A 72,089-nucleotide genomic window follows, 5' to 3' on the forward strand; every position below is an offset into this window, starting at 1 on the left:
TCTGTCACCCAGACCGGGAATGCTAGCGTGGCCGACAGAGCCCAGGCAGCACACGCAATCTTAATTTTCCTCCAATCCGTGAAAGGAATTTCTCCCCCTCGCGGTGCAGCTTTATTTCGGATGTGGATATTTTTGCTATCTGTCCCCATTTCCTCCTCCTCCTCCGAATGTGAATCGGTATCTGATCCGGAGTCGGAGCTCGGCTGACCGGTCACCTCCGAGTCCCGGTACCCTCCCATCGAGTTCCGGCCCCGCCCCCCACCCCTTTGGGCGGGCCGCTCTCTCCCTCGTGGCTCGCCCCACCGCCTCCTTGGCGAGGCGTTTGCCCCACCAGAGCGTTTTTTCGGATGTCCGTTCCGATCAGCTCTCTGCCCCTCTCTCACGCTTCTACCTCCTCCCCGGTCGCCCCCACAGCCGTTCTCTTTCTCCCATTTCCACGTGCTAGTAAAACCTAGCACTTCATCCCCGTTCCCACCGGAGGCTTCTTCACCCGACTCTTCGTCTTCTAGTTCGGCGCCGTATTGGGGCGCAGATGGCGGTGGTCTCTCCCAGATTTCCTCAGGCTCTGGTTCCCCACTGGCACCCCTGGCTTCCTCAGCTGAGCCACCCCATAGCTTCCATAACTTTGGTACGACCTTCACAAGGGTTTCCATCTTCCCTGTTGGTCCGGGAGCGTCCTCCCCGCCGGGCTGGTCCCGCCGCTCCGGCCGCCGTTCACCCAAATCCAGGAGTTTTCCCGGGTTTCGGCACCACTTGTTGCCTTCAGGGAGCAGTGGCGACCAACCCCAGGCTGCTCGGTCCATCGGCTCACAGACACCAATGTGGTGGATGGCAAATGGCCTTTATTGTCGAGTCACATGGCGTTATATAGCCGAGGCCCATAGCGTCACTTCCGCTTGCTTACATCACAGACCAAGCGCTACTGTCCATCAAGGGAGGGGCTCCACCTTTCCGTACAGCGCCACGTCTTCCAGCCACCAGACCCTAACCACCCACATAGACGGGGGATCAGGAATGTTACCTTATCTGAGGAGCCCTCAGACATTCCTGTGTGAGAGCTCAGAAGTTTTTCCCTGTCTTCAACAGTGACAGTAGTGACAACTTCCCCCAGCCCTTCTCTGTCACCTTTAACTCCCCTCCCTTCCCCCATTAAACCTAGTTTAAAGCCCTGGTAATCAGCCCAGAGAGCTTGCTCCCCAACACACTTGTGCCCCACTTGCTCAGTTGGTGTCTGTCCGTAGCCCACATACTCGGCCTCTCAAAGGATGGCCCAAGATCAAAATACCCAAATCCCTGGTCCAGACACCACCCCCTCAGCCAGTCATTTACCTGTTCTGTTCTGCTCCTTCTATCTGCATCCCAGTCACCCAGCAGGAGGACAGAGGAGAACACTACCTGCACCCCCCATCCCCGCAACAACCTCCCCAGGGATGCAAAGTCCTTTGTAATATTCTTCATTTTTCTAATAGCAGCTTCCCAGGATCCAGCCTGAATGACTGCGAGAAGATAGTAGTCCTCTGGTTTAATGAGTCGTGGCAGAGCCTTCCTAACGTCTCTGACACGTGCCCCAGGAAGACAGCACACTTCTCTGGCTAGGTTGTTTGGGTGGCAGATGGGAGCCTCAGTGCCCCTCAGCAAGGTGTCCCCAGTCACCAGGACTCTCCGCTCTTTTTTTGTGGCACAGGTTACAATGCGGTGCTCCATCCGTCCCTAATCCTTATGTTTTGAACTTCCCCCAATCTTGACTCTCTTCTCGGGGTTGCTTCCCGGGTTCAGACTACTGTCCAGACCCTCAGCCTCTTCCACAACCTCCCTGAGAGCCTCAAATCTATTTTCCAGGGACACTGTGGGGGTAGGTGGCACCGTGGGTGTTGGGGGCAGACGTCTCTTTCTGCTCCGAGTCAACACAAGGGTCCAGCCCCTTGTCTCTTGCGGACAGTCTGGCCCTCTGTTCTGCATCTGTACAATGGGGGCAGCCTCTACCCCTTGTCAGGACATAGGAGAGGGCTGCAGAGCAACAGCAGGGGCGGGGAGACCCCTCCTATCTGTCACCCTCAGAGACTCCCTCAGGCTGCCAATTTCTTGCTGCAGCGAGCCACCTGCTCAAGGAGTCCCTGAAGCAGGGCACACCTGCACCCGTGACAGCGCTCTCCTTCCTCATGGCTGGGGCTGCGGCTCTCTTCCGCATTATTGGGGGGTTTGGGGTTGGCTTCGTTTGTCTCCCTGCCAGGAGCCCTCGCTGCAGCTGATCCCTGCGAGGTTCCTGATCAAATGAGGAGTGGGAAGCCTTGCTGGAGTGTGACCCACTGATGCTCAGTTCCCACTCTTCTGGAAGCAAAGTGAGCGCACAGAGGGATCTATAGGCCCCAAATGCGATAAACAGCACAAGGGTCTCCAATATGTCTTCGTGTCACCCTTAGCTCCCACAGACTTTTCTGACAGGACCTCCCCAGCTCCCTTTCGGGTGCCACCTTCCCTAAGCACTACTCTCACCAGCACAAGCGGCCCTTGGGCCCCGTGTGCTCTTCTGGCACAAGCCAGTGGGAGCGATGGCTCTGCCTCTCTGGGGGTCTCAGCTGCAGACATGTGGCCGAGCATCCTGGCAACAAGACAAAGGACAGCAGCCCCCTCGTGGTCCAGATTCCGTTTCTTTGTAGCTAAATCCTGGGCTGGTCCTCACCTTCACTCTACTTTCTGGTTAAAAATATCTGACCTTGTGAAACTTCCCAGCTCTCTCTGGGCTGTCCCTCCCTGCCCTGTGAAACACCCATTGAGGTCTGCTGAGGACCACGCAGCTTTGTCTGCTTCCACGTGTGCCTGTCCTCGACCTGACAGCGCCCTGCTATTGGTTCCCCCTAATTTTAATCTTCTCCCCCAGCTTGATAACCTATTTTCTTGTGCCTACAAGGACACGCAGACTCACTTTTCATTGTTTGCTGGAACACCTGCAGGGGGTGGGGGGCACAGTGTGTGCTCACTCCCCCAGCCAAGAGCTGCTCTCTGTTTCCAGTGATGGGTTTTGTTCTGGGAGCAACTGGAGGGACTGCCTGCAGCGTTCACACGTCCCTCTGCGTCTGCTGTTCGTGAGGGATCGGGGGATGCTGGAATACTGGGAATTTTAAGTCAGAAAGCGATGAACTAAAATAGTGCTCCCCCACGGCAACAAAATGCTCTCATGCAGAAGCTGATGGGGGCCCTGCACGCAGGGGTCAGTCCTGGGGGGAAAGCGCAGCCGCCGGCAGCCCCGAGGTGTGAGCTGCACCAACCGATGCTATTTCTGCCAAGGTCTCCTGGGCAGGGGCAGGGCCGAGGGGTGAAAAACCCGCAACAGAGCTTTTTAACCGCTCATGATGATGGCTTTAACTATCCGGCACTTGGAACTGCCGTTAGAGCTATGAAATTGTAAAAGCCGGGTGGATAAGGGCAGGTCGCGGTACCTGAGTCGGCAGCGGTGGCAGCAGCCCGTAGAGCTGCTCCCTGAGCCTGGCTGCGCCCCGTCTCCCCGTAGAGCCCCCACTGCGGGCTCCCCAGCTCCCTCCCCGAGTTTTCAGGTGTCCCCATCCGCCCGATAAATGCTTGGAGCAGGGTTTCGATACCCGCTGGTGCCCCGCGGCCGCCAGAGACACTCGCACAACCCGCGCTTGGCAGAGCACGACATGAAGCCAGCTCCGCCGCTGCCTTGAATGGGAGCATAATTCCCACGGCCGTCTGGCTCTGATATTGGGCACGGGTCCTCCTCACGGCTGGGCGCTGGCTCCCCCGTTCCTCTGCGCTGCTCCTGGGGAGCGGCTGAGCCCGGTCGGCGGAAGCTGCCGGGACGGGGGCTGCCGGGGCGGGGGCTGCTGCTCCCCGATCCCCTTCCCCGCCGCGCCGCCGTGATGAATGGAGCCGGGCCGGGCGGGAATGACGGCCGATGAATGAGGAGGAACCAATGAATGAATGAATGAATGAACGAACGGGGGCGGGAGGGGCGCGCGCCGCGGGGGGGCGCTGTGCCGCCGCCGCCCGGCAGCCCCCGGCCGCGCACGTGTGTGAGTGCGCGGGGCTGGGAGGGGCGGGGCGGGGCCGGGCGGGGCGGGGCCGTTTTTTTTTGTTGTATAAAAGCTTCCCGCCACAGCACGCGCCCGTTTGGCGACAGTTTCCCGCCACCACCGTTCCCGCCACCTGCGCGGAGCTCCCGGCGCCGGCGGGAGGGAGCCGGCCCCGCGCTGCCCGGCCCGGCCCCGGGGCAGGATGCGAGCGAACGGCTCCGTCCTGAACGGCTCCGTCCTGCCGCGGGACCCGCCGGCCGGGGACGCCCCGCGCCGCCCGCCCTGGGTCACCTCCACCTTGGCCGCCATCCTCATCTTCACCATCGTGGTGGACCTGCTGGGGAACCTCCTGGTCATCCTCTCCGTGTACCGCAACAAGAAGCTGCGGAACGCAGGTAAGCGGCGACGGGGCGAGGAGCGGGCTCCGGGAGCTCCTCGGGCTGCCCCCGCGCTGCGGTGGCGGAGCGGCTGTGGGTATTTTTAGCGCCCGCCGCCGCCTCGTGGTGCTATTTTTGGCTCCCACCTCGGGAGGGAGGAAGCAGGGAGCCTCCGAGGGCGGCATTTAGCGCGGGGTTAGGGGTGCTGCCGGGGCACGGTGCGATTCCGCGTGATGGGTGCTGGGCTTCTGGGTGAGCTGCTTTCAGGTAGAGAAAGGTCTCAGGTGATATATAGGTGATACACTTCCACCTGCGGTGCGAGCTTCAAAGCCAGCCACACGTTAAACTATAAATGTTGCAGGATTCAGAATAAGAGGACACTTGCTTTGCTTGTTTTGTTCACCTCCTACTTGTTCCTACTTGTTATTTCTTTTGGTAGCAGGAGACAGCTTGAGGTACATCCTTAATCTGTAGTTTCGACAGGATAGTTTTTGCGATGGTCTGTATTAAGTAAATCCCTTTTAGCTCATGTACTATTGCTCTGACAGGCAGCAACTTCCTCAGATTCATTCTGCTTTATCACGGCAGGCCAGCTGCTGTGCACGTGTACCAAATCTGTGTGCTCAGCCCCATGCATCTTTCATTGAGAGAAATAGGAGTGTGTGAGGGAAGCTGTGCTGTTAATGAAAGCAGAATCGCAATCTCATAATGGAGATGCTAGCTGTACTTTTTTCATGACTAGCTGCCAGTTTCTTTGTTACAACTTCGCTAAATTTAGTAGCTACTGGTTCAAAATTCAGCTGAAGGGGAACTTGATCCTTGGCTTCACTGTAAACTGGCACAGCAAAGGTAGCTGACTGGCAACCAGTGGCATGCTTACCTTTCTGAGGTTAAGTCAGGCAATTCAAGTAGATGGTACATATCAGTTTTATTCAGCTCTTGTGGAATACCAGAGCACAGTATCAAAATGAAGACAATCTGACTTTTCCTGTTGCCATTGATCTAAATTCCTAAAGCTGTATCTTGCTTTCATTGACAGAAGTTACTTTCACTAGAGCTGGCAGTACTACAGTGTGCAATACTGTATGGTCAAGATGAGAATCAGACTCCAAAATGCTAAGGCAGCACTTGACTAGCTTTGTTTCTTGTGAGATGCTCTAATGGAGAGAGGGTTGAGATGGCCATGTTACTGGGGTTATTCAAGGGAAAAGGGGTAATACTCTCTTCCCCCTTAGTACAGACATATTTCAGTGCTTCTGGGGGAGGGGGAGAGTTGCACTGCAGACACTTCTGGTAATAAGCCTGAAATAAGTACAGTGCCAATTTTCTGGAAATGTAACTCACTGGTTTGGTTCTGTGTGCATGTTCAGTACTGTACATTTCACAATATCCCTTTTGAATCAAGACACATGCTTGCTTGCTCTTACTGCATTTCTCATTCTTTTTCTGTCACAGTGAACTGCAGCAAACTGTCAACAGTTATCTCCTACAGCTAGGGGAGTAGAGCACTTTCCTGAACATATGATTTAACCTTGAATATGAACTAGATACTTTCCTATACTCTGAAATGAAGGATTATTGGAAATAAGTAGATACTTGGTACATGATAAATTGTTTATAGTCTCCTTTAGGGAAAAATAGGAAAAGTTTTAAGTTTCCTAATGAGGCAGATTAAAAATCCTTTTCCTCAAAGGAAAGATAATACATAGATAAAATGAAACTCTGGGAAGAAAATATGCCTTGAAAAGGTGTGTGGACTCTTCTTGACTAATCTGGTAAAACCCCATACCTGGGCATAACTTGACCTATGTGAACACTACTATTAACTTGGCATTGAATTAAGGAAGGCTTACTCAGGTGAGTAAAAACTTATGATTAAGTGTAACTACTCGAAAACACTGACCTAATATTTACTGAATAGGAAGGAGCTTCCTGACTTTTCATACTAATTCCAGGTTATTCAGCAAGAGAATATTGCAAATTGTGTTTAAATCAGATCATATAACTTGATGGTTATAAAGACAGTTACAACTTTTTACAGAGCTATAAGAAAAACTTCTGGTTTTACAACAGCCTATTTAATAAGTCTTTGGCACATTTATTAAGGAAAAAAGGACACAGGATGAAAATTCCACTGGAAAAAGGTCAGGGAGGAACAGAAGACACCTCCTGAAGAAAATATATAATTGAAGACTTTTCTTTTTCCAAGAAAGGACTAACAAATGAGGAATATTAATACTTTGCCAAAAAGATGGATTTGGTGGGGGAATACATCTTGCATCTCTGTCCCACTCTCTATTATGTACATATTTTGGAAGATTACTGCAAATTGAACCAGTGGACTTATGATTAAAAAAATGCACTGAGGAATAGTAGGAAGGCATAGAAAAACCTTCTCAACAAGTGGTATAACCTTCTTGACAGTCAGAAGGTTAGTAAAAGGCACTGGCCAAAGCAGAGAAGTCAGTATCAAAGAAGTTTGTCTCAGCAAGCGAGGAGTTTCTGATACTACAGACTCCTTCATAGTCACAAGCATGGCTTCAGTAGATGCTCTTCTAGACACAGAAGCTGATGATGCAACTGGTAGGATCCTCTTTTATTTAATGTACTTGACTTGTAATAAGTTTCATAGTTCTGGTCTGTTTCTTTAATGGTAACTTTCTAATCTAACAAGCACCTGACACCAATTCAGTCCTGATGGGAACAGTTGTGATTTAATGCTGGACTGAATTTGGTTTATTATGTCTGATAGAAAGAAATTTCAAGAGGAACATTCAAGGCATAAGGATTCTAGTGCCCATATCTTGACAGGATGTCCATGCAATTTAAACTTTAAGCTTATATGCTTTATTAATAATTCATTTGAAGAAGGAGGATAGCTCATTTTCAAAAGTTTGCTGTAAATCATCTTAATATTTGCAATGGAAAATGAAATTCATAGATGAGAAATAGGGTCATTCAACAAATTCTACCCTGAAATATGGAATAACCAGCTTTAGGGAAGGTAGATTAAAGAAATGCTAGTAGTTTTTGCAATAAGTGAAACTTCTATTTGAAACTCTTAGCACTGGAGTTAAACACCTCAGAAAAATGCGAAGAGATTATTCAAAGTGGTTTATGTAGGATTGTACAGATTCCTATCAGTGACTGCTAGTATCCTTATGCCTTTGCTGTTAACCATGCCAAGAAAAACAATGCATCAAGAACAAGGTGAAGGAGCAGTTGTAAGTCTTTGACTCTGAAGATTAGTTTAAAGCTTAGTATGTTAAAATGTCAGCGTTTTGGCCATGGGGGGCTTGGGTGTACAGTGATTACAGAACTGGGCCATTCTTAAGGTCAATGAAGAAAGTTCAAGTGCTACTGTCCCTCTTGTTCTTTTTTCTATTCCTTCTGAAACTGGTCTCTTGGTCCAGTGGGTTGCCTTTTCCTGGGTATTTTTGTACTGAGGTCAGCTGTGCCCTGATTATCCCTTCAGTAAACTTCTGTGACAGAAGGGAGCCTAAAGCAGGCAAGAAGCTAGCTCCAGTAGTTTCACACTGACTCTTCTATGCCTGCCTTGCTGGCTAATGCTTGGTAAAAGCTGGATATTACAGGGATTGGTGCCAAGATGGTAACTAGCACCTACTGCATCAGGGCAGACAGCTGCATTCACACCCCACCCTCCTTCTCAGCCATCTCTCTTTTGTGTTTAGATGTATCTGGCTTTTCCCTGTTTTCTGTATTCTTGGCACAAATGCATTGTTGCTAAAACTCTAGCTTTTGGTACTGATGAAGATAGAGCAAGTCTGATGTTGCTGAGGCCTCAGGGCCCTAGAAAAGTAATTAACTCACTAGGATTGCACACATGCTTAATCTGGAGTGTGTTAACTACTTTAGTTTCTTCCTTTTCATTTGACAATGTTTGCAGCTGAGGCAGATTTAGCATGCATTAGGTCCAAACAAGTCTGTAAAGGAAGCTGAGTGCTCAAAGGAATGATGAGGTTGAGAGTTATCTATGACTGTAAGTCACTGGTGAAAGAACGAAGCAGCTGTGTTCCTTAGTACTATTTTTCAAAAAAATGGTAATTGCTAAATAATACAGCCATCCCAGAACTGGGGAGTGGGATCCACCAGTAAGAATATTATTTTGGAGGCTTTCCAAATTGGCCTAGTTTTAAAATTATGTACTCTGAGCAGTGTAAGAATCTGCCTGTAGTTTTTTCAGTGCAATTTCTAGAGTATCAATCTTCTGCTTCATTTGGAACCAACTTCTGATAATCACATTGGAGATCTCATCAAGCTTTTCAGAATGGCTATTCTTGATGATGTTTTTTAGTGTTCAGACAATTTTTAGTAGAGTAATAGTATTTAATAAATGAAATTCCTGTTGTAAATCCAGACTAATGTAACCATTGTTTTTGTTACAGGTGATCCTTGGACTTCTTTTTCTGTCCAGAGAGAGAATGGGTAGCCTGACAAATATTTGACTCAAGGGAGATAACTAACAGAAGATCAAGTTGTAGCACAAATTCAGGGTTCTGATGAAAGATGAGATGATGTTGATGGCATTATTTCAGACATAACTTCAGGTATTAAAAATGGTAAGCTGATTGGGAGAGGGGAAAATGTCTAGAGGAAATACTGAACTTGTTCAATTGAACAGAACTGAGTATAAAAACTTGGTTTAAATAAAGCTGTTCCAAAGACTGGTTTTGATGAATAATTTACTGAATTGAGGGTTTTTCAGAAAACTACTTAAATGACATTGTCCTGTCAGTGACCAACAATAGATGAGTATTTCAAATAACATTCCATTCTTTCTAGTATGTCCGCTAAATTCAACTATTTATACCTTCTGCAAGTTTCTGCTTTTTGAAGTCTTTCACAGCAGTGCTTCTAGCTTGCTGCTGCTAGCAGAGAACAGTACCTACATATTATACTGCTTGTCTTTTTTAGTAGTTCTTGGAGTGCTTCTCCCTTTTCTCATTTAGACGGCTTTTCATCTTTAATCTTTTATCAATTTCTGATCTGCTTCTACTCTCATTCTTTTTCTATTTTTCTTTTTACATTACTTTCCTATCCTGCTGTGGATGCTTCTTGTGTTTCTAGCAAATGACATAAGCAGCAAGTCTAGTTTCGTGACAACTGCTACCACCAGTGGGCATCCAATGCTATAGGACAATGTCCAACCCATTTGTATAAGGCTGGCTTTCCTAGGGCAATAACAATTGCTATAGCAGGGTTAATTCAGTGCTGTGCATTAGTCTAATTTTGCAACCTCAAGAACCTTGTCACCCTTGCTCTTGGCAGTTTTTGTCATATCAGTGAGCTGCTTCAAATTCCATGTTAATTTTGCATTCCTGAGTAATGATTGCCAAGCTCTGTTTCAGGAGGATGAGTGTTACTAAGAATTCTTCAGGTTAAGAGAATATTGCTAATGTTTTATTGTCTGCTTATTTAATGTGTAGTTAAAAATGCTGAAGACTGTAATACAAATGCTGCTATTAGAAGTATTCTTTCAAAGTCTATTCCTCTTAAAGTCACAGAGGCACTACAGCAGCTGAGTAGTATAATCCAGGTTCCTACCTTACATGTCAAAATAAAGGTCAGGCCTATCTTTTCCTCCTGTAGTTTTGATATATGATATGATATACAAGAACAAAACCTTAATGATACCCTTACATTCAGATGATAAGAATGTTGCATGTTTTAACCTTGTACTTTTCAAGCTGATCAGAAACTAAGGTGTAATCAGCAAGTCTGTTTAACTCTTTAAATAGTGACTTCTGTTACTTCTAAATAGCTTATAGTGCCATTATAGTCCTGTACTTGAATTAGGCATTTTCTCATAATGGAGAACTTGATCTCTTCCTTTGCTATAGTTGTAAGAAACTCCTTTTAACACTTTGCTTGTTCTTTGCTCTCCTGTCACTCCTAAGGTCCCATGTTGAAAACAGAATAATTTCAAACCCTGCTGTACATAAGCAAGTATTGAAATTTTCAATTCAAATGCAAAGTAGTGGGAAAGGTATGTGAATGGCTTCTGTTTTTGTCTACACCCTTAGATAGCCTTTTAGCTACCTTTGTGTTGCTTGGGAAGGGTATGTACCTTTCCATTTAGGCCTACAGAAACCCTGCTCTGCATGATGTACATTTCACATGGATCATTTTCCTCCAATGTGATGCTGAAATATAAGCTCTATCTTATCTTAGTTTTGTATCTGCACCCCAAAAAATAAAGTTAGCAAAACTAGTTTTTCTCTTTGAAGGAGAGGCTACCAAGCAGAGGCACCCTGTCCCTGTGCTGGAAGTGGTTAACTCTTCCCTTGTTGCTTGGTATTGTGAGGTCAAGTGATAACATCGCTTTTGTTAGGCCACTTTGTCTGGACCTGAGTATCAACTTAGTGCAACAGTCAGTACTATGTTAGTTGTTTAGGGAAGACAGCCAGTTCTGTAGCCCTTGGCAAAAGGCACGAATGAGCACAAGTACAGGGATTGGCCTTGAAAACTGGTACCCAGCCACAGCCCAGAGAAGTTCTAGAAATGTGCAATGATATCTACTGGGTGAAGCATCATAATCTTTCTCCCCATAGCAGTAGCTATGGATTACATTTGATGTATACCTCTTTACCAGATTCAGTGATGAGTTTTCTGCTCCTTAGTCTTGATTCTTAAGGACTTGTTCTTCCTGTGTTGGGGAGTGAAGAAGGGTTTTCATTCTTGGATATGGAAGTGTTCTTAGCTCAATACAGGCATGGTATGGACAACTTCATTTTAGAGGCATTGAAAGAAAGGTATCTTTTTGCATGAGTTTCCCTCACTTTATTAGTATCACAAAGCCACTTTTTAGTGCCTTTTCTATGAGTGCTAAAGGAGAATAAATTTTCTTTTCTTGAGTAACAGCATCCACAACCTTATTTTGATGTTATTTTAAAGGACTGGATATTGTTGGAAAATTTGGTAGCTACATTTTATGAAGAATTGATGTCTCCATATATGTGAATGAACTGGATATTTCATTGGTTAATTTCATTTTGGATGAAGAACTAATGGGTTATAAATAAAATCATTTTTTATTAATGGTTTGTGTATTTTACATTCATATATTGTCTTTTAATGTAAATAATTACTAATTGTCTCCAGATATCTCTGGCTGTATAATTCTGGGGTCTGCCTTCTGTAGTTTGAGTAATTATCTAACATGCATGTTTGCATAATTTTAATCTGTTACAAGATTAAATTTCTTCCTAATTTCTGTGCCATATTAAATCTGCAAACCTTTCCCAAATTTAGGTTATTGAATCAGTTATTACTTAGAACAAGGGATTAAAAGGGAACTTCTAGACTATCAAGTCCAATTTCTAGGTGTACTAGACATTCATATAAATTCTTTAGGAGTCAGTCCTCACCTTAAGTTATAGCTTTTTCTTATTCAATTGCAAGAAGGATGCTCTCAATACCTAAAATGTTTTCTTGTGTAAATGTATCGTGCTTACTAAATGTACTGTGCTTAATATTTAATATCTCTTCCAGTAATAAAGGGTGAGAAAAAGCTCTTGGCTCTTACTCTAACTTTCTAGCCCAAGTCAAGTATCAAATTCTATTTGTCTTTTGGCAAAATAACCTTTCCCCTTCTGTGAGAGCACTTCCCCCAGGCATGCACCTCATCTCTAGAATATACCTTCCCTAAAAGCAAAATGCTTGTTGTACTGAAATCAACTAGCAAACCTTTTACTATGGTCATTAACAGCCTCCTTTCTCTACTTTGGCTGCAATACTTGCCAAAGGATACAATACTTGCCAAAGTCTGCAATACTGTTAAGTCTTAAACCTGAAGTGCTGAAAGCAGTAAAGTCTTCTGCATAACTTCCCTTCCTATACCTGGCCTCAAGCCAAAAGCCGAAGATGCATGTTCACCTCTGTTCTCTGTGGTAAACTCATCAGCATTTAAATTTTTTTTAAATGTTACCCTTAGGTATGTTCTCTAGTGAAATTCTTAATACAGAGATTCGTTAAATGTTTTAAGAAACATGGGGTCAGGTGGGGATTTTTGTTTGGTTGCCAATTTCCTTGTGATAAAGGTGATTAAAAATCAGGGTTACTGTACTCTTAAGTGCCTGACCTTTGTATAGCCTGACACGGGTGCATGATGTGAAGCCAGTTGCAATTTCATGTATAGCTGGTATGCAGACTATGGAGTCTGATAATTGGTGCTTCAAGAAACCCTTTGGGAATAAAGAAAACACAAAAGGCCATCTACTACCACAATACTGTACTCTGATTTTCCTCAAATGGATTTTGTTACTGAGGTCAAGGGCAGTTTGCTTGTACTAGAGTTGTCTAGTCAGATCACATCATGTTATCCTTGATGCTATCTTTGTCCTCTGCTTTCTAAATACTCATCATTCTTTAACACATTCATTAAGCAGAACACAGTTTAAAATTTGGGCTTTGCCTTATTGTACAGATTGGTGGTTCTGTTGCTATTTACATCAATATTTGATATTCCTTTGGAAGTTTCTTATCAATGTGACTATCTCTAACCACTACCTTTTCAGTTCTTGCCTTGACTTTTATCCTAATTTTAGGAACCCCACTGCTCAGAACCTCCGCAGTGCATCATAAACCCACCTTATTCTCCCTTCCTGATGCTGAAGCATGTTTCAGCACCTATTGCTAATTATTTTCTTGGGATTGGCTTTTTCTACTGGAGATATACAGAGTTACTTTATATAAAGCTTATGTAAGTCCTATGGTTCTTTACCATGCTGCACAAAGTACTTGTACAAGAGTTCCATTTTATGGTATACTTGTTTCATGCATTTGCAGAAATAAATGTATTTAGCAGCATTTCCTCTAATTATTTATATTTTTTACAGAAATTAAATTTTCATTTTTCTTTTAGTGCTGTAGTATCCCCAGCATATAACTCATGTTCATTGCTTGTGAATATATACGCTGTCTCTGCAAATAAGGATCTCATATACAGGTTAATATTCAGCTTGTCTGACAGGAAGACAGCGCTGTTTTCCCTTCTTCCTTCATCTAGACAGGTGGCTATAAATGGTATAAATTAGAACAATTTCAATGTTTCTGTAATTGATGCTTACTGAAATGGATCCCATGGGGATTTTTGTATTGCTGAGTGCCACTTGAATACAGTTTTCACTGGCCAAGCTTATTCTAACTATTCTGCATGTAACCATTATGGATAATAGAGTTAACACAGTGATCTCCATCTGTCAGGGTACACTGGATTTTTGTCTCTGTATACAGAGAAGACAGTAGAACCAAATTTGTCTTAAATGCAAATTTGTTTAAAATAGTTTTAGTTTAATACCTAAAGTAGAACTCAAAATGCAGTCAGATTTTCTTCTACTTCCTTGCAGCAAAGGTTTTCAAACATGCCTTGAATTAATTGGGCAAATAATTGGGGATTTTTTTTTTTTTTTTGCAGTTTCTCCTAGAAAACTGTGTTTATACCACTTCTGTTTTTTTTCAGCACTCTTTCTTGTACCTTCTCCTGCCCAGTTAGTGTACCCTGCTACTAGGAATCTCTGCAGTGCCTGATAATGTCAATTATGAACATTGTGTTGGTTGCTGGAAACCTGTCTTGGTTTTCCTTGTTTGTATGGTATAAGTATCTTGTTCATAGATGCCCTCCTCCAACAGCATTTTGTCTGCCTAGCATACCCATTTTTGTTATTTTTGAATGCACCTAGGAATTTGTGTTGCTTCTGTTCATTGTGTGTTTGCACTTAGGAATATTAGCACTTTAAAAGGGCATTGAGTGCTTCCTTTGCAATTACTCGTTGTAAGAATTTCTAAGGAATACTTCATGACAATCTAATACAGTTGTACGAAGCTTGGGTTTGCACCCTGTTAATACTGCTGGCAGTGATCATTATCTAAATCATGCTGTGAAGATGCCCTGAAGATATGGTGAACTCTGACACATGTAAGTGCAGGAGTATGAATGCATTAAAAAAAAAAAGATTAATAAGCTAAGTGAAACCATCCCAGTGGAGACAGTTTGCAGTCTGCTTGTTGGTGGTGTTTGTATTGGGGTATCCCAATTATGACAGCAGTAACCCACCCCATCATTGTAAGCTTTTATAGCAGGTCTTCTCTATAGTTTCCTCAAGCTTTTACAGTGACAGAGCTTTGCTACTAGAATGCTGACTAGCAGCAGGCTGCCTGAGTGCTTCTTTCCTGTGCAAAGATAACTTCATAGACTACCGTCAAAGCAGTGAACTGATTTCTAAGATCTGCTTATATTCAGAGATTCACGTTATCTTCTGTATCCATATTCAGAAAATTTCAGATCAGATTCAAATCTCACAAAGATGAGTCACGCTGTTTCTATATTTTGTCTAGTCATCACAAGAAACGGTCAACAATTCAATGTTTGCCTACTTTACTTAAAAACAACCTTTTCTGCCTTGCCAACAAATCTCCAAATCATGAATTTTCTCATGTCGCTTTGTCTACTCAAACCAAAGAAATGGAATTTCCAGTAGTAACACTGTATGGCAGCATCAGTATATGCTTAAGCTGAAACCCATTCTGAAGATGTACATGTGTTAATACAACTTTAAGAATGTATTTTGTGATAGCATTTCTACATCTACATATTCATATGAGAAGTGGAAATAGAGTATGTGACCAACCACTTGTAGAAACACTAAAAACAAATATTCTTAGCACATCAGAATGTTACTAGAAATAAAGAACCATCTAATGATTACCTATCTGTAAACTGAAAGAATGATACCTTCTGTATTCAAAAACTAAGATGCTACTAAGATAGGAAGATGTGATTTGACAAGTAAGGAAAGTCGTATAACTTGAAAAGTGAATTTCAATTGTAGGAGGGCAATAATTAGGCAATAAGCCTAAACTCAACCTTCACTCAAAGGTTTAATCACTCCGGAGAGTTACTGGAAGTTAGCTGTGACTCTTTGCATGTGTAACTTTGTGGTTACTTTTGGGCTGCTGTCTGTCTGTCCTCCTAAAGAAGTTGGTTCTCAGGAACTCCACACCCCCCCCAGTGATTGCAGTACTCACAGTGGATAGAAGGGGCATCACTGCAAACCTTCAGTTGTATAAGTTGTATAAGGTTTAGTTCATAGAGCGTTGTTCAGCTAGCAGCATCAAAATAGTGTTCTCTGTCATTTTCTTTTTGTTTTTTTGATTCCTTTTGCCTCCTAGAAGAGAAATTGGACCTTTCAGAGCACAGAACATTTTGGGTTGAATTTTTTGCAGCTGGTGTCTGATAACCCTAGTTTTGATAAGTAGCCTGACTCACTTGCTCTGAAATTAATTTGCTGGTTACAATTATTCAACTTCAGGTTTAGCTCCAATTTGGAGTTCTCAGTCACCATGCAGAACTGTATGGCTACTTCAGGGCTACCTCTGTGACTGATGAATATGCATGGTGCTACAGCCCATCACAATCCTTGTCATAAGGAGGCTTTCTGAAGGACCTGCTTTTTTTTTTTTTTTTTTTTTTTTTGTCCAAGGCATCTTGATTCCACCAGGCTTCTGTTGCAGCACTCAAACCGTTTTAGATCACAGTATTAAGGGAATCTTCCCTATCTGACAAGGACAAATATTTTGCCTGTCATACCTAAAAACTGCATGTTATCCAGTATACTCTATTGTACTGAACAATAAATGCAAGCGGACGCAGATTTTGTCATTTTCTTAGCCTTTATTTATTTGGAGTTTTCAACCAGCTTCAGGTTTTCTAGCTTTTCAACAACAAATGGCAGCAAGCTCTCCAATGTTTTGTGTTCCTTCAGAAGATCAGACTTATCTTCTATTGAAGTTCTATCAAAAGGGCATCAGTTGCCCTTTTCTCATTGTCTTCCAGAACCATCTTTCCCATTCTCTGTAGACTTTGTTGATTCCATATCTGTCTTCAAAGTTCAGAAATGACCTTTGTCTTTAACAATCTGTGTTAATATGTTGAATACTAAATTTCTGCCTGCATGCGGACACATGACCTCTATTTCTTGTTCTCTGTGGACTTTTGCTCTTAGCACAGTTTTCTTGTTTTGTCCTATCTGTCATGTCATTCCTTCCATGTTTGTTCCTAGTTAAAGCTTATAATTTATTACATTTCTCTAGACCCCCTCATGTATCTTGTCTGCTTGTGTCATGGTTTTCAAGCAGTCAGTGTAGAAAATAGCTAAATCCATTGGATTCTATTGCATCTTGCAGTCCCTAGGCATTTTTTCCTACATATATTCCACATCAAACACTACATTTTAAACCCTAGCTACAGTTAGGAAAAAACTTTAAAACTACAGTTTATTACTTCATTTATTCTGCCTCAAAATCAAATCCTTTTAGTTTAGAAGTCACTGTGAAATACCAGGAAAGTTCAGCTATTCAGGGAATTCTTTTCTACATAGGTAAGTTTGATAGCATTTCAATTAATAAATAATATCAAAGAAAGTGCAGCAGGAACATAACTTCAGTCAGAGAAAATCAAAATATAATTTTATGGTATATAGAAAAATTTGAATCATCTTAAATACAGTATTACTCTACAAATTACTCTAAAAGTTTCTTAAAAAGATCTACTGTTAAGTATTCTTTGCTTCTTGCTTTTTCAAGTTCTTGTTTGGATTGTAGCCCTGAAACAAATCTGCTTAAGCTAAGCTGTTTAAAGCAGTACCTAATGCTTTGTTAATTGTCCAGACAGATTACTTATTTTAATGACTCAGCTTTGCCTTCAAGATTTCATGACATCTTGGCACAGCATCCTGGCACTATTCTGATGGGAGGGGCTGTAGGGAAAAAGTGATTAATATGGGTCTTGAAATTACCACTCAGTTAAGTGGAGTAAATGCATGAATAATTTTGAACCTGCAACACATAGGCACCTGAAATTCCCATTTGTTAGTTTATGAATCAAATTTAAAATATTACAAGTTTCTTCTGGTACCGGTGACTTAGACCTAAATAGTAGGTGGCTGTATAAGCTGTTTTCTTGCCTGATACACTGTAAATCCCTTTGAGCAGCAATAGTTCTGAAACTTATGTATTTTAAAGGAGGATATGAATCATTACAAATGTACTATGCTTTTGAATGCCTCTAGACCCTCAAAGAATTTCAGACACTGCACAATTTGATTTATTTCAGTGATGGATGCATTTGTGCAGAACATGTGTAGTTTAGTATATTTGGGCTTTGCAAAAAGGAAGGTTTTCAGCTTCGATGGCATTGTAGAACTATGCAAGAAAAAGGATTGAGTCTTCCTTACTCTAGACTGTTGATTCCACTAAGGTATCTCACTTTGGGCTTTTTTGATCCACATATAAAATATTCACGTACAGCATGTGTATACATTACATATATGATATGCACAATGTCAGACTATCTGAGGAAGAACTGTTGTCCCTGTTAAATGAGTATCTAAAATAATACAATATATTAGCTTCAGTCTCTTTATAAAGCCTGAGAAGTACATTCCCTAAATACACTGTAGAATACTAAGTCTCTCTAAACTCCAAGCATCATATGTGACTTCTTTTTATTCTGTAGTACTCTAGAGTTGAGGCAGAAATTTGTGAATTTATCTTTGGGGTGAGTCACCTATTCTGAACATGGCTAATTGTGATTTTGCTTTCTGCATTTGTGGCAGATTCAAATCCCATGTCTGTACAGAGACTTGTTTGTATTGATTGTTGTATATATTCAGGAAAATACATATTTCTGACTTTCAGAATTGGTAGTCTCCCTGCTTTTTTGTGAGTGGTCTTTGAGTCTGCCAGTATACAATTCAGTCTTGATATTCCTGCACATTTTTTGAATTGTTTTTGTATAGCTTGTAAAATTCTGAAAATGTATCTCATATGTTGCAAGAATGATAATTTTAAAAGAAAGCACTTGAGTTTTTTCTCCAGATAACCTTCCTTATAAATGCCATTTGTTCACAAAAGTTATTCAGATAACATATGTCCTGTAATCCTTCAAAAAAATTGGCTTGAAAGAAAATGAACTGTGTTATTAGATGTTCTTTCATGATCATGTACTGAAGTAATTTCCTACTTAAGTTTGCACAGCTGTTTTTGGATGAGATGATACAATAAAGATAAACATTAGAATATGTTCAGTTTGTTTTTTCTGGAATTAGCATTTTGAGAGGCAACAATTAAATGGAAAAGCTAATAGAGTTCATGAGTCTGTGGGGAAAAAATGATTAGTTAAGAAAATTAATGGCATGATAGCTCTGTGGACCTTTCAGTTCTTTAAAGATCTTATTTCCATTTACTTCTCTTTTAATCTAGGTACATGGAGATCATTGAATGAAATATATCAGTTAATCACTAGTGAAGCACAGTTCAAATGCTCCTGTGAATTCTTTTAGATCTCAGTCCCTTTAACCACAGAATCATAGAAAAGCTGAGTTGGAAGGGACCCGTGAGGATCGAGTCCAACTCCTGGGTCCCCTAAGGATCACCCTCCTCCCTCCCTCCACCACCACCCCTCCAGCCCCCCCAGAAAAAAAACAACACCCATAGTGTCTGATTTACTTTTCTTGCCTTATATTGCCTAGCACCAATGAAAGTTGCTTTTAGATATTTCCACTATTTGTGTCTTAAATGATAGTTCAAATAATGTCTAATATTCACTAGAATGCATCTTCTCTCATTTGTTGTGCCAGTGTCTGAAGTTTATGAGGTTACTTACAAAGCTTGCCCTAAGTTCTCCATTTTACCAAGTAAAATAAATGTTGCTGTGTCTTCCACTGTATTTCCATACTGTTGAAATCAGAAACTTTACTGAAGGTACTGGATGCTAGTGAAAGCAGGAGGTAGCCTTGAGTTACATTTTTCTCCTTGCCAAGACTGCTTATATCAAGGAACTTAACATTACTTTAAAATGTACATATTTGAAATCAATGACTAGCCCCTCAGTTTAGCCAAAAAGCTCATTGCTGTACTTGTTGGGAAAGTCTATAGTACTTCTTTAGACAGCTTTATCTGTTTTTGGGTAAGACCAGCATGTCTGATAACCTGCAGTCGGTCATCTCATTGTGGTTATTTGTGAACTGATACGTCAGAATGACTACTTTTATAGTAAGACATTTGTGTCTTCCTCTAGCTTATGAATTTTTAAACTTATAATAAAATCTAATAAAATTATGTCCTTTTAAACAAGTTGAAATACCAGTCAACTGTAACTATGTATGTGTGAAAATTCTACTGAAAGCTCTAGAGTAGTCATAAAATAAGGGCATGGCATAGCTTTAAAATCACTACAGCAACAGCTAGTGATGCTTGCTCTAGTTATGGTCTTGCCACAAAAACTGCACACATCAAAAACATCAAAACCTTCCAGAGTTTCTTTTCTGCTGAATTTGACATAAAAGTAATCATCACAGAATTAACTTTTTTGCATTAAAATATTAATCTCTGATTAGCAGTCAAGTATTCTCTTAAAACTAACAGCAAATGAGAAATCCTGAAAATTTTTAATGAAGAAAAAAGCTGAAGTCACATAGAGTGAACCACAAATCGAGCTGCTAGCCTGACGCAGACACCTGTTAATAGAGCTGTAAACTTTAAACTGAGATTTTCTAAAAAGCATAGAGGTGGTCCCTCTGATGTGCAGTGATTTAAATATTGAAGCTATCATGACCAGTGTAAGGGGAAAGTCAGTATAAAGGACAAATCTCTTATTTTAATTTCCAAGAATCTAATCTACTAATTTGAAAAAATGCTTTCTAAACTGTAGGGAAAAAGAGACATGTTTGTGACAGCAGAAATGAAATTATATAGTAGTAAGAATATTTACTAATTTCATGCTTATTTATACTGCCCCTGTATACTGCCCCTGTAATGGACTGGGCTTCTATGTAGTAAGTATTGCAAAAACACCCCCAAAAATGTGGTCCTTATTAACAGGATTGCAATCAAGTAATTAGGAATTGGGTTCATGCATTGGCTTATTTATTCTCATTCTCTGCTGATCATTCATTGAGCATGATGTCACAGCTGTAACTTGTATAAGAGATGTGGCAGACTGAAAGTCTGTTTTCTGTACTTACATATGTATACATACTATGCGTATCATACTATGTAAAGTGTATATCTCTGTTATCCAACATCTCATATATTGCCTGGAGCAGCACACCTTACAATAATTTCATTTTTATTAACACCTGCATTACCTTAGGCTGCAGATTTTTATTTTCTTCCCTCTCGGGGTGTGAGAATGCATCTCCCACTGTATTTGTCTTCAAACCCAGTCTCAAACAGCCTAGGTATCTTAGTCTGTTCTTTCCAATTCAGTGTCATATTTCATCTATCAGATGAAAATCCAGAGCCATTTGCCCCCATTGAATTCAGCTATGCTGAATTTTTACACTAAAATGGTAGCCTCTGGTTAGATTTTGCCCGCATTTTGTTGATATCAGTGTGTCTGTGCCACTTGCAGAGATTGGTCATTTCCTCCTTAACCTCTTCTAAATTAAATAAGCAAACCTTTAATTGATGCAAGTGTTATCAGCTTCTACAGTTGTGATAGCTGTAGCTGATGTTACATACTCCCCATACACCCGTGTAATGTTCTTTGCCTATTGAAATTCAAGGTCAAGACATAAGAAGCTATGATATTTTCTTAATAAGATTCAAGCCAAAACAGAAACTGATTGGAAACTATCAGGAGATAGGCCTCCCTTCTAGAAGTATTTCAAGCATTTGCATAGCATGCAATTTTAAACTCCTCACGCACTTTCAACACATTTCAGGTCATTGCGGAGGCTTCAGGAAGGATAGTGGATTTGGCCAAGCAGTTCTCTAGAAAACTTTGTTTAAAGCTGCAAGCTCTAAACAAGAATCACCTACAGTAAGATATGCATGTGACAAAGTGCTAAATGGAAGAGGCAAAGGCATGTACCAAAAGATGGAGCTTTGAAAGCGTTATCCACACTTTGCCAAAGACCTTTCTGAAGTTAGGTTCCTTTGTCTTTCAAATACAGTCACCTCACAGGGGACCCAAATGAAGTTTCCAGGGTTGTTGTTGTTGTTTTTTTGTTTGGTTTGGTTTGGTTTTGGTGCCGTTCCATTTCAACATGAAAATGGTGAAATGTCATGTTTTAAGGATGTGGATGCCTCAGTCAGAATATAGTACCTACCCTGCAGCTGGCTTATTTTTAAGTGCTCTGCAGATCTAGGGCTTAGCTGTGAATGTCAATGTTGGAATGCTTGGAACTAAAAGCTATTATACAGATTATTTTTTTTTCGTCTCCCTTCTTTTTTCATGTCTCCACTGAACTTAGAAGTCAAATGTTTTTGAGAGTGGAAGATATCTAGGAAACTCAAAATGCTCTCACAAGTTTAGAAGTCCCCAAAATACTTCAGTTACTTCAGATAGTTTTGTCTTCATCTTATTGCAACACCTCCACAAAAGCAGAGCATGATTGATGTATTAAACGTCTAGGGAAAGAAAAAAAATTTAGCTTCAGTGCCAGTTACACTTGAGAAGATGAGACAAATTTTATTTTCTATCTGAATGCTGAAGGCACTTTCTGCTCAAATGACTCTTCTTCTGATAAACAAAGTATTCAAAATGAAGTTCCTTAGACACATGTTTTTAGTGATGGTAACTGGAAGATTTCTTATGTCACTGTGTCGTCGTGCCTAGTATGTCCATGTTCCAGTCACTCAAATCCATAGATTTATCTAAAATAAAAATCAGTTCCAACACACTGCATTCCCCTTTGGCTTATCTTTAACTGCTTGAGTTGTCACAAAAGTCATTTTAATAGAGGCAGCTGCATTTCATCAAAATAGTGTGTGATGCTGTTCTTTGAGTACTGACAAGCCAAAGCTGTGCAAAGCAACCTTAATCCAAAGTTCAGAAGAACTCTTCATTGCTGAATTTTCTGAGGTTTGTTTCAAAATTTCTAGGTGATCTTTCTACATGATGTTAGTATATGTTTTGCTCCATCTGTGAGTATTTTTCATATCGGAGTTCTTATTGATGTTATTAATCAGCCATAGATTTTTTGTTTTCTAAAGGCAAATGAAAGGTTTGCAAAAGTCAAATTTGACCATTTCCAGCAAACAAATGGCTTCACTGTTTTGTGCCAGTGATTCCTTTCCTTATAATGTCTTTTAAGCTAAGTGGCAATTTTTGCAGATTTTTTTCCTCCTGTAATTTTCAGGAGCATGACTTTCAGAAGAGAACAATCATCTCTTTTCAGAAAAGAGACGTGGTTATTACCTGTTGTATGGTCACATCAAATCTGCTTGACAGCTATGCTTTGCCAATGATTACCATTAACACCTGCATGAAGCAGAAAGCCATTTTAGATAATATTGCAGCTTATTTAGCTAATATTGCAGCTATATTGCAGTTATCCAGGGTGGCTAAACCTCTCCCATCTTTTTTTTTCAGTTTGGGAAATATGTAGCCACAGTGATTGCTGTTTGATCTTTTTACTTGTCAGATTGCAGTGGCTGAAAAATGATCTACATTATGGTGCCACTTGAACTTTGAATGGGACACATGAAAATGACCTTAAGACAAATAATTTAAACTGATTAGGAACTTAAAATATAGAGAGACTTTGTTTCTAGTTGGAAATTTTGATCTGTTCCACCTTTATTTTCCTTCAACTTCTTAGTCTTCATAATAAAGTATTAATAGCTCTCAACATACTGAAGGCATCAAATTCTAGTGGGATATGAACCTGTGCTAGGAATTTTAAGAAGTCTGTCTCTTTCTACATACCATAGGACCAGCTCCATCAAAGTGACCCTGAAAAAGTATCTCCCTAGTCAATTCATTACTGTATTTCAGAATCTGTTTGCTTGCAACTGTGCAAGTTGTGGGGTAAAGACTGAATCTTCATCTATGCATGCACTACTCATTCTCTTCAGGAAGCGTTGTTTCCCGTGGAACTTCTAATGGCAAGGGGTGTAGCACCGTTGAAGAGTGCTTGCTTTAAATGAAGGAGGACCTGGGTTTGATCCCTGGCATCTCCAGGAGTGCTTTTTGGTCGTGGAAGGTGATTTCTCCATCTCTATTCCACTCTTGTGAGACCCCACCTGGGGTACTCCATCCAGCTCTGAGGCCTCAGCACAGGAAGGACATGGGCCTGTTGGAACAGGTCCAGAGGAAGGCCACAAAGATGACCAAGAGGGCTGGAGCACTTCTCCTATGAAGGAAGGCTAAGAGTTCTGGGGATGTTCAGCCTGGAGAAGAGAAGGCTCTAGGGAGACCTCATTGCAGACTTTCAGTACTTAAAGAGTTCTTACAAAAAGGATGGAGAGGGACTCTTTACTCATGTAGATAATGATAGGACAAGGGCGAATAGTTTGAAACTGAAAGAGGGGAGATTTTGATTGGATGTTAGGAAGAAGTTCCTTACTCAGAGGGTGGTGAGGCACTGGAACAGGTTGCCCAGAGAAATTGTGGATGCCCTATCCCTGGAGGTGTTCAAGGTCGAGTAGGATGGGGCCCTGCCCAACCTGGTCAGTGAGTGGCATCCCCACCCATGGCAGGCGGCCTGGAACTTTAGGTGGTCTTTAAGGTCCCTTCCAACCCAAACCATCCTGTGATTTGTTTCCTTAAGTCTGATTGTAGGCACGTTTTAAAAAAGTTGTCTATCAAATTATACAATAATAACTTTTAATATCTAATTGAATCTGAAATTATTTCAAAGACACTATTGAGATGATGAAATAAATTGTATGTGTGACCCTTCATATTTGGAAAAGAGGAGTGAGTGGTAATATTAGAACAACCATTAATTACAGAGCAGCAAGTCGCGTTATCAGTGTTAAACTTCGAATGTTTGAATAGAAATAACACATCTAGGTTTAGAAAATAAACAGAACCACTGCAATTCAACCCCTAAATCAAATAAGTCATTCTTTTTGAACCAGTTTAGTTGGGGTGTTTTCCTAAGTCTTAACCTTAATCAGCTTCTGCTTTACAGTCAGTGGACAGCTCAGCCCATTATCCTTGCACCATTCAACCTGTCAGAATTCATTAGCTTGCCATCTACAGAGAACTCCCTCTACAACCAATTGCTTGTTAATTCATCTTCAGCAAACTCTGAGGGATTTTGTTAAAGAGCCATTTTAAGCAAAGTATTTGATTTATACTTCCTTTGGCACCATTTAGCCAAAGGTTCAACAAACGTCAGATTTTTACAGCTCACCCAAGGTTGCTAAGATTTCATGTTTCTCGAGATTTTGAAAGTAATCCGTTCACAGTGATTTTGGCAGTGGGTAAATACCACGATAAAAATCTTTTGTGATTACTGCATTGAACACTGTTTAGTACTTTTCTCCCTTTAGGGCAATTATCTTCATTAAAACACACTAAAAATAATATGATGGAGCATCTTTCAGTTTACAAGTTCAGTAACAGACATTCCTTGATGCATGTACAGCATATTTTTCTGAAATTGCTACAAGGCATTGAAACCTCTTGGAATATAATTTCTTCATTTTTGTTAAGCTTGATTTTTTTTGTTAGATTGCCTCTTTGATTGCTATTTGATTTCATCTTTATACTGCAGTGCCACAGATTTTAAACAATAATAATCTTCAGAATTGCATTTAAGTTTAGTTATGAAATGGCTCTACAAATTGTACACTTCTTTTTGCCTACGTAGAAGAGTCACTATAAAATAATATGTCATATATAGGAGAATTCTCCTGAATTCTCCTTCTCTTTCACAAATATTTTCAGGCCAGAAATTACTTAGGCTATTGTGTGAACAAAGGAAATAGAGAGTTGTGTCAAGGGAATAGGCACCAAAACTGTGGCAGCTACATGCATTTGGAACATGATTAATGTGTTTTGGAGATGGAACATCAGGGTAAAAATGTGAATCTTACACTGTTTACTGGTATATTTTTTGTTTTGTTTTTAACTTCAAACTCTCATATCTTTGCTTTTTAACTAAGAATGGATAGCATTTGACGCTTATTTTCTTGTATCTATGATTTATACCATAGATATGTTATACATTTTTGGAATGTCATTCCACGCAGCCTTCTGCTGTAGGGTACCAGCCAAACTACTTCAGTTAGGAGTACAGGAGTACGTTATCAGAGGCCTCTGTAAAATCAATGGATGCAGCTAAAGAAGCTTTAGCTTTTTTTTTCTTTTAAAAGAAGATATCAGCACTTTCTCTTCAACGGGTAGGAAGCAATGGAAAGGTTTGCAAGGTGGAAAGTAAACCTCAGAGAAGAATAGGGAGTTAAGAAGAACAAAACTAGATCTGGAAGAAGAAAATAAGGAACTTTTAGGGGATCATTTATTTCTTCTCAAAGACATAAGACCCGTAACAAAATGTAGAAAGAAACTAAAGCACTAGATGAAAGACAGTCATGAAAAACAGGTTAATAACAATGAAATAAAATAAAATAAACTCCAGAAGAGTAATTGCTTGCTTCATTCAAAGCAGATTGAAGATGTGACAGAAACTTGGGAAAGCCACATAATTTGCTTCTTTTTGCTCTTATTATTTCCTTATGCAATCAAAATAAATAAATAAATAAATCGAAGCTGGCATTCTTATTTTTCACCTCTAGAATCCTGTGTGCAAACTTTATAGGCTTTCAGACTTTTCAGAACTTCCAGTTTATAAAGAAATGTTTCTGACTGTAGAATATGAATTTTAAATTAAGCATTGTTTTTGATAATGTTTTTTCACATCATATGCAACAAATAGTTCATAAATAAGGTGAACACAATTGCGTGCTCTTTACTGATAATTGATTACATTTTATATTGATTTTTCTGCTTAAAAGCAGAAAAGTAAAAGGAAATGAGTAATAGGAGATAACCATATGTTTCTTGGTAATTTTTTTTTTTTTTTTTTTAATATCCTAGTGTTTATTCATGTGGAAAATTGTATCTCCCACTGCTCTTGCCGTTGCTTGAGAGTCTACAGTGTTAAGGCAAACTATTAAGGAATAAATGAGGATATTTATTTCATGGGACTTTTCCTTGATGTTTTTTTCCTGTCACTTTTATACTATATGATGAATGGAATCTGAGCTTGTAGAATCTCTGAAATAATCCTTCAGTTTTGAAATAGCTTTAACAATGGTTTGAATATACTAGGCAGACACATGATAAAGGTAGCATCCATTACTTCCAACATCAGTATTCCAAAGATATGGAATATTACATTATGGATATTACACTTGCCTTTTGTTTTGTTTTGTTTTTGTTTGTTTGTTTGTTTTGTTTTGTTTTGTTTTTTCCCTTGTTTTTTTTTTTTTTTTCTATGTAAAGATAAGAGGGCTTCAAACAGATCATGTGTTAACCATAGCAAAACCAAGACTGTCCCCAGATTGTTATCAATACGCCTCAGATTCAGACATTCCTTTCTCCATCTGAAGCACATAATATTGTTAATGTGAATGTGAATGGGAGTATAGTTCACTATATTTATTTCAGAGGTATAAGCACACAATTAAATTTGAGCGATCCATGGCCAGATATTTAACTGCTGTAACTGAAGTGCTTTATTCATCTCACAATGCAGTATCTCATAGATGATATATTAGCTTTTGATCAAATTGACCATATAAAATGTGTACGTGAATTTCACAAGTATGGTAAATCATCCTCCCCTGCTTTGATTTCTGTGTACAATGATATTTTCAACAAACATGTAGTTTAAAATAAACATAACTTGCAGAAGTATATGGGGAAAGCCTTTTCTCTTCCATAGGCAGGTATTATGTTAGTGCTGTGCTGTGCTTCTCATCAGGAACAGAATGTCAAATTTATGGAATGATAATGGCCAAGTAACTGATTAGTTCAGCAGAGATGTCAAAGACCTGGACAAGACCAGACTGTAAAACATTCAATATGAAACTGCAGTCTATTTGTAAAAGACTGTACACCTGCAAATGAATGTCTAAAAGATGAAAGCACAATGGATAACACTTAAAAATACCTAAACTACTTACAAGTAAAGGTCCCCCCCCCCGCTTTTTTTTTTTTTTCTCCCAGTAACTTGTGAGCATATAAAGAGTATTTTTGGTAGGCCATGCATTTTTGATAGCCCATGCATTTTTCAGCAGCTACATGTAAGTAGAATCTGTAGTTTTCTTTCTTCTTTTTCCATTTGTGATTTGTATTTATTTATTTTTGTTTTGATTTCCTTAAAATTATTTTGGGATCTCCACCCAGATCCTTCAGCTCTTAGGTAACAAACTGGAGTAAGTTCCTTCTACCTGTACTCTCAGCAGCTACAGGGGGACTGGCATCTCCAAACAGACAGTCTCTTATTAGCCTAATTTTTCATTACTTCAGACTTTTTTAAAGTCATTCATTACCATAAAGCAACGTCATAGCTATGCAAAATCTTATTCTCTAGTCAGACTTTAAATATGTAAATGACTGATGACTGTCTTTCAAATTACTCACATCAAGTTTGAACACTTGGTTCCAACAACACCAAGCCTTTTTTTTAATTACAACTACAGAATTTACCACATATTAGTTCTCTTTGACTTCTAGTTATTGTATAGTGTATTTTTCTGTCAACACACTTCTGATTTGATACCAAGTGAAAATATAGGAGAATTTAATCGTTACTTTCTATATGAGCCTGATCTATCTTTATTAAAAGGAAAGATATAATAAATTTCACTAAAGCAGTGCCTGGAAAAACTGGTCAGATGTTCAAGACTAGACTCCTCTCAACAAATTTCACAAGCAGCAGCAAAGTCCAAGCTAAGTCCCATTTACACACAGTAAGTTGTAGTTTAATGTAATTATATAATAGATTGTAAATTCTGTTGGAATGTATATGCTTCATGTAGATGACTAGAAACATGCTATTGTTTAGTCTGATTTTTTTTTTTGTTACTTCCTGGGTGTATTTAGAGAGCAGACTGAATGACAAAATCAGGTCACAGTGGTGACATTCAAAGCAGCAATTAAGCTTCTGATCATCCATTCTCCAAAGTGCCCTACACAGACTGGAGAATGCCATATGCAAACCATGGAAGTTCCTACCTTACATGCCTGCTTTTCTCTGCTCGCTGTACAGGACTGATGAGAGATACAGATGGCAGGCACTCTGGATTGCTGTTCAGTCTCTTGAATTTAGCTGCTCTAATGGGTGCCGGTATGAACCTCTGGCTCCCCTGTATTAAGATTATAGAGCCTACAGAGACAAACTCAGATGGAGCAGATGAGGCCCTGACTGCAAGTTAACAGATGCTGGCCCTTCTCTGAAACAACTGCTTTATAGTATAGACATTACTGATGCACCTAACTGTATAGATTGCCTTCTACTAAATAACCACATTAGCAATGAGTTCCAGTCTACTTTTGCTATAACCACTCTAACTCAGTTGTATAATGTTAACTCATCCAAAATTTGTCTTGAGATATGCCTTTTCCAGTGTTTCTCATTTTAATAAATTTAAGGCCCATTGACCTCAACAAGAAAACTTTCCTCTATTTCAGTATAGGAATTGGGCCTTATATTAATTTCAAAATATCCCATTAGGTCTAACTAAGACTTTAACATGCTTTTAATTTAAATAAAATTATTTATAAATTAAATAAAATACTGTAATTGTTCAGAAGTCCATTCAACTAGCTGTAATTTCTGCTAGCAGACACTAGAGGGAAAAAATGTTCTGTGTTTTTAGACCATTAAGATGCAAACCCAACCGTAATGCATTCCATTTTATGCATCCCTTGTCAGAATCAACATGCTGATTGTACTGTTGTGGAGTCACTGAATTAGAGCTCAGCTTTGAGAGAACATGGGATTTTAACAGTATTCTTTACTGAGCAGTCAGCTGGTGTTAAGGTGTGATAAAGGCTCGTTTTGTAATCCTTACAGAAGCTGAAATCCATTAAAGTACTGTAAAAAAATTTGTCTAGGTAACAACCACGGGTTCATTTCATTCTCTTCAATGCACTGAATTCTTGTGAATATTTTATAGGTGCATGTTCATTCACAGAAACTTGCAGTTCATCTTTGCTAGGAAACATAGCTTAATTTTCATGAGCACAAAGTATTTTTTTAAGTGTGTGATTGCCTTTTTCCCGGCAAGCTCTCCAGCTTTTTTTTTTTTCCACAAAAAACATACTCCTTAGATTCTGCTCTCCCACCTCCCCCAAAAGTTAGAAGAAAAAAAAGGAAACTTGCCAAAATTAGACCCCTGCAGAATCCACATATTTACTTGAAATAATAGGAAGATTTTAAAAAGTCCAATGGTATTTTCTCCTAGACAGCTACAAAAAGCAAATGTGTGTAGTCATGGATAACAGGGAGCACAACCAGTGTGAAAGTGTACTCCTGAAACTATGCCAAAAACCCATTCTAACACATACGTTGGAATGTCTCCAACACCAAAAGGCATACGGCATTTTAGGACAGTGGTAAGAACAGGCAGATGTTATCTGCTTTTTTTCTCTAGGTATTGTAAGTTAAAGCTCAGTCATCTCCAGTTTTCAGAACTATACATGTTTAATCATATTAACTAGTTATTACTTTGCTTTTTAATTATGATTAATTATATTATAATTATATTATACTAATATAATTATATATTATTATAATTATTTTAAATTACAGTATTAAAAACCACTCATATTTTTCTTCTATTACAACTGCTTTATACAACCTGGTGTTTGCACTGCTGAAAAATATGACAGACTTCCAAAGACCAAGGAAACTAGATTTCTGGTTCCCACTGAAATTCAGTGAGATCTGGGCATCCAGGCCCATCCCTGAGGCCCATTTTAAAACCTCAATCCAAGCTATGAAGACATCTGCTACCTTATTACTTTGATTTCTTTGCTTCAGTTGACAGAATCTCAGTGAGTTAGTTTCAGAAAAAGGTATAGGAATACTCTGTGCAGGGCAGAGATGCATGTCAATCTGTTTTTTTGACAAATGCAAGCAACAGAGTAAAAGGGAGGATAGATGAATAGAAATGTTCACCAGGAGAATTATTTAACATAATTGGTTATCCCTTGCCTGAGTACAGCAGTACAGTGAAAGGTGATGCTGTGCTGGTTCTACTAGGTGACAAAAGAGGAATTAATAAGTAAAGTAGAATATGAACTTGTGTTTGATACTCATTTTGTAGAGGATGCAACTACATTTGGAGTTGGAGGGGAGAAAAAGATGTCACAACCATAACAAGCAAAAGACTGACATCTTAAAGGAAAGAGCAGCAAACATTTCAGAAGTCTCTAAATTCTTGATGAGGTTATATTCTGAAGTGTAAATATGTCTGAACATGAAGGAGAAGAGCACTACAAACAACAAAACAAAACAAAAAAAAAGAGCACTAAAAAAAAATCAATCAGTTGGTTTAGTCATCTGGAAGTAGATCATGTTGTATAGAGAGACAAATAAAGAGTTCAGATGGGATTCTATAAAGCTACTATAAATAATTCCGAAGATTTATTTTTTTTTATTTAACCTTTTACAAACATGAGTTACAGATATTTTTCTGACAATTCTCTTGGCAATAAAATTCCAGTACCTCTCACAAAATAAGGGTTTGACTATTAATCAGCTTGTGTAATAATTAAAGGAACCGAAGTACCACATGTGTGAAAGTAATTTAATTACCACAGAATGCTCAATAAAAGGGAGCATTTAATATGTTTTGGTCAGATACATAATACACATACATAATATAAAGAAAACATGAGTACTTAGCAAGACTAAAATGTTCCAGACAATGATTTCTAGAAATGAGTAGTAGAGTTATCTGAATGCATATCCATGCAATTGCTGATGCAGTTATTAAATGTCGTCTTCAGTTTTAAACACACGTATATCACTCCAGCTAATATTAATGAACCTGATGTGTGCTCAACAAGGGCAAAAAGCATCTCTAATGCATGAGACTTGTCACTAAGAGTTTGAATATATTAAATAGCTTAATTTTGTACTATCCTTTCACTTTTTCTAGTGTATTCAACAACTTTGGCCACACTATAAGTTATAGTCATGTAAATGCACCTCAAAAAGTTACCAGAGTTTGATGGTCTATAATAGAAACAGGCTTATGACATAAACTTGATATGGACATGCACTTCTCTAATATTCATAGAGGTCTTTATTACAGCCACCTGCAGTTTATTTCTCACTGCTGTATTTATACCAGGGTCAATTTGGCATCATGTACCTGTATATTTTACTATATATTTGTATGTAAGCATGACTACATACATGCTTACATGTATGCATGCTTACATTTATGTATGTGTAAAGTTTTTCTCCTGCAGCTGCATCATTATATAGAGAAATTGTAAAATCATTGACCTAGAAGGGAACAAAGGGAAGTCCCTATGGAAAAAACGTACACATCCAGGAAAACCTTTTTTTTTCTTTTTTTTCTGTAACTTCCAATTTGCTTTGTCCTCATATTTCCTAGACAGTTTGTCAGTTGCAATTACAGTGTTTTTCCCTACGCTGAAATCATAACCAATAAAGCTTTTGTTATTGAGCTCTAAGCTATGTCAATTCTTAATCTCTACAAACATTTCTATGTAATCTAGAAGAAACACAAAAATATATTTTGTTAATCTACTAACAAAGATTAAGTGCAATTCAAGCTGGATTAACCTGCATTCCACAAAATTGAACTCTGCTGGACTCAGGGTTAGGCCTCCTGTTTCATACTACTGCTGCTAATCCCTAATGGCACAAAATATTACTGAGAGAATTGGTAGTACTGTTGCTGAGGATCAGTACAGAAGTACTAATGAAAGATCTGGCACAGTGTTAGTTTCTTCATATTGCTACTACTGTATTCCTTTATTTTCTGAATCAGCAATGTGTCACATACATTTTCTATTTATAAAGAAATAATCTATTTCTCTATGTCTATTTTAAACACTTCCTACAAAGAAGTACCTCTATAAGGAAGGTGGGTTCTTGATATTTCAGAAAGTTTATTTTGAGTCTAGTCAATTTCATTTTTCAAGAATGTCTCACTTTTGAACAGATATGGCACAAACCTGCTTGGTTACCAAGATCCTAGCACTTTATTCTCTTTTCACTTTACGAAAAGATTCATTATATTTCAGCATATATTCATATGCTGATTTCATTTCAAAATCTTTTCATTATTTTGGGGCCATAATTCCTTAAGCCATCTCAGGTAAGGCATGACATTAATTTTGACATTCATTAAGATCATTAAAATGACATTAATTAAGATCATAAAATATAAAAATTCAGTTCCTTTCTGTAATTTTTTTATTTATATTAGTCACCCCCCCCTCCACGTGAGCAAGGTCAGTAAGGTTGCTGGACTGTGTCCTGCCATGTTCTGGTTGTCTCCGTAACTCTGGGCAACCTGTGCCAGTGGCTGATCACTTTTACAGTACACTTTTTTTTTTTTTTACACTTTTACGTTAAACTTTTTGAAGCAACAGATATGTTCCATATGGCAAAATGATGTACTGAATTAATGACATCCTTGAATTAAACCAAACAGATTTCTAATGATGGTTCTGGCTGGCTTTTTGCAGAACTCTTCGCAAGCAGTGAAAAAGTAGCCCACACCAGTGGGCATAACTCTACTGTCAGATATGCAAATTCAGACTGATTTGATGATTTTGTCTCAGAAAAACTTAAAACTGACTGCAAATCCTGAAGATTCTGTAAGTCTTCCTTCGGTGTGATTAATTCTAGAGACACATTTCGCATCTAGATATGATCCAGATCTGGACCCGAACCAAAGCCTTTATCTGTATAATTTCTAGCTTAATGAAAAAGTGTTCAGAAGCTAAAGTAACATTCTTCCAACCTAGCAATAATAGATAAGAAAATAAAGAATTTTTCCTAAATTATATAAATTATCTTTTTTTAAATTTAAATATACAGAATAAAACCTGGGCCAACACAAAATGTTCCTAACAAACAGTATTCCAACTCTTGATAGAACTTAAATACCCTCCAAAATACTATAATATTTTTATGTGCATAACAAATAAATAAAAATGATTACTTCACAGACATGCAGCCAAAACAATTGGCCAGAAATTTCATAGCTGTTGAACTGCGGCAACTCCCAATAGCACAGGATTTGTGAGTACCTAAAATAAGTAGACCTCTAAAAGCTCAATGTTTCATAAAAGGAACATCTGTTCAGGTTATAGAATTGAAAGTTTTAAGCTGGCAACAGCTAATATTTTAGTTCTGTTGCCTCTCAGGAATTTCTTCTGTAAAAGCATTGCTTTGAAATCATTAGTCTGGTTGTTTTTTCCTGGGATGAAGTGACTAAAATAAAAAATGAAGCAAATGTTGCTAATGGAAATTTGCAGGTGTCTTGTCTAGAAATTGTGTGCAATGATGAATGTGAGAAATACAAAATATGGGATATGTTCATTGTTGGTTGAGAATTTCACTAGGCTTCTGCCATTGCCTTTTTGGTTATTAGGATTCTCTCTCCTCATTTTTATGAACATTAACAGTCTCAGTGAGCAAGGTGATGTAGGAAGTGCTAAAAGATTATAAAATAGCAACTAGTCTTTTCAGTGAAACCATTTTATGTATGAACAACAGCCTTATCACGTTAAAACCTTCCGACTGAAATCAGTCCTGGAAGGAGAGATCCACCTTGAAAGTATGAAAAAAAGCAGAGAGAACCTGGTTTCCTTTTATCCTTCTCTGTCTTAAATTGTTTTCTTTATTGAGCTCACTGTAAGGAGAAGGTAAATAGATTTTTAATCTCTGACCAGTTCAACATCCCGCCTTACTGGGTTTACAGAAAAGTTGATGTTGTTAATAAAATATGATTAAAATATCATAAAGAACTCACATTGTCCTGAGTATTTCAGATATTGGAATTCCTATAAAAAATCCCCCAGGCCTTTCCTAAAATATGAATTCAAGTCTATTAGGAAATGAATATAATGACAGCAAGTATTATTATTTCTCATCAGTGGTTGTAGCTGACATGCAGAAGTTCGATAAAAGAGTTTGTAAGGGGATTTTTCAAAAGGTACTAAAATATTTTCTCCTGCATCATGCACTGACCAGTTTTCCTTCACACACGTGAAGACTGTTAGTCTTGGTATACATAATTTTTGAAAGAGTGAAGAATCTTTTGGGGAAGCCTTTCTGCTTTTACTTTCCAAAAATACATTAATGTGCTAATGCACACATTTTTGTGCTCATACATGGAAACATCTGTAGTGGCACTTTGAGGAGCTCAAGCTGTCTTTCACTTTCCAATCTTTTCACTTACAAAGCTAAATACAGATGTTTCTGAAAATAAAGGAAGAAAATCTAGGAGGCTTTAGATGAGGTGTGGAAGATAGACCTTATTTTTTTTTTCTTTTTTTCTTTTTTCTTTTTCTTTTTAATGCTCACTGTCTCTTATTTAAATTTGATTGCTGATGTCTTTTTGCATTCAGCCACTTGTAGAATATTTTACAGGGATAATCTTTAAAAAATGAGGTGATTATTCCCTAATAGACCAGTGTAAAGAAAAGAAAAGAGACCATTCAGTGTTGCCTGAAGCTAAGGCTGCCTTACCACTTGCTCACTACTTTTATTATTCTTTTCATACTAAGCTTCATGTTGAGTTTTGTAACATAGTATAAATAGACTGTATCATTGACATCCAGATTGTACAGAACCTTATTATTATTTTTTTAGTATAAATTGAAATAATTATCCCACCCTTCCTGTGTTCCTTTTTTTTTTTTTTTTTTTTAAGCTTCCTAAGTAACAGTGTTGTCTTCTGCTTTTTAAAATTTTGTTAAATCATGAAGTATGTTGGCACACTAAAAACCTGTACCTAAAAAAAGAAGGAGAACTCAGGAGTAAGGTTCAGAGAGAGAACACATTCAGTTTTTACTGAATAATTAAAAGATGCTATCTTTAGCTGTCTATATTTAGCTGCTCAGTTTGCTTAAAAGCTTTTTTTTAAGGTTCTCTCTAACATAGTTCAACAAAGGTAGGAAGGCTTGGAAGAGAACAAATAGGCGTTAACAAAGCAAAGGAGCTCCAACAGCCCAGTTGTTATAGCTATAGTATTATGACACTAAGATTAGATTTGGAAAACTATACCACCAATATATTTTATTTTCCCACAGAGGAAGGGTTCATATTTTTTACACTGCAGTTAAAAATTGTGTTTGGACTCTCTAAAGTGCGGATATTTCTGAGTCATAATAAAAATCACAGGGTAACAATACTTCAGATAAGGTATCATAGCACAGCTTTTATATGTTACCATACTGAAATTACCATAATACAAAATTCAATAATTTTGACAACAAGTTTTAGTTTCAGCTATGTGTTTCATTGTACTTGAGAGGTGCTACAGGTTAAGCAGGAATCCTGAGTGATACATTCTAAAGACATATACAGGTACACTCAGTATTTATATAGTTCTCTCCTATTAGCTGTGTCCTGGCCGCATTGTCCTTTGACTACATCTGTTGATAAAGAGATGGTTTAGACTTAAACAACAGAAAAATAAAATGCTTTCTGAAAAAATCCATACTATTATTCATGAATCCACACTGCTATTCATGAAACCAACAGACAAACAAACGGAAAAACCTGTACAACATGGGAGTAACTAAAACAAGTTGGAGAGGAATAAGAATTCAATAATCAAATTATGAGATATATTCAGTAACCAGAACCACGTTTTGCCTCAGTCACACTGGTTCAACTTGTCTGAAGTCAGTACAAGAAGTAGCTAAATCATTTTAGCTAACTGTATCTAGTCACAAGCTTACTTCTAAGGATATAATTTTTGGCAAATTCATCATCACACCAACCTACTTGCCCCCATGTAAGTGAGCATTTAGTAAAGAATTTCATTTAATACTCATAGGATAAATAGCATAAATTGTAACTCTGTTTCATTTCTAATATGCATTAAAGTCCTATATTTTCTAATTAACTAACCAAGAGGTTATTGAAAAATTTTAGAGTTGTATGGCAGTATTTACCAAAGAGAATGAAAGTCCCTTTTTAAGAGGCAGACCTCAATTATATAAGCTCATCATGGTATGTTGTGGAAAGGCCTGAAGTCTTTTATGATGCTTAACTGTCAAATTCAGCAGACTAATACTAAAAGCACTGGGATAGTATTAGAATACTGAGAGAAAGTTTTCTTTTAATCAATTTTTGTTCTATAAGAGCCCTAGAAATAAGATATTTAGCAAAAACTAATTAAATAAATAAAGTTTAGGTGCAGAGAAATTTCCTATTTGCCCTATTTTTTTAAAATATATTTTACTTCAGATAATACAATGCCTTCATTCCCCCTCCTCCAATGTAAAATACCAACTATTGCCTGAGGTTTTATCAACAAGCTATTTTAAAAATACATCTCATATAGGCAAATATTGTTTCTGAGTCAGACATAGTACAGAGGTGCTAAAATCTGATAATTTTAATCACCTGTATGACAATAGTGAATATTACCTGTAGGGCAATAGTGAGGCAACTACCTACTGCCTTCAATTTCTCATAAATCTATCCTGTATCGTGTATTTAAATCCATGGTATTTTAAATTGTACAAAGGGCTAAAATATAACCCTGCTTGTAAGCTTTTGACACATTTAAATTGTCAGGGCTATCATTTTAATTGCTTGCTGAAGCAATCTTGCACAGATTTCTGCCACCAACATGTTCTTTCTAAGAAAGCTGTCTGAAACCTGAATCGATGCCTTGTCATATTTTGAATTTGATTGACACTCAATTTAAATACTTTAGGTTTAACTTGTATTTCTCGCCCTATTTTCACCACAGTGTGGCAGGTGCAGAGCCCTACATGGGTGTGGGTGGTCACCAAATTACAAAGGCACAAGCTAAGAAAGGGATTCTTCTGGCAGGCTATGGCCATACATGGGAGGATTGTGAAGGTATTTCAGTGCTGGATTAGAACAGTCTACTAGCTGGTCCACAGAGTACATTTCTCAGGGTGTTAAATCTTTACAGAGGAAAGAACTACTTGTCATGGTGTCTTCACTCTCTCTTAGTCTATAGTTGTAGTTTTCCCATTTCCTTTTCATAAAGAGGAATGCACAAGAAATAGAGAAGACAGATGTTAACAGCCTTGGCCTTGCTGCCATGCATGTCTAAGTTCCACTTCACCATCTTTCTTTCAGTTTCCAGTGCTAAATGCATCTCCCATGCTATACGAGTGTTATTCTCTTGCCACTGTGAGTTACTTTCACCAACAAACCCCACTATTGTTGCAATTAAAATAGCAGTTATGCTGATTCTAGTGAATTTCCCATGATACTTGACACCATTTCACTTGCTCCATGTAGTCTGGGACCATTCCACTCCTGCCTTTTTACTGTAGCACAGTACAGAAAGAAGATATGAAAGGGAGGCAGCTGCGTTTTTGCATTGTAATTGTGTCATTTGGTAATTACAACAAAACCATTTGCCTAGAACCACTAAGCCTAGAGTAATACAGGAATTTTCTGTGTCTTCTCAAATTTTCTAATACACTTGAGAAAACAAATAAGGGAGGGGAAAGAAGAGAGGAAAAAGATTTCTGTTGGGAATGTACATTTTGTGTTAAGGACATAAGGAGAGAAGATGTGGAGATGGAATAAAGAAGAGATGGAAGAAAAACAGTGGAGAAATAGGGAAGGGATAGAGGACGTGAGAGTAAATACACATAAGTCTAACTATGTCTAAGTGAAATTTTCCACACTATTTTCTAGTTCCTGACAGATGCCCCACCATTACTGATTTTTGGAGAAAGAACTGGGAAGACTGTTTTATGACTTCATTTAATTAGCATTGCTCTCTACTGTGGACTCTCAGTTAAACATGGGATTGGTTGAATGACTACCTATACCGTTATTAGTCGTAACAGAAAGGAAATGGATTATTTTGTGCTTTTTTTTTTTTTTTGTTCCCAAAAGACATTCAGGAAAGTGATTTCATCTTTACAGTATGGAAACCTGCTGTCAGCTATGTGGCTGTCTTCACCTTCCTGTTTTTTCCTACTTACTTTCTCAAAATATGAAGTTGGGTGGAAAAAGGCTGTGTTGCTCCATTTTCTAGCACTTATCCTGACAGATTTATGAGATTTTGTATAAATAAAAACCATCACTATATTTCACATGCATCCATCTCTGCCATTTTCTGCTTCTTTCTAACCCTTTGTTTTAGTCTCTGAAATGCATTATTAGTTTTGTTTATCTAAGCTATGATAGCACCATTTTATTGTCCTTCCATTTATTTCCAATCTTTAGTGCAAACAGAACTGAAGGGGGAAGATGTACTCCCATCCTTACAGCGCTGCGATGCTTTTCAGTAGTGTGATCCTCTGACGTCAGCAGTATTGTTATTGTAATCGGCTTCATACAGCTTGCTGAACTGGGATGACAGCCTCAGTGTTCTCTAACATCTAGGCAATACATTGTTGGAAAACAGGCTGTTCTGTTGGATTTTTTTTTCCACCCAAATGAATCATAAAAATGAGAGAGAGAAAAGATCAGATTGGAAGCAGTAATATTCCTTCTGTAAAAGTGGATATGTTACTCAGGCAAACCTATTCGGTTTCTGAAATACTGTCATCATGGGGAGGGGGCTCACGTTCAATATAGATGCCATGACCTTGAAATCACACCAGCCCATTGAAGGGCAAAAGAAATAGTCGAGGCAGATAACAGTGACAAAAACAGGGTTGAAGAACTTGAGACCTCCCCCACTATGTCTGCTTGCCCTGGTTTCTCTCTTCCACCTGTGAGATAGAAGGGTTTGTTGATTCTTTTAAATGTCTATACCAGCCTTCTGGATATTTTGTTATGCTCATCCTCTTCCCTAGCTTGGGTAGGCAGAACAAAATTTATGTTAAGAATGATTTAAACAGAATTGCATCTGACTGGATTTGTTGTCATGAGTTATGCATTTAGGTGAACAACACCCTTAGAAATGGCAAAGTATACATTTATGCACTGAATGGTGCACAGAACTACAGTGATATCTGAGTATCAGGAAATATGCGTACAGCAGTGCAAACATGTCAAATAGCAATTAAACTGTGTTTATTTTATCAACATCTACTGGAGATTTGTCAATGAAGTGTTAAAAAAAAACTAATGAGTCATTTTCAACTGTTATTTCTAGGTTATAAAACTAAGAATGTGTATGACAATGACAGTGTAATGCAATCTTCATACCAAAGAAAATGCATATTAGCTAGATGTTATTCTGTTAGAATAGATATAAGAACAGAAAGTCGTGTTCAGTTGCTGCTGCTTCATATCTTGGATATGAATGGACTATATAGACTCTCAAGGCAAAATATTTAATGGCACTGCATAATTTAACTGAATGATGAGTGTATCTTAAGGTTCAGTATTAGCTCAGACTGCTAGTATTTAAAATCCTTTTTCAGCCTGCACTTCTTAAAAATTCTTCAAAAGACCCAAACCCTGACCACCACTATATCTTTAAGATTAGACCCACAAGAGGACTTAGTCAAGTCCTTTCTTCTCCTACATTAGGTGCTTAAATGTACTGTGGTAGCCCAGGCCTTTCTTTACTGCTGCTTTTCTTTTCTTGGGCACTTTATATTTCATGGCACACTAATTCATCCAGTGGCTAACACTGCCCTTCTCAGCACACCCAGCAATACCTCAGTCTCACCACTGCTGTGTTCAATGTCCCATGCACCTACTAAATCTGCTTAGTACAAGCTAAGCACTCCTATCCTATGAGAGGTCCAATACAAGAGACCTTTTCCAAGCAGCCCTGACATGTCACACAGAACTGCCAGAGGCAAGGTACATCCCCAAGTCTGTAGCACTCACCCAGCATATATACTCAATTCCTTTCTCTGCCTGACAGTAAAACACACCACTTTTCTCTCATGACTGAAGCACCAAGAATAGCACTGACAAATGCTTTTAGGCTGCAAGAAGGAGTGTAGTGGCTATCTCACTCATACGTGGGCCATGGGACCAAAGAAAAAGATAGGTGATAAAGTCACAGAAAACTGTCATCTGCATATCTGCAGAACCACATACTCACATCTACATACTGTTTAGCTACAGCCAGTATAGACCTGACATTCCTTGATAGATCCTCCATTCCTTTATGCTGAGTATTACGTAATTCCTCACTGCCATTTTCTGCCAATTACTCTTCCATGCATCTAATTTTCTTGGCCAGAAGATGGCATAGGCATTTCAAATTAAATAGCTGTTGTAGCTTCCCTGGAAGTTTCTGTATGGTAATTAGTATAATCTAAATACAGTATAACATTTTCTTTTCAGTGTGCATCAGTGTGATCTTTCATTCATGCTGTGCTGATTATGTCAGATTTTCTTCAACCCACAGCACATTGGAATAAAGTATTACAGGTAATTATGATAACATGGATTAAAAAATAATAATAATTAAATCCTATCTTTCAAATATACTGTTACACGGTTTGCCAGCTGTTCAGACCTGCAACGTTCAGCACCCTGGATTTCTATCAGCTAAAGTTAAAAGTTGAGGCTACTCAGGTCCTTGCAGCATCTGAAGTTCTTTCACACTCAGAATCTCTACCTTAGCAAGATTGTTAATGAGTCTGAAGTGTAAATATTTAATTCTTTTACCTCAGTGCTATCAAGCTACCATCCCAATATCATTACAGCTACAGGCAATTGTCCTGTCTATAATTACACAGTTGGCTTCATTAGTATCCCAACTAGACAGTGGATCTGAAAATCCCTTCCATTATGAGAGAATTTTGAAAGAGGATTTATGAAAATTGCTAAATAACATAGGGTCTTTTATTTTTCAGTTTAAAAGGAATGAGAAAGGTAGGTTTTCCTCCCTGCATTTAAAGCTAAAACGTGCATTGTGGGCTTTAAGCCATTCATATTTCATTGCATCGCCACCTGCAGCATGAGGGTTAAGTTGCTAATCAGAAGCAAAAACCCACAGGCCCATCACGCTACTTAAATTTAATGTGCATGTGGACTTCTTGATTTAGGGCAAGTTTATAAATAGCGTCTTTAGTTTAAAAATAGGCTTTTCAAATCTAAGGGAGTTGATATTATGATCTGCAAAGTGAATGAAGCTCCCAGGAGTAACTGGAGCTTATGTAATATTTATTCCTACATTTCTGCTCAGCTGTTTTGTGCCATTTTGATACTGAGCTGCAAGGACTCTTAGTTTCTCAAACCTTTAAAATCTAGTGAAGCTGGGACTGTCTGCACACTTGCTTGCCTAGGTAACCTTACTTGGCTTTGAGATTATGCCAAAGAAACAGGGGTCACTGGCCCCACTTACAGATATTTTTACTTGATAGCTTTATTGTATGTGACCTTTGTGGAATCCCAAACTGTGCTGCCAGGTACAGCAAATTTCTGATATTAAATTGATCCTAGAAAGATTATGGACAGATCTTTCTTTTTTTGAAACCATATGACTGGTTAAGGTCATGACTAGTTAAGATCCCAGGGAGACGCATTGCTGTGCCTGTAGAACTAAGTTCTGTCTCCAGATAAGTGAACACAAGTATTTTATTAAATTTGCATTAGGTACTCACAAGAACAGCTTTCACTCCTTGATTTTGTATTTGCTTATAATGTCTTTAAAAGTGAAACACTGGTGCTAATGGAACAATGTTCAGGGCAAAAATGTTCACAGATTATGAGATAAATCTAGTGTTGACATCTGACATTATGACAACATTTTGTGCATGGAAACAGCCATGTAAGAGAAGCAGAGGCGTGACCAACAGGTTTGCTTAACAAAATGCCTTTCCAGGGAAGAAAATCCAGCTCTTAGAAGCAAAACATGGCAAATTGCACTGAATATTACACTTAGACTTCTGATTTTGCTTTCTTCATAAACCAGCTTGTTGACTCACTTCCTGTGATGCCTTGTATTCTAGAATCACTGCCTTCTACCATCCTGTGGTGTAAGGGAGCTACAAGTTTCCTGAGCTAGGTATTTTGCCAGCTCTTTATCGGTGCTGTCACTTTTGCTAGATGTAACCTTGTCAGAATGGTGCTGTTCAGTCATGGCTGTGAAGTATGTGATGTTTGAATTTCCTCCTTCCTGCTGTATGTATTCACTGGCATGCAGCTACCGTTAGTCTTGTGTTCACCTAGCAGCACACAGCCTCAGCTTCACATTCTTAGACAGGGTTGGATTAATGAGAAACATTTCAAAATCCTGTGAAATCTTTAAGCTATCCTTGAAGAAAATCTGTAAAAGTATTAGAGTGACCAAAAATGGGTGCTTTAAAGCTTGGTACCATTAAATATATAGAAACTACAGACATAACACTCCTGGCAACACAATATTTGAATAAATTGCAACTTCTAGTAAACCTGATCTAAATTTATAGCTAAGCATCCTGTTAATCAAGCCTAGTTATGGAACAATTGGAGGTGACTTAGCACATCTGGCAGTATCTTATAGCTAATAAAAAAGACAGTTATTAAGAATGGTATGGAACTGTTAGTTGGAAATTAAGTTTGATCTCATCATTTCAAATGTTTTTACTATCCTCATTCTATAAAGATAGACTTAACAAGTAAACATTAGAGAGCTGAGTCAATGGCCACTGAAACAAAAGCTTTGTATATATGTGACTTCAATGACAGCTATATGTACTATTTGGTTTTGCCTAAAAGCAAAAGCATTCCCAGTATGTGTAAAGACTATTATCTCTTAGCTACATTTGGTGCAACTGGAGGAACTAATGCATGAACAGGAAATGTAATATTTATACCGCAAAATATAGCTGCAAATTGAAATCATGATGTCTGGAAAGCATTTGTAATAAGGAGCCAATACATTACTTATTATGAGAAATAATTTTAAATAGATAAACAGAAATAATGACCTAGCAACCAAAATTAAAAGGTATAGAAATATCTTTGAAAAAAGCAGGAGAAATAATAGCTTTACCATTGTTGTCAGCAAAATGACATCTTCTCCACAATTTCTTCAGATGTACTTAGTACCAAGAAATTCTGGCTGAAGCTACTAATGGCTTTACGATGTTGCTATTTTGCTCCTTAGGTAAATATTCTATTTAATTCCTTGTCCACAATATACTTTTCTCCAAGCTAAAAATGTTGAGAGTCAAAATACTTCACAGCCTCTACACCTGAAATAGCTCTGCAGACCTCATTTCCCTCAGTTCTGCTCCTGAAATTGAAGAAAAACTGTCCCCTTCTTTCTAACCTGGCAACATGCTCAGCGTTCCATTTTAAGTCTATGGGAGGCACACAGCACCATTTAGACTAAGTAATCATATATATATATTTTTCCCCATTAATATTCTGCACTTATTTAAGTTTCTGGAAATTTCTGAAAATGTTTGAATTCCCATTAACAAAGACCTATTTAACATTATATCTAGGGAATAACTACCTGCATAGTAATTTGTATATGTTACGTAGATACTAGCTGTCAGTGATAAAACATCACGTAGTTCTCATTTCATGTCACTATTTTCATTTTGACATTACAATGATTAAAGCCAAATGTATTTTTTTATAATCTGCCACGGTCACAGTTTTTATATTCAATTTGTGTTGTTTTTTTTGCTCTTGGAAAAGTTGAGTTGTCTGGGAGAGCACTTGTTTGTTTTCTTTTGTTTTAAAGCCATTATTTATTCAGCAGACGGGTCTGATGTTGCTGCGTGTTTCCTGAGCAGAAAGGTGTCTTTTCAGTAAAAGTGGTGAAAATATTTAATGGAACATTGCTTTAGATTGCATCCCAAAGCAGAGGCTGCTACAGCTGGTAACCATGAGATTGCCTTTCTTCCTACACACATCCATATCACAGCAACTGCTTAAGTTTATTAAATCGCAATGTCAAGAAATTCAACCTCTACCTTCACAGTTTCAGCCAACTGGTGTTAATGCACTGTAATGCATTCTAGTTACATAAATCACATTTTATCATAGCAAAATAATCTCATTCTCTGTAGAGAATGAATACGTCTCATTCAAGGAAGAGTTATTAAGAATTTGTTGGTTTGGGTTTTTCTTTGGAAAAGTTCAATATGGAGCTTCAGGCTTCATTTATAGCATTCTGTCCAAACCCAATTCCGAGGATAAAAGCTAATTTACTCATAGATCTTTTTTATGGTATTTACCACTACAATGCCAATTGCTCTACAAACCTAAGAGATTGTATTTTCAGAATATGCCATTAAATATATGGGAATTTAATATAATATCAATATTTACCATTAATAGTGGATACCTAAATCTGGGAACGCATTTTTAGAGCACATACTAGAAAACGTGAAAGCTCGACACTATTTTAGAACTGACTTCAGGATCTGAAACAACAAACTTCAAAACACACAGCAAACATATGAAACCCAAATAATTTTTACATGAATTTTCTGTTCTGTCTTAATGGCAAAGTTTCCAAGCTTACAAGGTAAGCATCAGAACTCAAGTTTGAAGATAACCTTTCCTGAAAGGCAAGTTAAAAGCCCTCTCTCTGCAAGCAGGTATCTGGTTTCCAGCCAGACTTTTTGCCCAACACTTTGGTCATCCACCTGACATGTTAACCATGAGCTGACAGCCAGGGAGTTTGGTCTCCCTGCTCATGATTTTTTTAACAGACAGGCTCCCAGCACAGCCTGCAACTTCCTTATGAAACAGCTTGAATTTCCAATGCATTGAGGCTCTCTGGCAGCCTACTGAAAAGATAAGCTGGGATCCCTGCTTTGTAGAAGCCTAAAATTTGGCAGATTTGGAGGTAGAGTGCCTATTCTGAGACTCAGTTGTTCACCAAAGCATAGGGTAGCTAAAACAATTCAGAGAAAAGCACGACACCTTTCTTCTTTTAACAGAGAAAAAAAAAAAAAAAAAAAAAAAAAAACAACAATAAAAAAACCCACAACACACACACTTACTATCTTTTTGCTTATCAATAGCTGAACTTTTTGTCTCAAGCATATTAATAACGATAAAAATGGCAATATTAATGAAGAGCACCAACAGAATTTGCAGTGAATGTCATGGAGAAAAGCTTGATGTGGTAAATTTCCAGCTAAGTGGAAAATCTAAAAGCAAATGTAAACTGGGTTCTTCATGTATTCTTTAATAAGGGTCCCATCTAGAGTTTATACAGTGTCATTTCTTGAAATCTGCAGCATTTGAGGCAGAGGAGAGGAATTTTAGGAAACTCACCCACAGCAAGTTTTCATTCACTTTCCACCTCTCAATTCACAACCTAAACACAGAGCTCTTGAGTTTAATCTAGTCTCTTGATCCTTGCATCACTTGCCAGTACATCAAGGGTAAATTCTGAAAGATTCTGAAAGCAATGTTTTTTTTTTTTGTTGTTTTGTTTTGTTTTTTCCTTGTCCTCTTCTGCTTAAAGGAGCTCTGATGTTTGTGCTGAAATGATCTGGAATTCTGCCAAAGCCTTTAGGATAAGCGTATTTCAGTCTGGCAGTGAATTTGCAGGAAAAAAGAATAAACAACTAGAGACACCATAGAGAGAGATTTATAAATCTACATACAAAATCTATGAAAACTAGTGTAGCAGTCTTTTAGCTGAGGCCATTTATCCTAACTGCCACAAGTATAAATCTCATACATGGTATTTCATGCTTGTATTAAAACTTAAAAAAAAGGGGGGGGGACACAAGTATCATCCTGTGACAAATAATTGCTATATTTTTGTCTGAAGGTGTTTGCAGATTTAATATTCCTCCCTGACCACGTACAGTATAAGTATAGTGAGAGAATATATATTTTAAAAAATTAAATTTCAAGATAAAATACAAAAAACTATTTTTGAGAATTATAGCAGCTAAAATGCACAATTAGTTCATAGGTATTTTTGCCTTTTAAAAGTCTGTTCTAACTTATTTGTATTGTGTCTGCTTAAGATAAATGTATAACACAGGTCACCAAAGCTAATTTGGATTACTAATGAAATTCTGTGTCATCTAAAGCTAGCAATATACTTTTCTTAGAGGTTGCAATAGGTGTTCATATTTCATCTTTAGTGAATAATCTCAGAGCTCCAAAATACGATTCCAAACACAAGCATACTTATATACACACATATATACATTTGTATACCTATACCTCTCTCTCTATATATATATATTTACACATTTATAGCTTTCTGTTGATATGGATGCAAATAACTAGACATATAAATGTAGTAGTTATTTTTAAAAAAGATAAAGAAAAGCTGTATCAGTGTATCTGGTGAATTCCTCCTTAGAAACTAGAACGGTTGGGAGGTACTCGGGTGGATTATTGTTAAAATATTTAAAAACAAACAAACAAGAAAAAAAAGAAAAAAAGAAAAGAGAGAAAATATATTATCTATGCTCAAAAAATATATTCAAACTGAATGTAATTATTTGTCTCTGTTGTCTCTGAAGAACAGAGAGGCGTCTAAAAAAATAAGAAAACCTAAAATATTTTCCCTTTGCTTTAATTCACAAATGAACTAAGAGAATGGATGATTGCTTAATTTTTCAGTTAGGAGACAAAGAAGAATGTGGCAGTCTGTGGGAACTGTCTTGGTCATTGCCTGGCATAAGTTGTTTTACTGAAGAGCATGTCTCTCAATTTAGGAAAGACAACTTAGTTTGTGTCCAGCTAGACTCTTAGAAATTCTGACTTTAAATTCCTATGATGCTACTTCTCAAAGTATGAATTGCAATGGTTTAGTTAAGTGTTATCTAGCAGATACAAAAAGATGTCACTTCAGTGGTAGTTTGAAATACAAATGGAAAAATAGATTTTCACTTCAGAACTGTAAAAACTAAGGGGTAATGTAAGGAAAAGGAATTAAGTTAAATATGGAAGGTAAATGTGAGTTTTGAAATGTATTAGCAATCATTTTATTTATGCTGATTTTTCAAGAGAGACTATCTATTTAAAGCCAAACCAAGTCTTAAAGTTATGAATATTTTAATATGATCTGAATTCTGAGTCTCTGTGATTAGGAGAATCCAAATAAATGAGATGATAAAAATAGTAGGTCATGGTAATTAAACCCATAGACAGTTCTCTTTTAGATGGTGCGTGTTTAAATTCAGCATCTTCTTTAGATTAAAAATGAGTGTCATTTCTGATATGCAAAAATTAATTTCAACCTGGAAACTAGAAATTAATTAAAGTGTTCCACTAAGGATGGTTGTTAATGTTTTGAGAGCAGAAGTGATGGAAGAGAGCAAATGAGAAGCTAACACTTCTCTTTTTATATTTATTTTGCAGGAAACATATTTGTGGTAAGCCTGGCAATTGCAGACTTGGTCGTAGCAATCTATCCATATCCACTGGTCCTCACATCTGTGTTTCACAACGGATGGAACCTGGGATACCTTCACTGCCAGATTAGTGGCTTCTTGATGGGCCTAAGTGTCATTGGATCAATTTTCAATATTACCGGCATCGCTATCAATCGATACTGCTATATCTGCCACAGCCTCAGATATGACAAGCTGTACAGTGACAAGAATTCTTTGTGCTACGTTGTTCTTATCTGGATCCTAACAGTTGTTGCTATTGTGCCCAACCTGTTTGTGGGGTCTCTCCAGTATGACCCCAGGATTTACTCATGCACGTTCGCACAGTCGGTGAGCTCTGCATATACAATAGCAGTCGTGTTTTTCCACTTCCTGCTTCCCATGGCCATAGTTACTTTCTGTTACTTGAGAATATGGATCCTTGTTATTCAGGTGAGACGAAGGGTTAAACCAGACAACAACCCCAGACTGAAACCACATGACTTCAGAAACTTTCTAACCATGTTTGTGGTATTTGTACTGTTCGCAGTCTGTTGGGCTCCCTTGAACTTTATAGGCCTTGCTGTGGCAGTCAACCCAGAAACTGTAATCCCTAGGATTCCAGAGTGGTTGTTCGTGTCAAGCTATTACATGGCATACTTCAACAGCTGCCTTAATGCTATCATATATGGACTCCTGAATCAGAACTTCAGAAGAGAATACAAGAGAATTATTGTCAGTTTTTGTACAGCAAAAGTTTTTTTCCAGGACAGTTCTAATGATGCAGCAGACAGGGTGAAAAGTAAACCTTCTCCGCTGCTTACAAACAACAATCAAGTGAAGGTGGACTCTGTGTGAAAACTGGAACCCTGTTATTGTCCCTCCACAGCATCCAAGTAAAGTATCTGTTTTAGTGGAACTACTGTTAAACATTATAGTGAAGTATCTATTCTACACTGAAGGCACTTTTATTGAATCCTTTGCATGGTATCTGGGAACCCAAGTTACAGAGCCGTGACATGCAGTCCCTATTCTACATTGCGGTATCTTTCATATAACACAGTGACATCCTTAAAGGAATTACAAATTATGCATGGATACTTCTTTCTTTCTTTCTTTTCATAAATGGAGATAAAGAACTAGACATAGATTGAAACAGAAATATCCGCATTGCCTGGCTCTATAAAAGCAACCACAAAGCTATTCCCACTGCTCTCTGCTTGCTTCTTCTGGCCAAGCTATGATCCTGATTCTAAAACCACTGAGAACTTATTTTGAAAGATGAAATCAGGCCATTAGGAAGCGTATTAGGAAATGTGCAATCAAGCTACTTGAAAAGTCATCAGGATTTTTTATAAGTACCTATACCTATATTGCTTTGCTCCTAAAATGGACATGACTATACATTTTGTGGACGCTAAACCTCATCAGCCCTCCTCGGAATGGCCTTCCCAATAGACTTCTCAATTTTAAAACAGTTTTTAGGTGGAGAAATATGAGAACTGACTCGCTATCTTCAAAGCTACAGAGGCAGGAGGCTAAACAGGAAGGAATAAAAAGAGACATGATTTGTCAGCTTAAGCCATTTGGGGAATTAAAAAAAAGGTGTAGGAGGAGTGGAGAGAGAAATACAAAATACCATTCTTTCTGAAGAGACAGAAATTCACAAAACTGGGAAGTTCCCCTGAAGGAATTCTGGGGAGACACCTCCTAAAACATAAGCAAGGAAGGACCATTGTTTCTCACTTATGTACAGTATGGAATATCTGAAACTCTGCAAGAAGATAAATGTTTTTAAGAGGGACTGTGGGTGAGGATGACAGTTTGTCTGGTTAGTGGAATCTTAATCTCATTAAACCTTGGGAAATGACAAATATTTACAGAACAAGCATGTGACATTTCTCAGCTCAATCTCCTGAGCATAGCCTGAGACATGTAGGTTATTATGTTATCTGCCATACATACACTTTTCAAAATAATCATTAGGTGTTTACCACAATCATGAAAATAGTCTAATAACCTAGAACAATTGGACACATTTAAATAATAGAAGATGATACTTATGGCACTGGTACAAGGAGGAACACATGACTTTCAGGACAGGTCCTGCTACGTGGACTTTCCACAGACAGAAAGGAACCACACTGTGAATGGAGGAAGCACAGCTAGACAGGCTGACTCCTGTGACAACGAATCTGTTTATAACAAAGTCCTCTGGGGGAGGAAAGCAATTGACAACAATAGGATTCACCTTCAAACTGACTTTAAAGAGAAGGAACATTTAGCTCTGGATAAATGCTCCAACTGTCCTACCTTTTAGTGCTCAAGTGTTCATACCTGCACTGATGTTCAATTACGCTTGAGCTTTTCCATGCCAATTCCAATCACTTCAACTGGACTTGGAGTTTCTGTATAGCCTGTCATATGTCTGTTAATCTATATTTAAAAGTGGACTACGTAATTCATTGGAATTATTACTTGCTGTACTGGAGATTTTCTTGATCTTATATGGTTTAGAAACCAACAGTCACTCTATATTATTTAATTCCTTAAACACTCTACAGATCTAACAGTATCTCTTCTTTCTTTGATCATAGATTTTCATCCCTGTGACTTAATAATGAACCAGAAAGGAACACTTTCGTATTTACTTGAAAACCCCACTGACACTTTGTCAATGACCAGCTTCTTACCTTAAAAATAGGTGCCTCGTGTTCTCACATGGTCGTGTCAAGTTGACAATGGAACTAGCAAACATCATAAAAACCTGGAGCTGAACTCACCAGTCAGTGCATTGCCCAGGTGCTTGACACATCTTTGTTTACATTTGCCAGTCAGAACCACTGTGTAAATAACCAGCTCTCTTCTATTGTGGTATCATCATATGATGTGGTATGATACAACTTGATTAACAGCATAAATTATATCACAGCTTTCTTCACTGTGATTTCATCCTCAGAGGATGCTTAGCTCTGTAATTTTATCGCTTTATGTGAACTGATTTCAGAATAGGAAGGGAGGCATGACCACCTTATAAGAAAAGACATTCTTCATGTAAGAAAAAACACTACTTAAATTCTTACAAAACTTGCCTTATTTAAAGCATATTTTCAATGAAAATAATGTCTTATGATGCATCTAATAAAGTAGCATACAGATAGTTAAAGTAGCTTAATCATCAGTAAATTTAGAATTCTCAAAGATTTTCCACTTGCCATTGGCAACAGAAAATGTACATGCTTATCATGTCTACATATGTATGAGCCAATTCATATACTGTATCCAACATTGTGAGTTATCTGAGGAATTAAAGTCCCCTGTAATTCACAAGTGCTAAAGTATATTTTTGATGATAATGAAAACGGTTTGCTGTATGCAATAAAACCTATTATACCAAAGGTATATATTTTATTGAATAGGCCTGTAATAAAAATGGAGAGATTTTTTCAGATCTGATATTTTGAAATATTTGTATTAAATCTAAATCACAGAAATGTGCATGTTGGTGATGTTATGCGCTGCTAAATATAGCAATAATTTTAAGAAATTAATCTCTTGTTCTTCTTTGGGTGAGGGAAGCGGGTTAGTCTTTAGAAAGTAATTTAAGTTAATAAAACCAAATGATGAAAAAAAAAAAAAAAAGAAAAAGAAATACCTGATGCCATCTTCAAATTAATTCTTCATTTACTGCCATTCTCAAATACGGTTCAGTCAGGGTATGCAAAACAACTCACTGCAAAAGGAAAGGAATACTGATGTAGCAATGATTTCTTTCAGTTGGCTTCTATTCCCTTGCAGGGGTCAAAGTGATTCATGTAAGACAGTGAGCGGCCTTGCCAGATCATTGTCGTACAAGGCAGTGTAAGTCAGCCCATCACCAGATCAGACTCTATGGTCAAGGTAAAAATGACTGATGAAGATAATTGTGTTTTCCTTCCACTATCATGAGATGGAGTTAGAAACTTAGCCAAATTTAATTTGCTTCTGTGCAAGTGAATGAGCCATGACATGTTTTTTTACATTCCACATCACAAAATTTTCCTCCGTATGCAAGGCTAGCATAGCACACATGCAATGTTCAGAGCTCTGTCTGGAAGAGAGAGTAGTTGTCCCATTGCAGCCATAAGTTTTGGAGGGATTTGAACCTAAACCACAAGTTCTGGCAGTCTGCCATACACACAGGGACCCATCCTTTCACTGCTTCCTATCCACCTCTGTTCTGAGCCCCAGTGAAGACAAAGGACCTCTGTGAAGGAGCTTTGAGCCCCCTGTATGCAAGACACTGAAGACTTATAGCCTGATTGACCTTGGCTTATGCTACAAGAATTTTTCTGAAATCACAACCTTGACTATGTTGGCAGTCCATATGTCATCTTATATCACCACAAACTGAGCCCTTACAGACAGATGGTTTTATCTTCATCATTTTATCTTCATCATCTTCATTGCAAACTTCCTTTAGACAAGGAAGTTTGGCATTATTTCATTTTCATCAGTAGAAAGAATTAATGAATATATTAATATTTTTTAACAGGGCATTTATTGTAGTTAAACTGTGAGTGTATGCAACAATGTTATTTCATTTGGGATAGCTCACGTGAGAGCGCTTTGCACATTTTTTTCTTCCACTGAGCTAATAGATATGCACATATCTATATATAAGCACATAGATATGAACCAAATACATGTAGTTTTAAGAGGCATAAGATACAGAAATGATTTTACTATTTTTCTTTTTCCTCTTACATATTTTAGAAGCTAGTAAAGTCTGTGAATAATCAGTAATAAAAAAAACTATTGTAATCAATCCCTGCTGCACTGTATAACACACCATTCTATAATCAGTTAATATCACACCTTTTTCTTCTTTTGGACCACTTCTGAAGCAATACAATGTTAAATCTGATAAATTCAGATGTGTTGAAGGGAACTGTTACTTCCCTTAAACTGCACTTTAAGAAATAATCAGTAAAAAACTCCTTTAAATATAATATACAAGCACACGAGTATATGTGGCCACCAAATTTAAAATAGAAACTCAGATGAACATCTTGTGCACAAACTGGAGTAATACAGACGGACTGTTATTATTTAATTCTTTTCCAATGACTGCACTTTCTAAGTATGATTAATATGGTTTACAAATGATTAAGAACTACAAATGTCTGTCATCTTGTCACTGAGGCTTGGGAAACTGCAAGTGCAAAAGCCAAATTTATTGAAAGAAGAAAAAAAAAATGGAGCGGTGGCCTAGCTCATAACCTATGCACTGCATCTCCAATTTTTGCCTGTAAGAATTGCATTATATAGTTTTATGAACTTACTCATTAAAAATATTACTCCTACCTCAAATATGTGTCTAACACATTACAGTGAAGATATAAACCAGTTATTCCAGAAAATACGACCAAACAGCAGCATGGGACAATGAACAGGTCTCATTTTCAGCTCACATAAACCAGCACAGCTTCTCTGATTTGTGTCAGCTGGGGATTTTGGCATATTAGATTTCATTAATATGGAGAATAGCTATTTTACGGTATTACACAAGCAATATTTGTTCCATCTCTAAAGAACCCATTATTGTTGGCTGCACAGGTTGTGGAAGAATATGAATTTGCCTACTGAATCTCTGCAAAATTAACCTCAGCCAGTGTAACTCTCCCTGTGATTTTTCATTTTCTAAGTAAACATATGAAGTCAGAAGACTTATTCTGCTTCAATGTTAATTCTACCTATATTAATAGTACCTATTTAACAGATATCTAGATAATTGCACCAATACAAGAGACATGTTCAATACAGAGACAAGAGGGACTACCTGCAAGTATTCTTTGCTTACTCTGTCTGTATATATGCAAAACAGTTTCATTTAATAGCAACACAAATTTTTCTTTGCATGTCTGCTTCCAGATTCTAAAAATGTTTTTACTCAAATACATACTCTTCACTCACTTGGTATGTACAAATATTCAGTTTTCATAATGTATGCTAAAGTCTGGGTGATACAATGAGATTATTGAGCTTATGGTTCAAACCAAATTGGTTTTGCACACATCTTAGGCTGCGGAATGTTTTGCACAAAGCATTACCTATATGATCCCTAAGCAGACATACAAAAAAACAATTGTACTGATTTACAGGAAGAAGACTCAATAGAGCTATCAAGCACCAAAATACAATGTCAGCACCAGGAAAGCCCTAAATGCTGTCTGGAGGAAGCATTACTGTCATTAGCTTCTGGAAGCCCTCTGTGATTACTTTGAAAAAGTTAAATAAAAATGTTATGTAGATCAATGGATAACACATGCATGCCTTACCACCTTCAAGTAAAAAGAAACATCCCACAGATACTGTATTACAGTAGATGTTCATATCCAACATACAGAAATGTAGCAACTACAGGTACATTAAACCAACTCTAATGCCCAAACTCGGAAGCCCAAACTTCTGTTTCAGACTAGATGAAAGGCTAATATGCCAATAATTTTTCCACTACCTTCTAGACTTTCCTAGTAGTTTAATAACATGCAATGTCTCTCTCATCATAAATTTTGCCTAGCCTGACAGATAGAGACATTACAGGATATGAACAGTTTCCTTCATATTTATGTTCACACAGATCATCTTTTGCAGCCAATTTTGATGTTAATGCAATATTCCAGGACAGCTCCTGGCAATTCACCACCTTCAAAAATTAGCCTGTCCTCCTTTTCTATCTCAAACCTTGGATATTCATTCCTCAGTTCTGAATGTACTAACAGCTTAGCTGTCCATACAGCTGTCCCTATACCATCTGTCTGTACCAGTGAATGTATGCCACAATTCTTGACTCCAGAATGTCCCTGCCCCATAAGGATCCATTATGTCCACTTGTGCTTTTACAAGGATTTTGATATCAATTGAAGACCCTCTTGTAGAAAAACTTAATACAACAGTTTCAGTAATAGTCACACTCAGGAATCAATAATTTATACATGCATTTTAATCTATAAAATGAATAAAACCCCACTAGGCTCTGTTCACTAAATACATGCTGTGCTGTACAATCTTCAAAATAATTTTATTTCTTTGAAATCCTCATGGATCCCATTAAAGCCCCCATTTTTAACTCCACATCAGGAACCAAGCTATTGTACTGAGAAAATAAATAGTCACTAGAAGAAGGGGAGCATTTGAAGTCTCCTATGAGCTGTGACAGGAAGAGAAATCAAATTCACTAAATATTACACTGAATATTGAATCATTTGACAGAAGATAAGTATCTGTTACCCAAGTTTTTAAGGAAAAAAAAAATTAGACCTTGTTTCAGGAAAAGCTCAGAAAAAAAAAGGAATAGTTAAGTCAGTAAGGAAGCATCCCTTATGTTACCATCAAAAGCTTTTTATGAGTAAAAGGGAGCCCATTTTATATATGAAACCGAGATTTTATTGCTAGTCTAATTAATGTTTTAATAGTCTAATAAAAACTGCAACAATCATTCTTAGTCCAGTTGCAACCACACTAACTCCAAGTCCAGATCAACTAATTATTATATAAAAGCCTCGTTGACAATATGATTCAAGTCATTATACACAAATCTTCCTAATATCTACCCTTTTTCTTGTTATTGTGCCCATCCTTCCAAAACACCTCCGGGTTGTTTCTATGCTCCTCTCTGTTGGGATGAAGAAGAGGTTATGAAGTTTTGTTGCAACCCTTAAAGCCACTGAAACCTCCAAACCTGAAGGAAAAGACCACAATGGGTGCTGCTTCAGTTTGTGTAAATTTGTTTATAACCCTCTTTCATTTTCATATTTAACAGCATGTCTGATGGAAGTAGTGGAATAGTCACTCCCTCATTCTACAGGAAAAAGCATCTGAAACACAACAGTAATAGCCCAGTGAAATGTCCTATGTTATTGGGACATCTTCTGTCATGGGAAACTCAGGGAACAATGAAGATACAGGGGAGGTATTTTCTAATCCCAAATGGATTTAGAGGTATCTGCCCTTGGTGGGGAAGCTAGGGGCCAGACACTGGGTTTGGCATTAAATAGGGTTCTCTTATCTTTTTTCTTTTATTGTTTCTGTTTTATGTCTTCAGGACAGATCTTACATTCAATTCACATATTGTTAGAAAACTGTTGTCTGGGAAAATAGTAATCAAAAGACAGAATCTGTCTCACACAATAATTTCACTGCTGTTACAAATTAAGTGTTTTCAGAGTAATTAGTACAGCATCCTGAAGGAATTAGCTAATTAGGAAGTTTCCTTAGTAATCCAGAAAAGCAGTTTTTTTTCTTTTTCTAATTTATCTTCTCAGAATGTTTGCTTGATGTCAAAGAAGTGTTTTCATAATACAGCTAATACTATCAAATGAATTATTTCTCATCAACTAGCAGAATTCAAAATAAATTAAAAAAAAATCCAACTGGTTGTCAAAGTAACAGTTGAGTCATACTTGCATTGAAACTTGAAATAAAATATGATCAAATCTCCAGAATAACTTTCAAATAATGAGAGTAATTTATCACACTTTTCTTACCTAGGACCTAGCTTGCATATAAACAGCAACACACTCATCAAAGAAGCCAACTGCCACTGTTTTTCACAAATGGGTACGTATGTTTATGAAGGCAAGCCAAGAGACTATTGAGTGTTCTCATAAATAACTCATCAGAGTGTCATTGGGTCACATCTGAAGATAAATATTAGTTACTACAAACTGATCATGTAAGCATAGTTAAGGGCAGAATGATGATAGCATAGGAAGATGGAGTGAAAAAAGTTCCATCCCTAGCAGAAATACACAAATAAAGGCATTCAGAGCAGCATCTGTAGCCACTTGAAAGAGTTGCATTTCAGCCTCACCTGGCAGCCAAGAGGGCAAACTGCATTTTGGAGTGCATTAAACCCAGCCTAGCCAGCCAGTCAGAAGGTGTGATTATCCAACTACGTTTCACAGTGGTGCAGCCTCACCTTGAACACTGTGTGCAGTTCTGCACTCCACGATATAAAAAGGGCAACAAAGGTGGCAAAAGGGCTGGAAGGCATGTTCTGTGAGGAGAGGCTGAGACAATTTGGGTTGTCTGGAGAAAGAGGCTGAGAGGCAACTCATTGCTCTCTGCAACTTCCTGAGGAGGGAAAGGGGAGAGGGAGGTGCCGTTCTCTGCTCCCTGGGAACTGATGACAGGATGTGCAGGAACAGCACAAAGCTGGGCCAGGTGAGATTCACACAGGACACTAGGAAACATTTCTCTACCATGAAGGTGGTCGGATACTGGGACAGGCTTGCTAGAGAGGTAGTTGATGCCCCACACCTGTCAGTGTTCAAAAGACATTTGGACAATGCCCTCATGAATATGCTTTAACTTCTGCTTAGATCTGACGAGATCAGGCAGTTGGACTCAATGATCTTTATAGGTCTCTTCCAACTGATCTATTCTCTTCTCTTTTATTTGTTGTTGTTGTTCACAGTCACCTCATACACAACCTTTGGACAAAGTTCCATGACAATGAAAAATACAATTTAGCATATGTCTGTGACATTCTTGATTTCAACTCTTCCTTCTATTTTGGCAGAAGAAAATGTTCAAAGAGAACCCTGATAACACATTCCAAGTATGTTTGGATACAGCTGGGTATACATAATTGAAGGCAGCTATAAAAATTAACTTTGCTTTCAGTAAAGAGTTTGTAACAGCCACAGGGAATGATGAAGGCATTTGAAAAGCATATGAATTGTTTTGTCAACACCAAACAATAAACTGGACTACACTGAAGTATTTGACTTGCATTTCCCATATTATCCTACTTTTCATTTCATGGCCAGAACTAATGTTTTCTAGCTGGTGGAAATCTTAGTGGAAAATTTTGCATTGGATTTTGCATGTGTGTATGTACACAAGCTGCTCTATGTAGAAAAACAGAAGAGAATGGCTACTACCTTGAAAATCACCCTGCAGTGGGTTTTCCTTCTCTCTCAGCCTGATTTCTACACTCTCGTCCCTGCCAGCTTAGGAAGAGGTGGAGTAACCACAGCTGTGGCTACCCTGCAGAGCCATCAGACTCCTGCTTTGGGGTATAATACTGCCTGTTCTGGCACCTTGTGGTGCTGGGCTGGGTGCTGGCTGAAGCACCACCTACACCTAGGGCAAGGAAGATTACTCAGGAGGATTTTTATGGTCTGTACTTTTTCTGATTACTTCTGGTGAATATGGAGAACGCAAAGCTATCACTGTTTCATTTTACTGGTAATCCTAATCATTTTCTTTCCTAGGTAACAGAGAATGCAAATTTAAACTGCTAATACCAGGGATCAAGGTATTAATAGACTTCAACTGAGTCATGACAGTAGATGCTGCAAAGTTTTTCTTATTATCAAGGCTTGCAGCAATGGAGAGTGAATCTGATTTCAAAGGTGGAAATTTAGAATTTTCTGTTTTTTTCTGCTTTAAAAAGGAAGTACTTTAACACTGGAAATGAACCGAAATATAATGCAAGTAAATTATACCAAACAGCACCATTACTTTTCTTCAAATATGCTACTGCTCATGTCAGCAGATCTTGCAGAAGAAGCAAATGAAAGCAATGAAAACCTGTCAAGAGTTACTAAATGATTTTCTTCCAGTCACAATACTCAATACTAGGCTAATTTTATTTTGGAGGAGTAGAGGACTTTGTGTGGTCTCATTCAGATGGAATGTATCATCGGAACACCACCATTTTTCTTCCTTTTTAAAGGATACACCATGAAGGAATAGGTAAGTTATGTGCTAATTCAAGCCTGGAAAAATATATCTTCCCTGATCAAAAATCCCTCCTTTGTTTTAGGGCTAAACCAGTACATCTTTTCTTTCACGTACTATCAAATTTGTTTAATGTTGATACGCATTACTGCTGCATTACAATCCCAGGATGGCTATACTTCAGTAGCAAATGGCACAACCAGCACAAATTGTTCCTCTTACCAGTCATCGAATACAATATGCTTTTACATTAAAATGTAGGATAAATTCTCCCTAATCAAATCCACTCCATGAATTTAATTTCTTTCTGGAAAAAAACAGTGAGACTTAATCAGAGTTCAAAGTAACAGACTGCAACTTGTCTCCTGGGTCACAGAAAGTCATGATTGCTAGCCTAATTCTTCACAAACCATGAAATAGCATACAGAAGCCTAAGAATGTTATTAAAAACACATATGATTTCAGAGTAGTTTTGACTTCCATTTTTAGGTCTTTAAGAAGCAATTATGCTCATATTTTCAATCTTTTCTTAAAACCCTGAGGACTAGACACTTACTTTTTCTTGAGTGATATGTTCTGTAATGGTTTGTTTGCTAAAACAAACAAATGTATCAATCCTACTGAAATTACAAGACCTACACTGAGATAAATATTTGAAAACCAGGAAGAAGCACCCTCCATCTACTTCCCCCATATTCAACACAATGATGAGCTTCACTAAACTACACTGTTGCTTTATTATCTGAATGTAAAATAGCTTGTGAATAGTCAGGTGGATGAATCTATCCCTCTATCTTTTAACACACCCATTTGGTCATTCCTTTCACCTAGCATTTGCAAATAATCTTAGGGAGGGTGAAGCAGTTTGAGGAATGAACTGCATGCTATGTTTACCAACTTTACTGAGAATTTTATTGCTACCCAGTACTAAGTGAAATTTGAATAATAAAATGCATTTAAAATAAATAAATTAGTAACACAATAAAACTAACATTATCACTCAAATATTCACCTAAATTAGTTGTATTAGTTATAGAAATATATTTATTTTCTCAAAAAACACACACACACAAAAAAAAAAAAAAAAAAAAAAAAAACAGGATGTTATCCCAACAACTTTTTTTTTTAACCCTTAGATAATTTCAAATATTTGTTTGTTTGTATGTTTGTTTTTCACCTAGGATATCTGTAATATTAAAATAGTATAGTAAAATAGATTGTACAAAAGAATTGACAGGTTTCGATCACGCATCCCATAGATCATAAAAGGCATACAGGTCATTATGAGCACATGCCAATTGGAAGGCCTGAAGAAAAGACTTACGTTCAGCTCATACATCACTTCCAGTACATGAGTAGGCATGTGCAAATCTGTATGGGCAAAATGGTGAGGAAACATCCCCTCTATCCAGCTCTGTATAGCCTTTAGTACAGAGCAGCTGCTAGACAGAGATGGTGAAATTTCCTTTCAGGAAGTATTTACTACTATGGAAGCATGAATGTGCTTCAAGAAGACTCATGGGGCAGCCCTGGTTAGCAACTAGTAGAGAAGGCCTGTTTGCCAGTAAAACAAGAGAATCTTGTCAATTTGCTTTTGTAATATTATTCAGGATTTTACAACAGTCTATAACTCTGACAAAGTTTATCTGTACTCTCCTTACATAAGAGTCCTGGGATTAGGAACCGTGTCTGAAAGTTTCAGTACGTTTTAAAACTATCAGTTTTAATTTGGATTGTATTATCACTGTCTTTACATTGTCTCCAAATTAGAGATTTGAAATTAAAACCAAAGGAGACCAGGAAAATAATTTAAAATATGCATAACAATTGTTAGCTTGCTAGCTAAACTTTTGCAAACCTAAAAAATACACATTTCCACATACACATAAAATAAATGGCGTTAAAAATATAGAAGCATGTTAGAACTAAAGAAAGGATTAAAAACAAAACCAAAATCAGTATACCTTCTCACAGAAGGTCTCAAAGACCACTGAACATGTTGCCCTTGTCAGTTTGCCTACACTGTGCGAATTTGCTTCAGGAACTGAAATGCACATGACTATAATGTTTCGTGGGCTTCATCCTCTCAAGGAAACCAGAATTTGGTAAGAACTCATGGAAGCTTATTAATTTCTTTCATAAGGTGAAGCACATAAAGAAACCTGAGGAAGGACTGTAATACAATACAGTATGAAGGGATGCTTTTCAAGCATCCTATCTTGAACCATTCCCTGCTTTTACTTCAACATAACGAGGCAAGAGAATGATGAAACAGCCTCAAAGTCTAAATGCAGCCATTTTGTAGGTATTCATAGCTCTTTGCACCCAGCAGAGAATGAAATTTTGGTCTTTATCTAATTAAGCTTTCCCACCACTACATTAAGGTCTCTTTACTTTTGTGCAGTGAACCACTAGATAAATATAGTTACCTACTCCAGCACATGCACGCCATGACAGTATAAATATGTATAGAGCAGAACACGGGAACCAGGAAACGTATTTAGCATTATGAAGGCTGTGTTCACTTTTTCAAACCCCCAAGGGATGACTGACCTGGGTGTTTTAACCCTGTGTGCTCTGAGCAAGCCCTGGGTGCAGACCTCCACCCCTGGAAGTCTCTCACCACCTTTCTGGATGACAACCGGTGCCTCAGCTACATGGCACCAGCTCCAACCACAGCCCATGCCAGCCACACACACCGAGCTTACAAGCTGCTTCAGGCCCTCAAAAAGTCCTGGAAGTTTGAGGGTATTTAGGCCAGCTTTACCTAGCTGGAGTTCCTGGGAGGGATAAACGGCTCAGCCTCTGCAGCCAGGAGCCCCTGTCACTATAGCCAACAAAATGGCTGACCTGAGGGGCTTGGGCCCAGGCCTACCTTGACACCCTCCTGCCAGGACGACTATCTTTTAATACTAATTCAACACTTCCTGCCTTTTAAGAGGAAACAAGTGCCCTCTGTCCAGATGCCTGGTTCCACTATTGACCCAGCCACCTGCACTTCACATGGCTCTGCCATTTTTCTCAGTCTTTACCTTTTACCATGACTAAGAAGGCTGCAGAAATGTTCCCAGGCCGTGTCCAGTAGAGCCGCTGTTTGCACAAAACAGGAAAATATCAGGACATGTTAAAAATGAAGGCTAAGGTTGTTTTCCAAAGTATTGGAGCAGGAAAAGGTGGTGGGCATTCACAAGCATCTACTGAAGAGAAGTGGTAAGTAAGGAGAGCAGTGCGTAAGCATGATCAAACCACAGGGTTGGCAGTGGCTTATTTACCACAGTTTTCTGTGAAGTCTGAGGGGGGGGCTGCTGCTTGACAAGCATGTGGATCACAGAAAAGTGGAAAAGATCAGTCTGTTATGGAAGACAAACAGGAAGGCAATTTTCAATTAAAGTCCAGCATTTTCTTTCAGGCAAAACATGGCAGGCCGAGCAGCACACCTGCTCCTGCTCCTGCTGCAGCCCCAAGGCACTGTGATGAGGCAGCAGTGACTGACTTCACCTCAGCTAAAGCAGGAAGTGAGGCGAGATTAGAAACCAAAATGTCACCACTGGGAATCACGCAATACTGCAGATGACCCTCAGGTACCTGATGCATCAGCAACATCTGCTACATCAGCAAACTAGGTGAGCGTGTTGATATTTTGTTCGCTTAGGAGAGCTTGCCTGTCAGATTGTAAACTTTGCTCCTAGACTACCAGGTGAAATTTAGACAGTGATGACACAAAAGATGGTTCAACTCAGACTAGATGTCTATATTGGCAGAGTCCTTGGTCTGCATTAGGTAGACAGTTTAAATGGCAATGGACATTTCAGCAGCTGAATTTGCTCACCTAAATTTAGATGTTAAGTTAGTGTGACGTGAGGATGAGTGAGTTGGTAGGAATTGTAGTGTGGGGCATGGTTGCTTTAAGTATTCAGTAGATGATTAATTCACCTGTGGTTAATTTAGATTCTGCAGAAAGAACATTCTCTTAGCAGTCTTATATTATAAACCTTATGCCAGCACTTAAAAATCTGGGGTGAAAAGGAAAGCAAAGCCCAAATTTATCAACAGACTAATTTATCTTGAACATAACTGATAAACTAGGAAGTAAGACTAAGAAGTTATCCAATGCCTAGGACAGCCTACCACATTATAGAATTTGCACAGATGCATTGCTGTGGGAATGGCTTTGGGAGGATATCCTTAGTTGCTCTTAAAAATCCTAGTAATTGCTTTATTCTGTGTGACATTACCATTACTATTTTCACGAAGCTGTCATTGTATCTTCTGCTACCTCAGAACCATCATTATAATAAAATGGACCGTCTGTAGAAATCACACGAGGAAGTATCTCAGTATTTAAGATGATGACGCGGAGATTAATGTTTACAGGCATTTGCAAGAATTCATGCATTCACTTTTCATTAAAAAAAATAAATAAATCCTGTGATATCAAGGAAGAATTTTGCTATTTAAAGCATATAACTATGCATTATTGTAACAAAGGACATTTATAGCATGCTTTATAATGCGATATAGTTAGGGGACAAATCATTCAAAACAAATATCATAATTAATACAAAATAAACAGGCTTATCCTACAGCAGGTACTTCCCGGTGTGAGGCTGCTTGCTGGCTTGCAGGTATTTTCAGATACTTAGTTTTTCTATCTGTTATACCTATCAAAGGGACATCTAGAAATAAGTGTCGTAATGCAATTATTGATATCCTAATCTACAGAATTACCTTTTGGAGTTTATGGAGTCCTTTACTGCATTTTATACAATTACATGATCATGCATTCTGATTTTGAATGAGTTAAACGAGAGCATGGCTCCAATGGCCCACAGGTATGTCTGTAATTTCTGTAACACTTTCCATATCATGTTGTTTAAGCTATTTTTTTATTTTGATTTCTGAAACAGTATGAGGAGTATTAAAATGATATGACTCCTAATTAAATTACAGTATGCATGACAACATACAAAGAATTTTAACTGAGGATTTTTTAATATATAGTTTTTTTTAATTTCTGGAATACATGCAGAGAGAACACAATTTTGTCTGGCTTTATTGTTTAAAATTATTCCACTGCTTTTGCTAATTCTTAAGTAAACATAGTATTGCATTTCAAGTAGAATATTTAATATATCAAGTGCTACCAAACAGTTGTTTCTGAACGTGAAATTAGTCACTTGTTGGTATTGCTGGTCCTGGATTATGAATGCAGCATTTCTAATGAAATATTCCCTGTGTACACTAAAAAAAAAAATGCTATTTTCAGGAACTTCAAATGTACATTTTTCATATGAGCTTCTTGTAAACATTGCCACTAATAGCGACTTGTCACAGAGTACTTGAGGAAAATAGATAGATATAAAATAGACCACAACACTTAAATATTCAGGAAACTATAAATAGAAAATCCTGGTAAAATCTGTTCAGCTCTAATATCTGAATTATTGGAATTAGAAAAAAAAAATAGATCCCACTTTGAAAAAAAATTTGTTAAAGTTACCATAGTACACTGGGATCTTGTGGCAGTTATTCCAGAAATCCAATTTATTGCAGGTTCGCCAAAGAGATAAACAGTTGCTGTGGTGAAAATCACTGCAGGAGTAAATAGTAGAGGATAAAAAAAGTTATATGCTCATATATTTGCTTTAGGATTTTAATTTCATGCCCAAATTAAAACCAAGCAGTGGTATTTGCAGTAGCTTTGCTGTAGTGCAAAAACAAATCATGTTGGTGTTATGAAGTAGCAGTACTTCTTCTTAGAAAAAATAATGAAAAGCCCTATTTCTTGGACATATAAGCAGATGAGCTATCACCATAGCAACTGAAGGACGTAGCCATCGCGTCATTCTGTCAAACAGCCCATGCATGTGACTCCAAGCTCACATTCCTTACTTCCATCTGAAAGCAGGTTTTAGTCCTGACGTCCAATAAAATCAATATTCAGTTGGATGCTTTCTGCTTGTCATAGTTTAGAAATGTAATACTACTTAAAGTAGCTTTTTTGTCTTAAAGGAATAACGGAAATGCTAAAAAAAATAAAAAAATAAAAAAAATTAAAAAGCCCATTTGTTTCCAGGGATGCTAGGTTTCCTCTTGCGCTTTGTTGTATTTAGTGATTCGGTCATGTCTTTGTTACAGTGTTATCACAGGTTCTTTGGACAGCTTCCAGCACTGAGTCTGACAGTGTTTCTGTTCTGTAGTTCTGAAAGTCTTTGTATTCTCCATCAAAAGGGGGACAATTGTACTGCAAATAAATCAGACAGCAGGAACCAAATACATACAAATTGTATGGTGTTAAATGTTCTTCCATTTCACTCAAAAACTCTAATGCAGAATTTTATTTTCCTGTTCTCCTCATCTTCAAGAGTCCAGCTTCCCTATCAAACTCTAAGGGGTCATTTGCACAGAATCACAGAATCATCTAGGTTGGAAGAGACCTCCAAGATCACCTAGTCCAACCTCTGACCTAACACTAACAAATCCTTTCATCTTGCCTCTCCTATTCTCTCCATCACTCTCAGACTAACCTTCTCTAACCCTGCCCTGTCATAAGAGTTACGACATTTAGTCTCTACCTTCCTGGTCCACTTCTCAAACAAGCCAAACGTCCCAAAGCAGCCAAACTGAACTTTCCCAAATATTGCAAAATGGCCACTTATGCTTCTGCAGGTTCTGCATTTAATCTCTAAATATCAGCTCAGGTTTAGTTTTTGGAGGTCAGATGATTACTACAGTACTCTTTGAGAGAAAGGCAAACTGTTGCCTCTTTAGGTAGAACTGAATGTAGGTTTGTTATTTATGTTTTGAGCAAAAGTTCTTTGGTTGTTGAGTGGTTTGTGATGAATACCAGTGGTGCCTGAAAATAGCACATAAATCCTTGAAATTCAAAGTCTGAGTTTAATTAGAGTGGTTGAAGTCCAGAATCACATATATCCACATAAAAGTAGGAATGCTGTCAAAGATATGGAACGTAACAGAAGGAGAAAATCGTGATGTAGAAAAGGTACCATTTCTCCATCTCAAGTTCAGCACTTCCAAATTTGATTCTTGGTAATTCTATCAGTCCAGGTCTTCCTAGTTCACAGTTTGTGCTAACAGACATACCACATTTCTTCTCAGTCTTGAAAAGACCCAGCTTTCTTAGTTTTGCTTTTGCCTACAGCTTTATCAGTTGTCCCACTTTACAAACACAGCTGCTATGTGTTGACCTAATAAAGCTTTTTCCACTTGACTTCTAAGCTGAAAAGTCTGGTTCAGGGGAGCTGTCTTGCCCCATTTTATGAGTTTCTGGTTTGCTCAGTTTAGATCTCTCAAAATCTAGATGCAAGATGAAGCCTGAATTCATGGGATCTCAGTTGTGCCATATCATTTACTGAGAACATGACCAGAATACCAGATTTTCTATTAATCGCTCTTTAAGCATCTGCACTTTCTGAACAGCTACCTTGACCAAAATAGACAAAAGTATATAAACAACCATCTCTTAAAGAAAGGACTGCCAAGTTGTCTTTTTAATCCAAATCCTTTGTGTTTGGGGGGGGGGGGGAGGGGGGAGAGGGGGAAGGATCAGTGGAAAAATTATCAGCATTTGGAAGGCTACATGGTATTTTTCCAAAATGTTTTCTGCAAGATGTTTTCAGTAGGGAGAGTATCAAATACAAACATTAAGTGCAAGTGTCATGTCTTTATCTGATGTCATACTAACAGAATAGATGTGTGGCTGTGTTCACAAAAATCAATATTGCAATTTGATTCAGATGTGCTGTTGATTCTCTTTTATTCATAGACATTCAGACATTAAATTATGTCAGCTTCCATTTGTGAGAATATGCAGATGTGTATACCCAAATTTAGTCTGTAATATGTTATGATTTATGGTTTAGTGATGGACTTGGCAGTGCTAGGTTAAAGGTTGGAACAGATGATCTTAGAGGTCTTTTCCAGCCTGAATGATTCAATGATTGTATGATTGTTTTACATTTAATATTTCATAGCTTTTAGTGTCCCTCCCCAAAGCCGTGGCATTGCTAAATTTCAAAAGGTAAATATAGCCCCGGTACCAGCGATTCTTAAAGTGTGTGCTGTGGTATATAGTGCGTTGTAAGAAAAGAAGAAATTTGGCGACACCCTCTCTGCTCTGCCATTTGTTTTTAGCATCAGATCTTAAAAGCCTGAGGCATTGATCACCCCTAAGATTTCCTTGGGAAAATCTCCTTTGTACTGCCAATTTTAATCCAAAAAAAGGGCACTTCAAGTGTCAAAAATCCCAACTCTGACTGTTTTTTTTTTTTTAAGGCTAATAGAAGTTAAAGGTCCAGTGTTCAATATGAATATTTGGCCTCCTTGGGTATAAGAGATCCTGATGAGCCTGCCTGCATACTCTTCAGTATCAATGTATTAGCTTCTTTACAAATGTTCCAAGTTAGAAAACACTTGAAAATGTGCACGCGTATTTAGAATAAAGTTGCATAAAAACATTAATTATTATTGTATAAGGAGATTTGCATTTACAGTTTGCATGATGGCATGTTTGAAATATCTAGCATACTTTCCAGACATAATCACTGTAATAAATGCTTGCCCTTAAAATTTGTTTTCTAGATTTGGTGTCTAGAGTTAATACTATCATGTTAGACCTCATTTTCAGTGGTGTTTAAAATTGACTATTAATTTTTATTTATTTGGATCACAGCATTTAGAATGAAACTGTCATTCCCAACTTGCCTACCTGTTTCTGAGACAGAGGCTAAACTGGAATACTGAATATGGGCTTGCACAGGAATTGCACAACTGGAGTATCTTAGATGTCCTTAAGTATTTGAGTACAGTTTAGATATAAGTCATTGATAGTTTAAAGCTCATGCATATCAGTGGTATGTACCATGACATTCTTAAAAAGAAAAATACTAATTCACTACTTTCTGAGAAGTTGAAGTTTACATTTAACATTTCTTACATTACCATGTACGTTATGAAGAAAAAAAGGGGCCCCCAAGGTAGTCATAACTTACAGTTTCCTCCTATGGCCTAGGAATAATGCACTTTCCTATGCTGAGAGACAGGTATGTTATCTGAGGTATGACTTAAATCTTTCATCCATTACAGCAGTGTAGAAGACCTTTTTTGTGCTAGAGGATCGCAGGGCTTTCGACACAATTCCTTTCTTCAACAGACTTTGGTTTCTCTGACAGTGACAGTGGTGCTGAGTGTGTGTCTCCATCTTCTGATGGACAATTTTTGTGTGGCTTAAAAATGTGCACGCACATCAAAGATAGTATAAAATTATGTTCTGAATCTTTCCAGAAGATGTGTTCGATTTCTAACACTTAAAAGTGGCTCATTACTGTTGAGTAGCTCTTCATCTCCTCTTCCTGAAGCTCAGTCCCAGCCCTAAGATTCTAGTTCCCTCTAGCACCGGTAAGAGCTGTAGCCCGCAACCTGGCATGATTTCATTTTTATTTTTCAACTTTTGTCTTCCCATAATTATTCATACTGGGATATGAGAAACCCTGCAGTGCACTGCAGATGGAAACAGCTTAAATGCAGTAAATAAACCCTATAGTAATCATTTGTATCTATGCCATCTTTTCTCTTTTGCTTTAAAAATGTAAAATTAATCTCAACTGAACAAGTACTCATTAAATCATACAGCCAGTTTTTAGCAAACATGTATTCCCTAAAGCTGCTGCTATTAGCAAAAAATCATATAACCTAAGTATTACAAAAAATGTCCAGTCAAGAATGGCTCAAAGTAACAAATATTCACATGCATATCTAGATGTGGAACATAGGTGAACTAATTCCTCACATTCAAGTCTTCCTACTGAATAACTTATCCTAAATAAAGTTCATGTAGAAATTTAGGGGAAGAGGGAAATCCACATAGGAAACCAGAAAAGCAAAAAAGCAAAAAATAAAATAAAAAAAAAAATCTGGAAAGCTAAACATTTAGCTTTAAATCTTTTATCACGACTAAATAGTACTTTTTCAGCATTGGAAAAAAAAAAAGAACTTACACACAAGAAGGAAAGAACATAAATTATGCATATTGCTAATTCTGCATAAAGAACATCTCATTTGATAGAGATGGTAATTTTATTCTTCACAATATACTGTCTTATACCACTTTAATGGATCCAGCAGGGAAATAGCAAAAACAAAACAAAACAAAAACAACACTGCAGAACTAGAAAGACATTATCACCTCCATGGAAACATCAGCACTTATTCATCATCATCTTCAGTGTTGCAACGTTTCACCCAGAGATTTTTTTTCTGAGATTTTTCTTTTTCTAAGAGGGATTTAGCTTAATTTATATTTCCTACATGTAAAATGCAGTCTTGGTTTACATTATATGACTTCTGTACCTCTCTGCATAAAAGCCCTTTCTAAGAGAAACAAAGTATTTCCTTGCCTTGATCACAGGTCTTTAGTCTAAAAGAAAAATAAAGCAAAACAAAAACAAAAAGTAGGATTTCTTTGTAGTTTCTCCAACTCTATTAAAATCTTGTCCCACATGTCAGACAGTAATGGAATTGCTTGGCTTTTTTCTCCTTCCCCTGGGGTCCTGTAGTTTTTCTCTCGGTATGCAAGAACTTCAATATTTCATTTCAGCAGATTTAGCATTAAGTCATCTATAAATGCACAAAGAACATTGTCATTACCAGTGCCTTTTTGTGATGTATTTCATGTAGTTTTCAACTACTTTTGAACTTTCTTATTTATCTGATCTGCTAACTTTTTCAGGCTGTTATACAGTCTGGCTAAGATAAGAAATGACTGCCTAGTAGCAGCAGACCATAGCGTGGTGGTAGTGCCCAGAGGGCAAGACTGGCTCAAAGACTGACAGCTAGAATACATAGGATTGCAGATTTGGCAATGACTACTAAAGCTAAATTGTTGTTGTCCTGAATCATACAGAAGCAAAGATTAGCTGTGGTCTAAGGGCAGTTGTACAATTATTTTTCTTTATAATTAGACATAATTATTAAGTTTGATATGAATAGAGAACAAAACATGCTGTCCTTGCGCACAGACAGGGCCAGACAGAACACCAGTATTACCTGATCCTTTTACTCTCTCCTTTGCCTGTAAGATCAGGAGTTGTTAAGGGCTACTAATTGCTCTATAGGCAGACTTAGAAACCAGTTACATACATGTATATTCTGAGTTTGCACAGTGAATAGAAATCCCTTGCAAAGGATTGAAGATCCTCCAGGTCTTCCACCTGGAACTTTCTTAACAGTGAAGAATGAGGTGACAAGATAATTTGATAAATCTTGCCCAAACTCAAAACTTTGCCTCACAGGATCTGATTTGACTCTTTTATTATTATTATTATTATTATTATTATTATTATTATTATTATTATTATTATTATTATTATTATTATTTATCTTTTTTTTTTTTTCTAAAAAAAACATACAGGTTTGTAACACTTTTTTGTTGTTTTGTTTTGTTTTGGTTTGGTTTGGTTTGCTCGCTTTTAAATATAACACAGGTCAGGCACTGAGTTACTAGCAGAAGCCAAAATGTGGGTTCCTACAGCAAATCAGTGAAGCATCTCTGCAAAGATGAAAACAGGGATCCAGAAATCATTAGAGAACATGATCACTTTTGTTGGGGCTGCTGAGAACTACTCCAGACAAGCATGAACAGGCAGAATAGATTTATTATTCCTCCTAGCTATTTATAGATTAGAATATTACTTTTTCAGTGAGAAAAATAAAAGTTACCAAAAAAAATTGGTAACCTGCTGTTTCAAAATCATGACATCTCATTCTTTGGAAAATAATTTACATTTCTTTCACTGTTTTTCAAATGCTTATTTTTGAGATTATGACAATGTTTTTTGTACATGCTCTCACCCTCACCAACACTTGAACTCCAATATCATGCTTCTGTCCAAACTGGATTTTTTTGCAAGTGATCTGTGGCAAGACTGGCACCAATTTCCAGTATTGCTAAGACCTACACTCACACTCATCCTCTTAAGACTCTGGATGTCAAAATGTGGACCAAAGTAGCTCTAGAAAATCACATGCAGCAGGGAGTTTGCCTCCATTGGAAAAGTGCTGTTCTAGATTTTTCAGCTAAATAATGGTGCAAAAAAGCCATAGTCAAGAAAAAGACTACGCACTTCTGTTTTTCATCTGAAAACTGAAACGTCAAAATCCTTGACAATATTTCACAGCCTGTTTCTTCAGCATGTAATTCTGATGCGTAGAAATAATAGCCTTGTATCAAATAGATCATTAATGTATGTATAGTCTATAAAGTGCTAAATACTATGTATTCATTCACTAACTTAAAAAAATCCCCTGATAGAAGAATATCTTAAACTTTCTAAACAGTTTTAGAAATGCTTATTATCTTCAGACAGCCATATTCTATGGTGTCCATTGTCCTTTTGGGTTTCTACAGCTATAACAGCAGGTACAAAGAAAAGGATCTTAGTGGCAATACGTGGGTTGCAAGTTACATATGCTCATTAGAAGTGTGGTGTCTTGGGCACTCATGGAGAAATGACTAAAATAATTTATTTTTATTTCACATCTGTAAGTAGAAGTGGGAGTACAATTTTCTTTTTAATCAAGTCTCTTTCTTGTATTTATATGCACTATGTAATTAGCTTAAAGAAATGGGAATTTTACTAGACAGGAATCTGAAAGGCATTTAGTTTCAGTTGCTGTGTCTGTGGACCCCATAAATCTTGGTACTTCTAGTTGTGACCCATCTGACATGTCCATGTCCTGGCCCTCAACAAATAAATTGCCTTGCCTGTATGTTGCACATGTGCAACACACTGTAGCAGACATACAGAAACATAATGAAGAAGGCAATAAAGCCAATCAAACTATGCACAATGGTAAGAAATCTAGTAACAATAATTTAATTTGCTCTTCCAGCCTGTATGTTATATACAAGGTAAAGCAGGCAAGTTGCAACATCTTTTCTATGACCCCATGTTGTTTCCCATGTTGAATTTGTTCTGTATATGAGCTAAGAGGTGGGATTTGCAAGAGCAAAGGGATTTATCTATCTATGGGATTTAAGGGATTTATCTATGGACAGGAAATTATGTCCAATGGTATAGAGTATATTCCCTAGTGTACACTCAGCTGAGGTGGTTTTCCTTCCTGTATGTGGAACATTGCTACTTCACCCCTTAGGTCTGAGCTGAGACTAGGCCATGTACCTGCTTAACTTCAGCACAAGTACACCATGCAAGGTGGCTGCCAGCTCTCAACCTTTCAATGCCTTCAGTCTGAAATAGGCCTACAGTTTTCCATGCTCTTCATATACCCTGTGAAAATTTAACTGGCTCTTAGTAGTGTGAACTGTTATGTAGATTGTTGGGGATTTGCCCTGTGTGCTGATGATGGGCAGGAAGCCTGGATGAAAGAAAAAAATTTTTCCTATCCTCCCATTTTGTCTCCAAAATTGCGGTGTTTATTTGTTATAAATTAATCTTCAGATGAAACTGCAGATTACCCCTTTTGAAAAGAAGCTAAATGCTTTGCATTGTTACCTACATTTGCCCATCTTCCAGGTCTCTGTCATAGGACTGAGGAAGGAACTTCATAAGTACTGTCATTTCAAATATATCTTTTTGGCATGCATATGTTTCATATTGTGGCCGTAAAGGTTTTAAGTCTTTGATCCATATTGGTAGATAATTTTCTGATTGATTTTTTTATCAATGCTTTCAACATCAGTGCTAATTTGCAGATTTGCTAATCAGCTTTTGAGCC

At 37.8% G+C, this 72,089-nt stretch overlaps 1 protein-coding gene across 2 annotated transcripts; it reads left to right on the plus strand.

Moving 5' to 3' along the window:
* Nucleotides 1–4,233: 4,233 nt before the first annotated feature.
* MTNR1A (melatonin receptor 1A) lies at nucleotides 4,234–51,117 on the plus strand. Of its 2 annotated transcripts, none has more exons than XM_032187529.1 (2): nucleotides 4,234–4,426; nucleotides 47,593–51,117. In XM_032187529.1, exons 1-2 carry the CDS (start codon nucleotides 4,234–4,236, stop codon nucleotides 48,459–48,461), a joined length of 1,062 nt encoding a protein of 353 aa, XP_032043420.1. In that variant the 3' UTR covers nucleotides 48,462–51,117. The 2 variants fall into 2 exon arrangements, 1 of the variants encoding a protein (XP_032043420.1); XR_004253264.1 differs by lacking the exon at nucleotides 4,234–4,426 and adding an exon at nucleotides 8,855–8,988 and having other exon boundaries at nucleotides 47,593–47,650.
* Nucleotides 51,118–72,089: the final 20,972 nt, after the last annotated feature.

This window comes from Aythya fuligula, chromosome 4, assembly GCF_009819795.1.
Source record: "Aythya fuligula isolate bAytFul2 chromosome 4, bAytFul2.pri, whole genome shotgun sequence".
NCBI classification, from domain to species: Eukaryota; Metazoa; Chordata; class Aves; order Anseriformes; family Anatidae; genus Aythya; species Aythya fuligula.

What these genes read in the sequence shown, in the direction of transcription:
- MTNR1A (XM_032187529.1), top strand. Translation starts at nt 4,234, where the DNA reads ATGCGAGCGAACGGCTCCGTCCTGAACGGCTCCGTCCTGCCGCGGGAC. An exon ending in CAAGAAGCTGCGGAACGCAG is followed by an intron (nt 4,427 to 47,592) that starts GTAAGCGGCGAC and finishes TTTATTTTGCAG; the next exon opens with GAAACATATTTGTGGTAAGC.